This window comes from Sus scrofa, chromosome 10 (genome assembly GCF_000003025.6).
Source record: "Sus scrofa isolate TJ Tabasco breed Duroc chromosome 10, Sscrofa11.1, whole genome shotgun sequence".
In the NCBI taxonomy this organism is placed as follows: domain Eukaryota; kingdom Metazoa; phylum Chordata; class Mammalia; order Artiodactyla; family Suidae; genus Sus; species Sus scrofa.
Window position 1 is genome coordinate 66,259,065 of NC_010452.4, and position 71,757 is coordinate 66,330,821.

The window sequence follows — 71,757 nt, forward strand, 5'->3', positions numbered from 1 at the left end:
CCGGTCATACACATGGAGGTACATTCTTTTTCTCCTGTCATCTTCCATCATGTTCTATCTCAAGAGATGAACGCTATGACATGGAGACTGTGGCTGAGCAATGCGGTCCTACTGTACAGCACAGGGAACTCTATCCAGTCTCTCTGTAGTTTATTTTATTTTTTTTATTTATTTTTTATAATTTATTTTTTTCCCACTGTACAGCAAGGGGATCAAGTTATTCTTACATGTATACATTACATTTACATTTTTGCCCCCACCCTTTGTTCTGTTGCAACATGAGTATCTAGACATAGTTCTCAATGCTACTCAGCAGGATCTCCTTGTAAATCTATTCCAAGTTGTGTCTGATAAGCCCAAGTTCCCGATCCCTCCCACTCCCTCCCTCTCCCATCAGGCAGCCACAAGTCTATTTTCCAAGTCCGTGATTTTCTTTTCTGTGGAGGTGTTCGTTTGTGCTTGATATTAGATTCCAGTTATAAGTGATATCATATGGTATTTGTCTTTGTCTTTCTGGCTCATTTCACTCAGTTTGAGATTCTCTAGTTCCACCCATGTTGCTACAAATGGCATGATGTCATTCTTTTTTATGGCTGAGTAGTATTCCATTGTGTATATTTTTAAAGCAAGAGTCCATGGAAAGTGTTCACACACTATCTGGCATATAGAAAATGCTTAATAGGTGTTGTTATAATCGTCTCTTCTGCCCTAAGTAGTGGGGAAAACTGAATTACTTCTGGAGGCATATCCAAAGTCTGTACTCCCTTAAGGAAGTCTGGCCAATAAGACACTTTTAATTGGCGTAATTTCTTCTTTAGCCAGGGATTTTTCTGTCCTGTCCTTCTTCATGACATGGTGTACAAATAGAATGATAACAAAAAATAAAAGTATTAGTAGCATTGAAAAACATAAGCCCCAAAATCACTAACTTACCTAAATCTCTACTTGTTAATTCATTAATTATTCAACGAATGAGCTAAGAGGCTAGCAAATTAACTGGGAGATGTAAATCAACAAATATGAGCGCTAAAGAAATGGGAGAAATTCATGCAACATTTGCGTTGCTTTGGTGTTTAAAAAGAAGTTTTCAAGCAACCAAATATTCAGGGGCGATAAAGAACAAAACTTTCCCCATTGTGAGCAATCGGCAAAACTTAGTTGTCCTGGAGAGTTTGGAATGCCTCATAACTGGGGATAGACAATGCGAGATGTCAGCCTGGCCCACGTTTCTGGAAGCTCTTGCAATGATCAATGCGGTATCGGGGAAAAGCAGAGCGTGAAAGATGTTCGCCGCGCAGCCCCACGCTGTCAGGGGCGCCCGAGGACAAGGACGTTGATCTGAGCCAGTGGCTCCTCTGCTTCCAGTGACTCCAAAATGCGTCAATGGCTGGGATGAGCTGGCAGTGCGCTGGGCAAGTCAGCTGCCTTGGGGTCCTCAGCCAGAGCTGACCTCACCTCCACCCGCATCCCCAGCCCCCAGGATGCAACGCCCCTCTCCACGCTCACTCTTGGGCTCTCAGGGGCGGTGAGGAGGTCTGCTCAGTGTGCCAGCAGCTGTGCCCTTCCAAGGCACACACCCACCCCATCTCCACTCTGGGTCGGGGCTCTGTGCTTGTCTTCCGGCCGTCTGCCTGGAAAAGCCTGTGGATTCCCATAAAGATCTCTCAGCACAAGACATCAGTGTTTGCCACGCCGAAAGCATGTGCCATTTGTCAGCTGTTCCACCCTGGTCGCTCATCTGATGTCAGTGGCAAGTGACTTTGGCAGCCTCAAAGGATCTGCACTGCCCATCGCTTTCCTGCCTCTGCTCGGCCGCTTGGCTCGGTACCAGCCAGCTTCAGCGCTTACTCGGCTTGGAGGCACCTGCCTGGGGGCCGCCGCGTTGGTTTTCAAGCCCCACTGTCGACGGTAAGGAGGGTAGGGTCGTACCCACAGTGACGGCACGAGTAGTGATGAAGACTGCAGGTAAGACTGAGGACATCCGGAATCGCCATCACAGTGACGTCTGTGTCCCTATCGTCCCCGGCATCTTTGCCCGTCGGTGGTGGCTTTGCTTTCCATCTTTCAGAGGCTGTCGAACATGCTTGGAAAAGTCCAGAAGCCACAGGCAGACATGCAGGGGAAAGAATTCGGAGAGACCTCGCTTGTCTAGACCCTAGACTGTCAGCCCACGCGCCCCTCCTCGGCCAGGCCTTTGATCCACGGATGGGAAAGTGGATTCTAAAAGGTCCATTGTCAACCGGCCCCCCCTGTAGACGAATGGTAAATAATCAGAGATGTGAAAGTAGGTGAGGGGGCGTGAGCTTCAGTCCGGGGATTGTGATGCTTGGCCAAGGTCCACATGACCCCGGGTCTGGGACGGGAGCTCTCGGAGTGAAAGAGGCACAGAGAACAAGACGAAGCCAAGCGACAAAACAAACTGACAGCACTGTGTCTCTCGACAAAGCTGACACACATTGCAATGTACCTGGTGTCACTGCAGCACTGAGAGCTGGGGGGGATTTTGTCATGTGTTGTATGTTTTTTCTGCATTTTCCAAATTCCCTGAAGTAAACAGGCACTGGGAAATTCTTATTCTGAAAACATTTTTTTTTAAACTAAAGTATGTGAAGAGTTTCTGTCTAAATGGAAGCTTTTGTGGGAACGTAAAAACCTAAATATTACAAAGCCACAGTCATCAAAACAGTGTGGTACTAGTACCAAAACAGACAGACCGACCAATGGAACAGAATAGAGAACCCAGAAATAAACCCTGACACCTATGGTCAATTAATCTTTGACAAGGGAGGCAAGAACATAAAATGGGAAAAAGAAAGTCTATTCAGCAAGCATTGCTGGGAAACCTGGACAGCTGCATGCAAAGCAATGAAACTAGAACACACCCTCACACCATGCACAAAAATAAACTCCCAATGGCTGAAAGACTTAAATATACGACAGGACACCATCAAACTCCTAGAAGAAAACACAGGCAAAACACTCTCTGACATCAACATCATGAATATTTTCCCAGGTCAGTCTCCCAAAGCAATAGAAATAAGAGCAAAAATAAACCAATGGGACCTAATCAAACTGAAAAGCTTTTGCACAGCAAAGGAAACCCAAAAGAAAACAAAATGACAACTTACAGAATGGGAGAAAATAGTTTCAAATGATGCAACTGACAAGGGCTTAATCTCTCCAATATATAAACAACTTATATAACCCAACAGCAAAAAAACCAATCAATCAATGGAAAAATGGGCAAAAGACCTGAATAGACATTTCTCCAAAGAAGATATACAGATGGCCAACAAACACATGAAAAAATGCTCAACATCGCTGATTATAAGAGAAATGCAAATCAAAACGACCATGAGATAACACCTCACACCAGTCAGAATGGCCATCATTAATAAATCCACAAATAACAAGTGCTGGAGGGGCTGTGGAGAAAAGGGAACCCTCCTGCACTATTGGTGGGAATGTAAACTGGTACAGCCACTATGGAGAACAGTTTGGAGATACCTTAGAAATCTATACATAGAACTTCCATATGACCCCACAATTCCACTCTTGGGCATATATCCGGACAAAACTCTACCTAAAAGAGACACATGCACCCGCATGTTCATTGCAGCACTATTCACAACAGCCAGGACATGGAAACAACCCAAATGTCCATCGACAGATGATTGGATTCGGAAGAGGTGGTATATATACACAATGGAATACTACTCAGCCATCAAAAAGAATGACATCATGCCATTTGCAGCAACATGGATGGAACCAGAGACTCTTACCCTGAGTGAAATGAGCCAGAAAGACAAAGACAAATACATATGATATCACTTTTAACTGGAATCTAACATCCAGCACAAATGAACATCTCCACAGAAAAGAAAATCATGGACTTGGAAAACAGACTTGTGGCTGCCTGATGGGAGAGGGAGGGTGTGGGAGGGATCGGGAACTTGGGCTTATCAGACACAACTTGGAATAGATTTACAAGGAGATCCTGCTGAGTAGCATTGAGAACTATGTCTAGATACTCATATTGCAACAGAACAAAGGGTGGGGGAAAAATGTATACATGTAAGAATAACTTGATCCCCATGCTGTACAGCAGGGAAAACAAACAAACAAACAAAAAACCACCTGAAATTAAAGCTAGAACAATTGATCCATAAGAATTTACCTTAACCATTTTCTAGAAACGGTATTAAAAAATACCTACTTAAAAATGGACAATGAAACTTCTAACTCATAGTCAAATGTTTAAAATTAACCAAATACGGAGTTCCTGTCATGGCGCAGTGGAAACGAATCCGACTAGGAACCATGGGGTTGCAGGTTTGATCCCTGGCCTCGCTCAGTGGGTTAAGAATCCCGCGTTGCCGTGAGCTGTGGTGTAGGTCACAGACGTGGCTTGGATCTGGCGTTGCTGTGACTGTGGTGTAGGCTCACGGCTACAGCTCCACTTGGACTGCTAGCCTGCGAACCTCCATATGCCTAAATAGCAAAACTAAATAAACAAATAAAATAAAATGAACCAAATACTACTCTTAAAATATCATATTTCTAGTCTTGGGTTTTTGTCTGCTTTATTTTTGAAGCAAGATTTCCGGCAGGGTTTTTTTTTCTCCTATTTACTACTTAAGCGGGAAAAAAATGTTATCACTCATGACAAAAATGCAGACACATTAGGTCTGAAAGATAGAGGGTGTTTCCTACGACTTCCTTAATGTAAAGATGAGGATGCAGGTGGGTGCTTGACAAGCCTGGGACCGCAGTTCGCTCCAGAAAGTCAGGCCACCTTCTGGCGCCGCATCCCGAGACTCATTTCTGAGCAGCAGTTACTGCTGAAGATCCTAAAGCTTGGAGATGAAACAGGAGCAGGCCTGGCCATGAAATGCCATCCCCAGGTCCACTCCTGGGAGGTACGCTGAGCCCCTTCTTTGTCCCGTTGGATGTTAGGTTCACATCCATCCGCTGGGGACGTGGGAGAGACTGGACAAAGGTGTGTTCGAGCCTGGCTCCATCCAGAGTCGTGCGCTCTGGAACATGGCACCCCACCCCCCCAAGCCTAAATTTCTGAAAAGGGCAGCATGATATTCTGTTTTGTTGTAAAAATGATACCTGGGAGATACATGCAGCCTGAAAGGTGTCCCCCGAAATTCACATGTTGACACTCGACCCTCCTGGTGCTGCCGAATGTGACATGTGTGGAGACAAGTTCTTTTAAAAGGTAATTAATTAGAACGAGGTCATTGGGGTGACCCTAACCCACAGGGCTGGTGTCCTTGTAAGAAGAGGCCAGGACACAGGCTCACAGAGGGGTGACCATGTGAGCACGTGGCAGGGGTTGGGGAGTGGGGGAGATGGGGTCCACCCGCCCAGGAGAGAGGCCTCAGGGGACCCAGCCCGGCCCCCACCGTGATCTAAGACCCCTGGCCTCTAGAACTGGGGGAGAATCCGCGGGTAGGCCCCCCGTCTGTGGTCTTTCGCTGTGGCAGCCCTGGCAGACTGACGTGACCTCTCAACAGAGTAAGTGCACCAAAGGCAGAGACAATCTCCCTAACACCAGGGCCGCCTCCACCCAGGGCAGAGGCCCTGGCCCCGAATACGTGCTTAGCGAGCGGAGGCGGGAGACCAGGCCACTCGCCTCACGACTTACTCTATTCACTTCCTGTTTGTCCCATCACTGCAAAGGGCGTCGCGTTGACAAGTTTCCTGTTTTTGCAGAAATTTTATTATTATTCTCTATAGAGGTGTTTTTCTCCAACTCTATGTTTCTCTTTCAGCAAGGAAGGAAGGACATTGAACGAGGAAGACAGATATCAATCACCAATTATATAAGAATCTGAGCCAACAGATAAACAAATCCACCATATCATAAAAACGTAAACTCAGGACGTGAGCCACTGAGAATGAACTCAGAGCCATCCCGCTGTTCCAAGACCTCAGGCAATCATTTCCCTGTGATAAGCCTCTGCTTCCTCATCTCCGAGTACGGCGTCGGGGTCAGTCTCTAAAGTCCCTTCAACCTTTGATTCCTGACTCAGTGTTTAAGGCCTCATTGAAACCAGCAGAATTAAAATAGCGACCGATACGCCTGACACTGATGTGGTGACCACATCAGGTGACCACAACGGCCTCGGTCTGGAGAGGAAGGTCAGTGACCCATGGAAAGGTAGCTGCGGAAGCTTGGCTGTCAGCAAATGAGGCACGTCTTCCAGGTTCCCTCGCGGTGCTCAGGTGCTGCGGGAAAAAGGTGTTAATCAGGGCCCAGCTTCCAAAATGAAAAGAATACGTATCATATCAAGCCGTGTAAAGCCATTCTGAGACCTTTATCGCGGCCTTCACCGACTCCCAGTGTCTCATGCGGGAAGGTGGCTCCTCATTTAGAAAACATTCTTCCTGACCGGTGAACTTTCCCAGTTGCATACATATAGTATGCATGGGAATGTACATATTTCTACAAATGTGCATGTATAAATACATTATAATATTAATGTATAAATTTATTGTTATTATTATATATATATTGGTATGTCTCTGCACAGAGCTGATAGTCAATATAAGATCAGCATATCCTAGACAAGCAGATAGCATTGGCAGTTAAGTTATACACAAATAAATATGTATTCAAATACTGTAATATACATAGTAAATATTATATGAATTCATCCGGGTTAAAATCCAGACTCCTCCACTTAACTGTACGTGAAATTACATAATTTTCCTACACTTGTACTTCAATACCACTCGACTCAAAAAATTTTGTAAAAGATAATTCTCTTTGTGTAGCTGTTGTGTTTTTCTTAATTAGCCTTTCAAATGTATTGATATTTGAAAGTAAGGAATCTGTTCTCTCCCGAGTCTTGTTCTACAAAATTCACTCGCAGTCGCTTCTCTCAGAAACATCCTTTTTCTCTCTCTTTTCCTCTCTCCCTCTCTCTCTCCGCCAGGGTCATCACCCAAGCTCTGCCTCCCACAGGGCACGTGAGGCCATTTAAATTTAAACTTATTAAAATTTAAATGAAAGGGTAAAATTCCCTTTCTCTTCCCAGTGTATCAGAGACACATGTGGCTCGTGGCTCATGGCGACCACCTTGGAAACTACAGGCCCAGGCCGATTTTATTCTTGGGGAAAGTTCTGTCTCACAGCCCCGCTCTAGCGGTTCTAAATTCTTGGTAGGAACAGGTTGCATGTTAAATGAGGGTTGGAGCTCTCGTTGTGGCTCAGCGGGTTAAGAGCCGGACTAGTGTCCATGAGGATGTGCGTCCGCTTCGATCCCTGGCCTCCATCGGTGGGTTAAGCATCCAGCGTTGCCGAGAGCTGCAGCGTAAGTCGCGGATGTGACTCGGATCTGGCGTTGCTTCGACTGTGGTGTAGGCCAGCAGCTACGGCTCTGATTCGACCCCTAGTCTGGGAACTTCCGTATGCCAAGGGTGTGGCCCTAAAAAGAAAAAAAAAAACAACATTTTTGAAGAAGGAAGTTGCTTTACTGTACACAAGCGGCTGAGTCACCCGCTGCTCCATGAGTCGTGGCGTCTTAGATGCTCGATGGCGTTACTCCAGCAGCTGAAACTACAGATCCGTGTCTGGGTTTTACTGCCGTCATTTCTAATTCCGTTTAAGTCCACTTCGAGACTTGTACAGCACAGCTTCTCCTCCGGGCCCCATGGATGGACACGCGGCCACCAGAGCAGGACAGGCGACGGCCCCTTTCTGCGCAGAACAGTCTAATGAGAACCTGACTCTGCCACGTGTCCAGGGACACGCAGGAGAGAGAGAGGACGGGGACCGAGCTACCAGGGGCGACTAGAGAAAATCCGAGTGACTGGGAAAGAGACGATGAGAAAGGGCCTGATCTGGCCCCTCAGATACCCGGTGGGCGGTCGTGGCAACAGCAGGACAGGCTTATTCTGGGGCCACAAAGCAGAACTGGGGGTCCTGGCTCGGGCGGTCCTAAGAGAGGTTTTCTGGCTAATACAGGAAAGCACTTTCTCGAGCGGGCAGCGTTATCGGAAAAGGACATGGAACTCCTCCAGAAGGCCTCCGCTTCTTCTCAAGAACCTTCAGCTGGGATGGCCCATCAACTGTCAGGCATGTTAGGAAAGCGATTCGAACCTCAGACTTACTGTGTAAAGCCTGACAACCCTCACATCAGTTCCGGGTCTCCGTGGGGCTAAAGCCTCAGGTAAAACCCTCGCTGTTCACACCTCTGAAACCTCACGTGTTTTCTGCAATGCAGCTCAAAACCTGAAACGAGAAATAACTCTCTAACACATGAAGTCACCAGAGGGCTAGGCTGGTGCCAAGGACACAGCAGGGGCTCGGGACAGAATGACTGGGAAAAGGCCATCGTGTCACAGCCTTTGTATTGGGGACGGTTGTTCCTTCTAAAGTCACCATCAGTAAGGGAGGGGGTGGGGGAGGGAGGAAGGGGGGGAAAACAGAACAAATGCGCTTAGGCCGCCAGAGAAAACGGAAACGAAACCCAGAAATAGCCCTCAAATCAGACAGATTTTTATGATGGAAAAGCCAATCAAGCAGTTTCTTGCTGAAAACGCTGGGCTTACTACCGTTTCTCTCAGAATCAAGTTCGAATGCCTCCGCCCGCCTTCTGCTGCATGGCCCTTTGTGACCTGGTCCCCTCCCCCGTCAGGCCCCCTCTCTCCTGGCTTCCACACAGCTGGGTCCAACTGTTTCCATTTCTGCTCCACGGCCTTGACGCCTGGAGCGCGCTTACCCACCTGCTCTGTGCCTGAAAGACCCCTACATTTTAGGCTGTTGCTTAGGCCGCTCTTACCAAAAGAGATGCGCAGTGAATCCCTACCCCGTAGACCGGGCTGGGGCCTGGTTAGTGGCCAGTCACGGCGTTGGATATTCTGTGAATGGACTGGACGGAAAGTCGGCTCACCCAGCAAAGCCCCAAACTGAAACACCACAATATCCACCCAGCTGTTACTGGACAGGTAAGCTGGGGTACACCGAGCCATAGACACCCAGCTTCTTCTTCCACATGCACCCCCTAGACACACCTCAAGTACAGGTTCCAAAAGAAAGGAGCCAGACAAGAATATCCGTAGTGCATGATCCTGTTTCCGTGAAGCCCGAATGCAGGACGAGCTCAGGTGATACAATCGGCTTTTGAGGGGTGGGTGGGGTGTTCGGAAGCAGCACAGGACGGAGCTGACGGGCCAAGTGACACTTTCACCTTATTTCAGGCTTTGGCTTATGCGATCGTCAAAGCTCATTTAATTGGATACTTGGGAAGAAAAGAATACTAATTTTTACAGGACTTGTGTTTCTGTGCTTATGCCCCATCCCAGTCTAATAAGGCGTTTGCTCTCCGTGGAGGCTTCTGGAGCCATCTGTAGCTTTTGCATGTAGCTCTTCCTGGCAGTGTGTCCCCCTAAACTCCCCTCAGTTGACTTCTGAGGCAGCTCCCAGCCCAGCAACATCCGCCAGGGTCAAGGCTGATCTGCGCGGCTATGGACCGAACGTTTATGTCCCTCCCCGAAAAGTCCTGTGTTGAAACTTAACCCTAATGCGACGTCAGGAGGTGGGGGCTTTGGGAGGTCATGCGGTCATGAGGGTGGTGTCCTCCAGGTGAGGACCCAGCGAGAGGACGCCGTCTCTGAACCAGGAAGCAGGTCCTCGCCAGTCCCCGAACCTGCCTGCGTCTCGATCCTGGATGCCCGGCCCCAGAGCTGTGAGAAATAGGCGTCTGTTGTCTGAGTCTCCCAGGCTGTGGTTCTTGTTACAGCAGCCGGAATGGACTGGGGCGAGCACTCAGAGAACGCCCAGGTTGCCTGCTGAGAGCCTGATCCTCACGACACTTTTGAGGGACGTGACTTCGAGTGCCATTTAAGGAAACGCTTCCACTTCCTACCATGTTGCACTTGGGGATCATTGGAAGGGTTGCCTCCATGGGCATCTCTGAGTCGTGATGGGTCTCTTTTGCTGCGTCTCTGCTGGGGCTCTTGCTATGTGTTCATTCTCTGCAGGGAACCCTCAGAGAGCAGGTGCCTGTCTCTCCTGGCCTGGATGTGGGTAAATATAAACAGGAAGGACGGGAGGAGGAAACTCGGGGAGAAGGAAGGAAGACGATGGGTAGACAGATGAGAGATGATACGTAGATAGACAGACAGACAGACTGATAGAAAATAGACAGATAAGGTAGGTAGCTGCGTAGGTAGATAGAAGATACACAGATAGATTCATTAGATCTAATTTTCCCAAGGAAAACAAGCTTGATTTTGCAGTCTCCCAAGGAACAGTAAGAAAAACCTATCAATTGAACAAGGGCTAACCCAGCCTGTGTCCTCTGGCCAACACAGAAGCCTCACCATTTTAGCCACATCAATAAGGTTTAATTGACTCTTTAAACATCTTCAATTAGAAAGAGGTTTTAGAGGAAGACTCTACCGTGGTGGGCAGCTCAGCCCACCACCATTGGTTTACGATGGGGACACCCCTGCCAAGCGTCGCTCGCAGACGTGTATAGAGAAAAGGAAGGGTGAGGTGTAAATACGTGTGTTATTTACCAGCGGAGAATCCAGGGGCCTGGCTGCTGTGATGATTTTACATCTTGCACTGTTCTTACTGTGAGTGAGTTGTGGGGAGGGGATGCTGAAGGGATTCAAAGAGAGAAAAATAAGAGAGGCAAGGTATTTGTTGGTTGCAAAGAGTGGAAATCTAGCTCAAGCCAGCTTCAGTACACAGTTAGATCGGGAGGCCCCTGTGGCCCACACGGTCCTGGGAAGGGCGCTGTCTCGGGCCTTTGCCGCAATCCAGAAGGGGAAACTCCCCTGTCTTGTTTCAGTGTGTGTTCTCTTCATGGGGGGCGGGGGGGGCGGATGGCCGCTGGCAAGGTTGGGCTTGATTCTTTTCACAATCAGCAATTCCATGATTCTGCAGTAGCCCCAGGGCTGGCCTGGAACGGCCCCCAGGGACTGTGGCTCATCCAGAAGTGAGACGGCCTGTCGGACCCGGGCTCAGCCTCCCCGTCGCCGGCGGCCAGTCAACCTCAGCAAAACGCGAGGCGAGGCGGTTCGGGAAGAGGACAGACGCTGCCACCAGAGCAATGGCTGGCTGGCAAACAAAACTGAAACCTGCCAGAGGAGCCGGGATGTGGGGCACCATTCCTCTGGCCTTGACCCGGGCCATGGTCAGCACGAGTCTTGCTAAATTCGGAAGCGGCAGTGAGAAAACAGGAAGCCGCCGAGCCATCATCACCCGGCCTCTGAGGGTCACCCTTCAGTCCGGGGGCAGAACAGAGGAGAGAGTGTGGGATCCAGCAAATTTCGTAATAATTGATCACGGCCATCCCTGAAGGTGCCCTGTCTTTTAACCTCTGCTTATTCCAGGTCGTCGGATGAAGCGACGTTAGAGCCAGGTGGAAGCAGGCCTGACTCTGACTGGGCCACTGGAGGCCACGTGATCGCAGGGAGGCCACTGGCTGTGCTTTCCCCCAGCCCTCGTCTGCAGGACGGTTTGCGCTGAGCCTTCAGTTATGATGGACCTTGAGCAGCTTAGGCCTGGAGCTGCAGACAAGCTCGGTTCCTCCCATGGCTGTTCCGTCCCAGCCGCCAGTGAGGCTCTCAGGGTGGAAAGAGACGTGACTATAAGTCTACCAAGGCCAAAACACGCCTGTAAAAAGCGTGGCTAATGTTGCTTTAGACGCATTCAGACAAATTAGCTGCTATTTCTACATGCCCACCATAGGCCACTTAATGTTCTAAACACTATGTATGGATGTGCTGAAGCCTCACAGAAATGCGACAAGGTAGGTACTTTGTCACTGTCTCCCTGCTGCACCTGAAGCGATGGAAGGCCAGAGAGGTAACGCAACTTGCCCCAGGTCACACAGCGAGTACGGACAGAGCTGGGATCCAGTTTAGTCGGTCGGGCTCCAGCATCTAAGGTCCTTGAGCCCAACCACTTGATCTATTTCCAATCGTTTTTATCTTTTGAAAAAATCGTGACTACATTAAAATTGCTTCTTGTGCTCTGTACATTATAATTCAGTGGTAGTGGGTATTGACTCCTTGAGAGGCATTTGCTTCTGTTTGTCACTGGTGACGTTCTGATTATAAATACTGCTGATGGCTCATTGAAGGAGCCGAGTGTGACCTTCTGCGGGACACAGAGTCTCTCGAACCTGCATATTTATGTGCCTTTTGTGATGGGAACAAAGCGTGTCTGGGGACTGCAGCGGAGTCCCCAGATGACCGAGGAGGGCGCCCAGAAAGAGTCAGAGGAAAAACACAGGGTTTTGGTGCCGCGGATTCAGCCGTCTGTCAGTGATGGAACAGGACGGGGTTGCCCATCGCCGGCCCACACGTCCGTCCAGACAGAAGTGAGAGCAGTGATCGCACGCGGGTCGAATGCATGTGAGAGTCGGCAGTGCCGGGGCCCAGAACCCCCCGGGGGATGCTGAGGCCAAACGCACATCAAACCCACATCCCAGCCAGTGTCCCTGTGCCAAGGAACCCGGCGTTGGGAATGCTCGTCAGTAGTCTGCCCTCGAGGATAAAAATGTCCTTCCTCCATTAGCGCAGTTTCCCGCAGATCCATCATTCCCAGGAGCGGCTGGTGCGCGCCCGCCCCGTGTGCCTGGCGGGGCGGTAGGAGCCTGAGCCTGGACCAAGGCGTGGCGTCTAAGGAATAGGCAAAGCGGTCCAGAGCTATTGGGTCCCTTCTCCACCCTCCTCCTTCCTCCCGTTGTGCGAAGATACAGATGACGGAGACCAGGAGGGACTTAGAGCACACACGTGTGTACACACACGGCTGTGCACAGGTTCCCGCAGGAGCAGCTGGGACCTCACGGGAACCCAATTCCAGCTCTCCTCGTCCTCCGGCCAGAATCCCTCCTCCTCCTTCCTGCCCCCTCGCTTCTTGACCCCCCACGAGCTTTGTCCTCAAGGCAATTGGGGCAGGAAGGGGACACGGCATGCACGCCTCCATCTCGCAAGGTCTGCTTCCCAGGGAACCAAATATAAATATATATGCATCTCCCCTCCGATGGGAGCCAGGAGAGGAGGGCACTTCCAGCTTTGATGGGAGACGGAGGCACCGGTGGCTTTCCTCCCCTCGTGGACACGCAGACGGCTGCTCTGATGCTAGAGGCTGTAGCAAAGGTCAGAAATGGAAACCGCAGTCTGTCCCGGATAAACAGTGGGCCATTGAAACATTGGTTATCACTGCTAAAATGTGGAAAACCAGCGGGGAAACTATTGCCACATCATTTTAAAAAGCACATCCTAGGAAATATTTGAGATGCTCTTTGAGTGAAAATTAAACCATTTCTGCTAACATTGGTGTTATTTTCTCTCTGGATATCAGATATATCAGTTGATATTTACCATCTTTTGCGAATGAAAGTATGAAACTAATGAGATGGTTATGATTCTGTGACTCTTTTAAAACCAGAAGAGCCTTCTCAATTCTGGGGGGCGGGGTAAGAATGACAGTAAATGCGTGACCAGTCAGAAAGATGGGACGCAAGGTAACACACGTCGGGCTTGTGTGTCAGGTGCCCTTCTGAGGAGAGGAGGAAGCACACAGAAGGCAAACCTGAGTACATTTGATGAGTCCGCTCTGATACAGAGACGCACAGGGACATGACATGGGGCATGTGGGGGCCACACCCAGGATTTTAGAAAGCGGGGCTTTTTGCTTCGTCGTTTCCAGTGCTCTTAGCCACAGGCACCTGTGATGGATTCAGGTTGGTTTGCAGGCCTGTGTCTCAGCTGCTTCTGAGCCTCTTGGTTGGTTGTGGCGGAGGGTGGCTTTTGGGGAAAAAGCTGCTTCAAAGGTGACAGGCAATGGCAACCGTTGATGACACCGTCTCAAAACACAGGACAGAACAATGAAGAACTCCAAAAGCAGGTTTCTGTTTCCAGGTCTACAAAAAGCTAAGGATTTGTGCTATGGAATGTCAGCTATCTTGAAGAGGCCGCCAGAGGCCGCGCGGCGTGTTCCCCAGAAGACGAGGTGCAGGGCCGTGTGGGGGCTTTTTCGGAACTCCGACGGCAGGCCGTAAACCTCCTCAAGAGTGAGAGCTCCCCATCTGTCACTCGGCTGCTCTGGGAAGAGCTGGAAGCACACGGGGGGCAAGCGGCTGACATTCCCTTGAAGCACTCCATCAGGCCGGGAAAGGCGCCCGAGCTCGCCTGGCCCTGCAGTACATGTGTGTGCGTGTGCACACACACACACACGCACAGAGTGATGAGAAAAACCTCTAGAGAAAATATGAGAACAGAAATTCACGTCCCTGGAATTTCTCAACAGGATGCTTTTGAATTGTTAGGTTTCTACCAAGACCTTAGGACTTCTCAGTGATGAAACTAAAATTCCTTCCCGCCCTGCTTTCTGCTCAGAGAAACCTTTACAGACACACGTGCGGAGGTTGCGCCTCACCCGCCCCATCTCACACAGTCTCCTGACAGTTGGAAGCAAAGAGCAGGGGCGATATTTGGTCACTTCCCCTCCCGCGGGTCAGTAGAACCCAGAGAGGTGGGAACGTGGTTGTCAGGGACGCTGCTCATCCCCAAGTTGCGCGGGGACCCGGGTGAAGACACAGCTTCAGAGGTTGCTCAGATGATCCCTTGTTGCTAAAAGCCTGGTGGAGGCCGTCTGGGTTACTTTGATTAAAGACTTGTCAACGCTGAAGAGTTTTCCTGAACGGGGCCTCTGAAAGCTGTGAAAGGTCACGGGCCAGAACCGAGAGAGGCTGATGATAGGGGCCCTGGGCAGCCTGCCCGAGACATTGGCTCCTGAAAAGCCCAGGGGGTCCCTGCGGGACACTGCCTGGCAGGCTGTGTGACCCCTGGGTTTGTCCCCCGCTTAAACCAGGGCTACCCAAATTCATTTTGCATCAAGAGTGGATAGACTGAGAGAGGAAAATGGTTTTAATTCCTCGGAAATAACCAGAAAACAGAACGTGGTCTCCGAGGAGAATTTTCTTCCTGGGCAGGCTTTCCTATTCCAAACTGTCAGAGCACCTGCAGGGCACTTGAGAGTTCCCGCAGAGCAGCACGAGACCCGGACGTATTTATGCCTCTATTTCTTTCTAATTGTTACTGCAGCACAGCCGATTTACAGCATTGTGTTATTTGCAGGTGTACAGAAAAGTGATTCATTGATGCGTATCTATGTGCATATATATTATTTTCCAGATTCTCTTCCATGATAGGTTATTACAAGATATTGAATATGGCTTCCTGGGCTGTGCAGTAGGTCCTGGCTGGTTATCTATTTTATATATAGTAGTAGTTGTATTTTTTTTTTTGTCTTTTTTTGTTGTTGTTGTTGTTGTTGTTGCTATTTCTTGGGCCGCTCCCGCGGCATATGGAGGTTCCCAGGCTAGGGGTCCAATCGGAGCTGTAGCCACCGGCCTACGCCAGAGCCACAGCAACGTGGGATCCGAGCCGCGTCTGCAACCTACACCACAGCTCACGGCAACGCCGGATCGTTAACCCACTGAGCAAGGGCAGGGACCGAACCCGCAACCTCATGGTTCCTAGTCGGATTCGTTAACCACTGCGCCACGACGGGAACTCCATTAGTAGTTGTATATTTTAATCCCAAATTCCTAATGCTTCCCTTCCCCAGCCCCTTTCCCCTTGGTAATCATAAGTTTATTTTCTGCATCTGTGTTTCTGTTCTGTAAATAAGTTCATTTGTATCATTTTTAAGAGTCCACATATTAGTGATAACATATATTTATCTTTCTCTGACTTAACCTCACGTGGTTTGATTTTCAGTTGCTCTCGTCTTCAAATATGTTCTCTATCACAAGCTTTTATTCACAAATTCTTTGCTGTAATAAAAACATTAGGATGGGTCTCCATGGAATTAATGAGACATTTTTAGTCATTGGAGAGAAAAATTCAATGGATGTTTTCCCACGTTCACTACTCAGAACCTTGGGTGAGGTCCAGGGTTTGAAATCTGAAACTTGAAAGTTCAAATTCTTTGTGGAATTTTCCTCTTGAAAATGTGTGTTACCTCCCCAGTTTTGAATCCTGGCCCCACGCTTCCTTTGTCCCCTGATGGACACGGTTCAGAATCCTTTTCAAAGATGTGCATTTAGAACTGCTCCCCACACGGCTGAGAAACGAGTCGAGGCAGCTATCAGTGAGCGTTAAAGATTACGGAGGATTCGCATAAGAGCCAAGACCCCGAGGGATGAGTTCGTTGTTACACTGCACACAGTAGAAACAGTTGGAGTCAGGGACTGAGACTGGGGGGGGGGGTGATTAAGGAGAAACAGGACGCAAAGAAGCTCCTCTGGAAGAGGGGTGCTCTTGGCAGAGAGACTGCCTCCGGGGGCCAGGAGAGACAGGCCGCAATGAACTTGGGGTCTGCGCTGGACCCGGGGCATCCCTGAGTGGGTTGGGAGCTGGCTAGAGAGGCTTAAGCCTCGGGACGTGTCATCACTCTGTTTTCGTTTCGAAGGGCTGGCTGTGGGCTCCGTGCTGAGGACAAGCTGGTGGTGGAGCGTGTGGGGAGGGAGCAAAGCCAGAAGGACGGGAAGGGCCACGCAGCAATTCAGGGCCCCGTGAGGGCCTGTCCACCACCCAGCACCCAGCCAGGGATGCAGAGGGGCTGGGGTCCAGGGAGCCGCTGGGGAGAACAGAAGCTGGGGCGTGTGAGGAGAGGAAGTCACAGGGAACCCCAAGGAACGGGCGGGGGTGGGGGAGCTCTCATTTCCTGAGAAGTTTGGAAATTGGGGTGTTTTCCAAAATTGTGTGTTTGAGAGGCTAATCTGGTAACCCAGGGAACTGCAGAGCAGACAGTGAGTTCTGAGCCTCTGGGCTGTTTGTGTGGACTTGGAAGTCTGCAGGGCATTGGGTGTGTGTGTGTGTGTGTGTGTGTGCGTGTGCACGCGCAGCACTTAAAGCTACAGCGTCACCAAAGGAAAGCATCCCAGGACTGAGCCCAGGATGTTCCAGATGAAAAGGAGCAAGGGCTACAGGCAAGGGCCAGGGTACCCGGGGCCAGGAACGGACACATCCTCAGGAAGAAGACGTGCCCTCTGTGCCTGATACCAGTGACGGTCAGGGGAAGTGATGGATGGGGACACAGCGGGGACGGTGACCCCAGCGGGGCTGTTAGGAGAAGCCTGCTCTGGCGGCTCCTACAAGCATCCCCCAGGGAACCGTGAAGAACAAAAACAGACAATGGTCAGTGGAGGAAAATTAAGCAGCGTGACAAACTGAGAAAAGAAACGAAAGTGTCATAAAAAACGCGCGTGTGAAGGGACTTGGGCAGGAGGGCCCTGCAGGGTGGCCTCGGAGCTGTCCTTGGATTTGGCAGGTACAGCGCGATTTTATAGGGAGAGGGAGCCAAGCTGTGCTGGGATAAGGGGCAGCCAGCCTACCTCTAGACGTCTGGTACCTGAAGAAAGGAAGATTGGGAAGGGTCATGGCTCTGACCTCCAAATATCTCGGGTTGTATCTTACCCAGACACATGCCTTTTCATGTTTTAACAGCTCTGAAAACAGAAGGCATCTTGGCAATTGATGGCAGTTTTCAGTGTTTATTGGCAGCATTTTTTTCTTTCATTCTCTGTGGCTCATAATGTTACGGTACATTTTACGATCCATGTTGCTTAGATTTCATAAAACATGGGCACAGAATGAATGACTAAGCCAAGGAGAAAGAAGAGTGTAAATGGACATAAAGATGCAAGAGAAGGACGTGGGAAGAGATGGTTTGAGCAGCTTCGTCACCCAGGAAATGCCTGTCCAGGGAGTGAGGGAAGATCATTGATGGGCCAGAATGATTTTTTTTTTTTTTAATGGCCAAACCCACAGCATATAGAAGTTCCCAGGCCAGGGACTGAATCTGAGCCCCAGCTGCAACAATGCCGGATCCTTGACCCAGGGTGCAGGGTGCAGGGTGCAGGGTTGGGGATTGAACCCATGCCTCTGCAGTGATTAGATCCTTTTTATTCTCTTTTTTCCCCCATTTTTGGCCACCCCTCGGCATATCGAGTTCCCCAACCAGGACTCACATCTGAGCCACATCTGTGACCTAAGCCGCAGCTTCAGGATCAGGATCCTTAACCCACTGTGCAGGGCCGGGGATCGAACCTGGGTCTCAGCGCTCCTGAGATTCTGCGGTCTGGATTGTGCCACAGCGGGAGCTCCCAGAGCAGATTTTTAATTGGATTCCTGTGTTCCCGGCTAGGAGGACAGAGGTCAGGGTAGTGCGGGGCAGAGTCGGGGCCTGGCGGAAGGATGGAGCAGCCCGTGTGCTCAGTGCGGGGGAGGACAGTGAGGGGACACAGTGCCTTTTTGGGAAGGGGCATTTCTGAGGGAATCATCTCTCCGAGGCCCGGGCTTGTCACCTGAGTGTCTCCGAGGAGCGAGAGGAAGTGGATCTTTTGCTTAGTCCTTGTTTCAAGGGCCAGGAAAGAGAAGTGGTCAAATAAAGTTCATGCAGATGGTAAACGGCAGAATTTGAACTTGACCCTGGATCTCTCTCAATCCAAAGCTAGTGGCCTTTTGACCAGACAATATTGCCTCCCATGAATGAGGGTCCAGCATGGCCCAGCCCCACTCCCCCGCTTGTGTGAATACGGAGGCCGAAGCTACCAGGGGAACCAGGACGAAAACCGTGCTGGGTTCCTGCCAGCGGGATACCGGCATAATCGGAGCTTCCAAAGGGCGAGTTAGTGGGATGTTAAATATTAAAAGGACCATCCTGTGCTCTTTCAGCGGGAAATAGTTCTCATTTACAGGTCACCGAAGCCAGCCACACTCACGTGTAACGTTCGCCCGAGTCAGTGAGCATTTCTCTTAAAGACCCACCGAAGCAGGTTCTGCGTGCTTATGTTTTCTGGCTTATAATTTCTACGTTTTGTGAAGTACTCATATTCCTGTGTAAATAATGGTCAGATCCTGTGGGCGGTCCCTCGTGTGACGCCTCGGTCCCCACGGTCACTCGGCACACGGGACACACCTCTGATCACGGGCTCCTCGCGACTCCGCTCGGGGTGCGTGGGCCGCGGGCTTCTCTCCGGGACTCGTCCCCGCGGAGGCAGGGGAGCGGGGCCCTGCGTCCCCAGCCTCGGAGAACCACTCACCCAGAGTCCTGCTCGAGGGGCAACGAAGCTGTTTGCAGGAGAAAACCCGCCCGTACGGAAGGCAGTGCCTCCTGTTCGCCCTCCACGGAGGCGCCTTTCCAGAAGCGATGCTTCGCAGGCGGAAGTAGACCCCTGTCCAGTTTCTTCTCCCGAACTGAGTGGCTCTGCTGGCAGCTCGACGCTGTCGGATGATGGGGTCTCGCGGCCAGGGGAGACCCGCGTGAACATCTAAGACAAATGACCTTCTTGTCCCTCCAGACTGCTGTTCCGTTAAAAGGAATATCTGAAAATGGTAGATTGGTCTACTCGCCTTTTAAAATAGCTTTGTGGATCGGTGGTTCACGAACCCGACTAGTATCCATGAGGGTGGGTGTTCCCTCCCTGGCCTTGCTCAGTGGGCTGAGAATCTGGCATTGCCCTGAGCTGTGGGGTAGCCCAGCAGCTCCAGCTCCAATTCCACCCCTAGCCTGGGAACCTCCATATGCTGCAGGTGCGGCCCTTAAAAGACAAAAAGACAAATAAAATAAAATTAAAGTAAAATAGCTTGCAAATTAAGAAATATAAATTGCATATTTAACCTTTCAAGGGGAAGGACACACCATTTCCTAACCCTAAAGGTTGATCCCCGAGATGATAAGGTGTTAAAAGGATCCGCAGTTGGCAGTCTGCCTCCCAGTTTCAGCCAAATCCCTGGAGGACAAAGAAAACAGATAAAAACAGCTGATGGGCGGGCGGAGGACGGGATAGCGCATGCCCCAGAAGAGAGACAAACTTTATCTCATCTCGCAGCTCTTAGCCACTGCGGTCCTGTGACCAGATGAGAACCCTTTGGAGTAAAACGTCTCTATTTAAAAACTCTTTACTCTGCATCTTTGGGGTCAGATGTGTGTACACACTCCCAGTTATCCGTGTAGAAAGGAAAGGCCCTTTGAGAGCATAGGGTTTCATACCAGCAATAAGTTCCTCAAACCTCCGAAAACTCTCCCTCCCTCCTGATAACTCACTTGTGACAAGCCCAGGAGAGGGACAGACACCACCACCACCCCCGCTCCGTGGTCCAGGCGGGATGCTGATGGACACCCCACAAGGGGAGGGCAGACCCACTCTGCCCTGAGCCGCTTCTGACACCGGCTCCGCATCTGAAACAGCTTCCCAACTCTGCCCTCTGCCCAGACAAAACCCCTTGAAGTTTGCATCACCGCGGTCGGTTATTCTCGAATTTAATTCTCCCCCAACAGAGGAGGGAAACCGGACACTTTCTAGTGACCCTACGGGGAGACTTGACCTTGGAGTCTGACCTCCATCGGAAACTTCCTGCACGTTTCATTCCTATTCAGGGACCAGAGGCCAAGGCAGCAGGAAGTAACTGCCCTAGAGAAGGCATCTTGTCCTCAGGACTCTCTAGAGGACGGGGCTGGGGACGGAGCAGGATGCATGGGCGGGAGCCTGGATCCGGGCTTCTGCAGGAGGCAGGATGAGCAGGCCCAGGACTGTGCGGTTGAAGTGGTTCGAGCAGGCTCTGGGGCTCGGGCTGCCCCTGGTTGTCTGGGTGATCTGGGCAGTGGATTGGCGGCCCACAGAGGAGGGGTGGGAGGGTGGGCTCCTGACCAGTGGGTTTGCATACAGAAGAGACCCTCTGCTCAGAGGGGGTCTCTTGCTACCTTTAGGAATTTTCCAGCCCCAGGAGGGAGAGCCTCTGCAGATCAACCAGGGCCCAAGATGTCAAAACACCAGCAAATACAGAAAATAAAATACACATAATTGGAGCTCCTTGGTGGCCTAGCGTATAAGGATCCAGCATTGTCACTGCTGTGGCATGGGTTAGATCCCTGAAAAAACAAAAACAAAAACAAAAAACGGTGATGAACAGAAGGACTGCTGCTTTTGAGCAAATCCTCCTCCCCAACCGTGACCGCAGCCAAAGGGCATTCACTCCGCCCGGGACCAGGGCTGAGGGAGAAGCACAGATTGCTCGACACACATTAAGCATGAGGCCGGAGGGCCTCCAGGTTATTGTGGACATACGTCACGGAGCTGTCGTGTTAAAACGGCTTCTGATTTAGGAGGAGGGGTGGGTCTGAGGGTCTGCGTGCCCGACTGTATCGGAGAAGAGCCCTCCAGGCCCCGCCCCATGTCCTCTGCTTTAGCTCCTCTCTGAAGGCCCAGGGAACGGTCTTCCAGACCCGTGTCCTTAGTTGTTTTTCGGATGCAAAACCCCCCACCTGGTGGACCCCTTGATAAGCTCGAGCAGGTGGCCCCAGGCCTGCGGGAGCCTAAGGTTGATGATGTCACCCCGTGACAGGCCTGCTGATCAGAGAGCTGAGCACGCGCTGATCACGCACCCCGGGGCCGCCCCGCCTCACCCGGCCTTTGCCAGAGCTTTGCTGAACCCCCTGGGGAGGGGGCTTTTTGAGAGGGAGTCGTCCCGGCTCCGAGGGTGGCGGGGGCCGTGCAACCAACATGGCCCTTTCCTGCGCCGCAGCCCGGTCGGGAGAGCGGCTTCACTGCAAGTGGAAGCGCCGACTCAAGCCTGGTTCCCCCGAGGATGCCAGGGCTGCCGGGCCGGGGCCCACGCCAGCGGGAGGGCCTTCAACTCCAGTTCTCTGCCCCGCGCCTTCAGGCATGTCCGCTGTTACCCCGAATCTGAGAACGTTCTTTCATGTGTAAACCAGAGCTTTAGCCTGAGACTCGTTCGCACGCCGCAGTTTCCATCAAGGCCTTTTTTCTTTTTCTTTTTTTTCTGTTCAAGCCACTTTCTCTCCCTGATTAAAATGTGATCTTATCTGATGAGAACTGACCCAGGATCGAATTAATTCTCCAAAGGAACGGGTGCCAGTGGTCAGCCTTCTGAAACACAGGCGTTCCAGGCTCGGGGGCAGGAAGGGGACAGGGCTGTGGGGTGGGTGGGTCTGAAGGCAGTTTTGGAGACGTGTCTGCTCTGGCCTTAAAACCAGCCATGTAATCTAGCCTGGGTTGGACGCAGCAAAAGTGGAAACGCCTGCATATTTTGAAGGAATTCCAAGCAGACAGGACCTAGGGTTGGCCATGGACAAGGAGACAAAGGTAAGTTTAGGGATTAATTTACCAAGAAGGGCTCGGGGAGAAGAGGAAATTGGCGGCGGGGGGGGCATTCACAGCTGGTGGATTATTAGAGATTCAGGGTGAGAAGGATTCAGCAGTTGGATGAAGACTGAAGCTATTGAAAGGGACAAGAAAAATAAAACAAAGTGGCTGAAGTGACCCAGAGAACTGGGAGTTCAGTTTTTTGGGGGTTTTTTAGGGCCCCACCCTCAGCATATGAAAGTTTCCAGGCAAGAGGTCGAAGCAGAGATATGGCTGCTGGCCTACACCACAGCCATGACAATGCAGGATCTGAGCTGTGTCTGTGACCTACAGCACAGCTCATGGCAACAGCGGATCCTTAACCCACTGAGCGAGGTCAGGGATCGAACTCGCATCCTCATGGAAACTAGTCAGATGTGTTTCCGCTGTGCCATGATGGGAACTCCTGGGAGTTCAGTTAGACTGTGATACATCCAGCCCTCCCCGGGGTCAAAGGAATAGCAATCTTCGTATTAAATAACAGATTTCAGGGTTCTTGGAATGATAGGAACTTTGCTTTGTGGGAAAACAGCACAGTTCAAAAGCCTTTGAAGAATAGACACACAGTTTTCAGAATACTTTTGGAAAGAAATTACAGCAAAATGGCTCAATGACCAGGGAGAGACATTTCTGGTATTTGTCGTCATGAGCGGAAGGGCTGTTTGCAGAGAAAGAGTCAACTTATCTCCCTTGAAATCATGACTCGCCTGTCTCTCCCCAGACTCCTGTTCAGAAGCACAAGAGCATCTGAAGCTGCAGCTGCATCACTTTCTCAGGTGAGAGCAGAGCCTGCTGCCAGCCACGGGCGCCCCAAGGAAGGAACCTGTCCTCTGGATGCCCCCCTGCCCGACCCTCCCCCCGCCAACTCCATCATGTTCCCCCCTCACCCCAGAAGAGTAGGGGGCCATCCAGACTTAGCGGGCCTTGGGGCAAGCTGGCTTACACGAGCACAGGTGAATGTTCTGGAATGACTTCACCAGCCCTTCCAGATCCCAGGACTGGCCATCTGCCTGGATGCTCAGGCTTCACTGTGGAGTTAGAAGTCCTGGTCCTTGGACCAGCTGGTTTGCCCCATCTTGGTTGGGGGGAGGATGCGCTTGGGGTGGGGAGTGGCCTCCAGCTCCTGGGCTGGGCCCCCGTGTGAGGGCAGCAGGGCGTCTGTGTGAACGCCTGCTGTATCGAATATCTGTGCCGGCGTGCACACGGCACAGAATCCTCTCCGCATAGCAGGACCTCCTTCTGTCCCTAACCAAAACCGCCCCACCACCGTTCTCGACTCAGCTTAAATGTCACCTTCAAGAGTGTGCTCGGGTCACTCAGATCAAAGTTGGACGTTGGAATAAACGGGCTCATTGCTCCTGTCCTCTTTCTTCGCAGAGTTTACCACACTTTCCAGTAACACAGGTTTTTACTTGTTGAACGCCTGTCCGCCACCAGTCCCTAAACTCCCCGAGGACACAACCGGATCTGTTCTTATTGTCACATCCGTAACCCTTATCACAGCAAATGACACCTAGAGGCCAGGTAGCAAATACTTGTTGGCAGAATTCGTGAGGGTTGAGTGAATGAGCAATCGTGATGATTCGGTACAGCCTAGAAAATTCCATCGTGGTTATTGCTGTTATAAGGCCTACCATCGCTGTCCTAATCTGGGTTAGCGTCAGGGATCACTGACAAGTGATACGCTCCGAGCTGGCCGGCCAACAGCACCTCTTCTTACGTATCGGTGATGCTTCTCTACCAAAGGCATCGGTTCTTCCTGTGCCAAGTTCATTTCTAGTTTGCACACGACAGTTTTCTAGCGGGATCAGGGACACATTTTGTATTCCGCTAGGTTTCAGCTAAGAATATTTTCCATCTCCAGTCAGTTTGATTTTCCCAGCTCCGCTGGATGCTAAGAACCATGTTTAAGATGAGTCTCCGCGTTAATCATAAATATGCATCAGCTTCCAACCCTGTGCCAGCGCACGCGCCCAGCCCCTCCGGCTCGCCACCCCGGAGCCCTGCAGCCCTTCCCAACCCCTCTCCCCTCCTTTCAACTGCCCCTCGGCAACACAGACACACACACACACACACACACACACACACACGGTCTGTCCTTTCCACTGGTCAGCCCCACGGGACACAAGCAATGCAAAATCGTGGGGAGGGGGAAAGTGGTCAATGAGTGCACAGAAACAAACAGAAATCGGAAACTCCACGAGCTAAAGAGACCCCCCGGCTGGCATCTGGAGACTAACGCAGACTCTCAGGGGTCGCTCAGGCTTGCAGTTGGGGATGAAGGTGGAAACCAGGATGTTTCTTTCTCCTCTTCCCAAATCACAAGGACTCTGCTCACTCCGGGCGGACTCGGGTTGGTCGGGAGAGTGGAACCCGGGGCTGGTGGTCAGGCTGGTTGGGAGCTGATCGGAGCAGGACCACAGGACGAAGGCTGGGCACCCTCGGGCAGGCTGCAGGCGGCGTCTGGGAGATGCTCCCCCGAGATGTTCCCGCCGATGTGCTATGCTGTGCTGTGATGATTCCACCTCCCTTCCCATCCGTGGCAGCTGGCCTTGCTTTAAACTGTGGTTCCCAGCCTTGGCTTCCCTTTGGAATCCTCTGGGGAGATCTGGAAGCTTCCAGAAGGACAAATCTAGGAGGCACCCAGACCAATTAAATCAGGGTCTTCTTGGACCCCGAGATGAGTAGATGCAGGCATGGCTGACGCCCCCTGGAAAGGGTCCAACGAGAAGCAGGATGAAAGAGGCAACGCTCCAAACCAGAACCACCCAGAACACCACTGTTTGAAGGGCTTTGTTCTAGGGGAAAAGGGCACACATTCGATCCCACTCTCCTCCTCTCAGAAGACACTCTGCTTTATGGAAGTGAATGTAGCGTCAGTTATGGAACTCCGCACAGAAATGTTCGGTTTTCCTGCTTGGGTTTACAGCATCTCTTATTCCTCCAGCTATAATTTTATATGAGGCCTTGCTGGCATTTGCAGAGTAAAACATTACATGTAGTTTCCAGTGCAAAAGGTGTAGAAAGTTTTGCAAAACTCTGGAAGGGGAGAGAGCAAAAGGTTTATCTTCGGGTCATCACATTTTTATTTGATTTTTTTCCTCCTTTATACCGGTTGCTGTTACTTTAAAAGTCTTCTGGCATTTAACTGGCAATAAACAGGGCAAAACAAACTGTTCCTTCTTTTAGATTGTGCAATTTTTTATGGCTCTGTTTTAGAGTCACCAAATATGCCTTTTAGAAAAAAAATGCTTGTTTAACCACCTTCTGTTTGTATAGCAGTAGGGCTATTCGCCGACAAACCTCAGGGGTGAGGCAGTGTTTTCGGTGGAACTCAAGTTTCTCAAAGGTACTTAGAAACAACCTGACGTTAAGTGGCAGTGATGCTACGAGTCCCTCAGGCAGGAGAGTGCATGTCGCTGAACCAAGGATGGGCTGAGCTCATTTTGAGCCCAGTTGTCATGCCCAGATGTTTAAAGCAAGTGGGGTAGTCAGCAGGATCACAGCTGGAACCGAAGGAATCAGTGTGGGATAATCTGCTGACACGACAGTCTGGAAGCCAGTGGCCAGAGTGAATGTTTCCACGATACATCAGCGAGCACATTTGTGACCCCAGAGGCAGTGCCGGCAGGGAGGGTGAGTTCTATCTTGGCCGACACGGTGCCGTGCTTCAGGTTTTCCCATCTTTGATACATTTCCACATCGACCTAAAAACTTTAGGGTCCTGAGTTAGCAGCAAGGGGGGGAGTTGCACTGCAACCCAGTCTTCAGGCAGGAAAAGGAAAAAAAAAAAAGTAGGATTTCAGAGCAGCAAGTACTTTAACATTTAAAGACAAAATGTGAAGAATTTGGAGAATTCGTATGCTTCTCCAGACACATACATTTTGTTTTTTTGCAATAGGTTTTGCTGCCTCCAAGGCAAGTAGAGCAATAACCTCTGCCATCAAATAGCTTTTTGTTTGTTTTTCATCATTGCCTTTATTTATTTATTTACTTTGGTGTGGTCATAGCAGCAACCTAAAATGAAAAGGCAATTATTGCCTGCTTAGAACGAGATTCCAACCCCAGAAACCCTCCTTCCAGAGTTTGTGTCTCCTGTGTGTTATTACACAACACGATTAGAATTCTTCTTCTCTAACGTTGCTGTATCTCGCTGCCACCTTCATCCGAACATCATCATCATCTGAATAGTATTTAATTTTATGGCACATTTCCTTCCGACTGGATCCTTTGCTAAGTACATTATCCGTGCTGTTTATTTAGTACAGCATTAGGAAGCCTGTATGGTGTTATTGTACCGTTTTGCCATCAAGAATTGTAGACAGCTTAAGTAACAGCCAAATACTGCACAGCTAGAAAGCAGAGCCCACCTCTCCTGTTTTAAAAATCCCCTAATATAATGTGAAAACCTGTCAATTTCTCCCTGTAGCTTTGGCAGTGTTTTCTCTCACGACTTTGTTGTTGGATGTATACCTAAGTTTAGTTATAATTTCCTTGGGAAAGGGAAGCATTTCAGATACACAACAATTACTGTCTATCTTTAGGATGCTTTTCTGCCTCTGAGCTTCTTCTGTCCGGTGAGATAGTATTACTCTAGCTTTCTTTTATTAAATATCCCGTCTGGAGGGTGCGTTTGTGTGTGCATTTAAAGTAAATGCAAAAAACCAGAATACACGCATATACACACATATGTATGTATGTACACATATATGTATCTAGCAGTATATAGATACATGTGTATATATAAACGTTTATATATATGTATATATATAAATGTTTATATATACGTATATATATCCATTGCAAAGATTTTAGTGCCCAAGTTTTCTAAATTCTCATAATTTCGATGTGTCTCTTGTAAATGGCGGTGAACTCAGAGTGTCTACACCAGCTGAAATACGTACATTTGAATTAGGAAGTCGGGCCCGCTGGTGTTGCTTGATGCCCTGGAGAGGGCTAACTGGTGCGCTCAGCATCCTTGTCCACTGCTTCCCTGACTCGTGGTGCCTCTCATCCTCTCACGGAGCTGAGGGAGACGGAGCCCAGGGGACAGGATGCGAGCCGAGGAGCACGGGCGACTCCAGGGAGCGGGGCCGAGGCCTCAGGAAGAGGCCACGGTCTCCCCTGCCGCCCCCTTTTCCTGCCGACTCCCAAATCCTGATAGATCCACGGGCACCTGGGAGCCGGAGGAGAGGAGGACAGAGCCGCGTCGGCCCTGCCCAGGCCCCCAGGGCCGTGAGGACAGAGAGGCGGACCCCACATCTTCGGGGGAGAGGCTCTGCCAGGACGTCACTTCCCTCTCATCTTGTGCTGTTGTGTTTTTCCCACTCAAACCACACTTCTTTCTTCACTTTTCCTCTTTCTTGAATTCTTTCGAATCTGTTGAGGTTTTATTCTCACACCATTTCAAAATTACCACGTTTAATGTGTAAGCCCTATTTCTGTCATTTTGATGTTCTTATATGGTTTTCATAAGGAAATGGAAGTGTAGTCAGTGTCTTTTCCCTCTTCTAGTACAAGACCAAGGTTTGGGAACAATGTCTGTCTGTAACCTTTTGGTCCAGTATTTTAAGTTAAACTTTTAAAATGCTAGAAATCAAAAGTTTCCTTCGTTTAGGTTCAGTTTGTGACAAGTGCTTTGCTTTTGTCTTTTACACTCATCATTGAAAAATAATTTTACTGAGGATACAACTGGCTTGATTGTTGTTATTTTTTTCTGCAAATATGAAATAACTTTAATCTGTTTCAGCTTTCCATCTTTGCGGCTGGTTAATAACACTAGTCTGACTGTCATTCCTCTGAAGGGAACCTGGCTTTGCTTGGTGAGAGGTTTCAGGAACTTCTCTTTGTTTGAAATTTCCTTATTTATTTTATTTTTATTTTTTGCTTTGAAGAGCCACGCCCGTGGCACATGGAAATTCCTGGGCTAGGGGTTGAATCAGAGCTGCAGCTGCCAGCCTCCACCACAGCCACAGCAACGCAAGGGATTCCAGCTGCGTCTGCGACCTACACCACAGCTCATGGCAACGCCCGATCCTTAACCCACTGAGCGAGGCCAGGGATTGAACCTGTGTCCTCATGGATACTCGTCAGATGTGTGACCCGTGAGCCACCACGGGAACTCCTCTTTGTTTGAAATTTCGTCTGGAGGGTTCAGCTGTGGATTTCTTTATCCTGCCTGATCCTGGACTTTTGAACTCGAGCTTTGGTGTCTTTCAAGAAACCCAGGAAAGCCTCACAGACTCAGTCCTCGGGGCCTTTCTTCCGGAATTCTGATGGATAAATTGCAGGACCCTCTCTCATCATTGGGCCCTTGAATTTTCTTTGCCCCGTTCCCTTTTTTTCCTCTTACTCCAATTTGTAATATTGGAGCAGATTTCTTTTCCAGTTCATTGTTGTCTCTTCACAATTAAGATTGAATTAAACTGAACTTTGTTTTTTAGCTTTGGCTCTTTATTTCTCATGTCAAAAAATTCAATTTTTTCTCCTTAATTTCTTGTCTATTTTTAAGGTCTTTATTATTTGCTTACATTTTTAATCACTTTCTGTATTTAACTATATGAAATATCTAAGTAAATATTTATTTATACACATTAATTCCATAGATTTAGATTAGATTAGTTTAGATTTGATATAGTGCCTGTGTTTTGTTTTGGTTTCTTTGGCCGGGGTTGGGGGGGGGGGTTCTGGCCATGCCATATGGAAGCTCTCGGGCCGGGGATTGCATCTGAGCTGCAGCCACAACCTATGCACAGCTGGACGCCACAAATCCTTAACCCACTGTGCCACAGAGGGAACTCCTAGTGTCTAGAGATTTAAATCTTGCAGTTTAGCGGGAAGCACATGGAAACCTGGGGCTCCTTCTCACAGGACACAGCAAGTTTTCAAGTGGCCAGTCTCTGGGCGAGGGTCCCTCAGGACTGTGAGGTCTCAGGAATTCCATGGCCATCTGAGGCTAGGAAGGGGCGGCGGATGGGACCCCAGGCGGGCTCTGCCCTCGGGTGGTTGTCAGTCTGGCCGGGTGCCCCACCCCCACCCCGAGCATCCGCATGTACCACCCTCTGCACCGTCCCCACACCCTCCCTCGGGACCACATCCCAGGCATGTTGCCCCTGTTTTAACCGCGTTTTCAGGTCATCCTGTGCTCTTCACAGGGATGGCTCCCCGGAGGAGGTGGCAGGAGGTGGACCTTGTTTTAAATCCCAGCTCCCTCCTTAAGAATCTCTGCGACTGCGTTTCCAGCCTGATGCGGGGTGGGGGGGGAGGGCTTCTGATTGCAGGGAAGAGGAAGAGATTGTATTTGTGCGCATCTGTGTGTGCGTGTGCCCACACACGCCGAGTTTTTCTTTCAGGAGGGGTGGAAGGCTCATGAATGGCAGGAAGCCCCTTTTTCCTGCATCGGCCAGTGTTTTCCGTGTCCTGGGAAATGCAGTAGGTGCCTGGTTCTCACAGCGAGGCTCTGATGTGGGGCTCTGTGCGGCGGATCGGTTTCCATCGAGGCATCGCACAGGAACCGAGGACCACCGACCCTTCAGCACAGCCTCGCCTGCCTCCCGGACCCGCGGCCCCACACCTGCTCAGGGCACCGGTCTTCAGGGTGGCAAGTCTTCTCTTTACTGCGTTCCTGGGCAATTAGGAAAGGACATTTCTGTGCGCATGTTCCCAGTGGAGCAGAAAAGCAGCGCTCAGCCCATCATTCCTCGGAAGAAAAGACCTGCCGTTTGAAGGTATCTTTAATAACCAGAAAATCAGCTGTGAAACGTGCCGGACTGCCAACAGGAGGGAAAACCAAAAAGCCAAAAACACAGTAAAACCCTTTACTTCATTCTGCACGTGTTGGTTTTCCACATTAAATAGAGAGGTTAAGTACTACCCGATACTCATGCAGGTCAGAGAATACTCTTACACACACACACACGCACACGCACACACACACACACACACACACACACACAGACTATCGTCCCATTTTTTTATTCTGAAGAATAATTTGTGGTTAGACAAGATAGCCAGGTCAAAGTGCACCTGCAAGGGCCACTCGTTTCATGGACCTGGAAAACTGCTCCCGTTTCCTTTGCCTCTTAGAGGACGGGATCTCGGCGATGCCTCTGCCTCAGGGGGTTCATGAAAGTTCGTGAAAGTTCGACTGGAGGCTGGCATTGAGGAACCTCAATGGTACAGTGGCAATGCAAAAATAAAAGTAATCTTTGGTAAAAACATGAAATCGATCAAGATAGACAAGAACAAGTGAAACCACCAATAATTCCCCGGTGGGAACAGTTCCTGTCTACCTGCACCCTGGCTTCTGGCTTTCCCCACGCCGTCCCTGCTGTGTGTGTGTGTGTGTGTGTGTGTGTGTGTGGTGTGTGTGGTTTTGCTCGCAGAAGTGGGACTCGACACCCAAGACTGATCACCTCCTTTCACCAAGCACCGCTGTGCTCTGGATGTTATTTCGTGTCTGTCAGTGCAGGCGGGGACTAGCTGACCCCTCCAGGTGCTGACAGCTCGCTGCGTGCAGGTAACAGGGTTTATCTGGCCAGTCTCCCGGTCACAACCCGTCATGGTTTTTTGTTCTCTTTCGCCTTTTCTGTAATGACCACCCCTACTTTTCCAAGTCTGTGGACTTGGCCTGTTATTTCTGTAGGAGGAGTTCCAGGAAGTGGACCTGAGCAAGCAAAGGGCCCATCTTGCTGAGATGTTGTGTCTGAGCCGCCACATCGCCCCCCGAAACCATCGTGACGACTTACACCCTACAAACCACGACTGCGGCCGCCTGCTTCCCAGAGCTTTTCAATCTCCGCCGATTCACTGGCAGAAGGAATATCTTTTGTTGGCATAATTCATTTAGTTTTGATGGCTGGTATAAGAGGGTGCAGGGAGACAGCGCTCCTAAAACTATGTCAGCAGGTGCTGGAGGGAGTGGGAGCCAGCAGGCCCCTGTGACCCTGAGTGCACGTCACCTTCTAGAATAAGGGGCTGCAGGCCCAGCAGGTGGCTGGCGCAGAGGCATTTCTGCAAGAGACAAGCACTGAGCGGACATCTCTGACCCAGTATTCAGTATCCTGAGATAAACCATAATGAAAAAGAATTCTAAAAGAATACATATGTGTGAGTGTATCACTGAGTCACTTTGCCGTAAGCAGAAATTAACACGACATTGTAAATCAACTATACTTCAATTTAAAGATAAAAAATAGATTAAAGAAAGACAGAAGACAATGTCCTGACTGGAAGAGACCGGGGTGGTGGGGTGGCGGGGTGGGGTGCGGGGTGGCGGGTGAGGGTGGCGGGGTGGGGGGGGGTGGCGGGGGGGGGGTGAATGGATCAGGACACGGGGAGGGCAGGTGCCCACAGAGGGTGTGAGCCAAGCTGGAGCGGCCTTCGGGGCAGCTGCCATGGGGCCCCCGTTAGGCAAGAGTGTCCAGCGATGGCTGTGAACCACGAGGCTTGCACATCTGAGGGCAGCAATCCAGCACCCCGGCACCCAGGCCAGGAGAGGAAGGCATGCCTCAAGGGAGCAGGACCGTGACCGTGACTCACCCTCGCGCTGCTCCCCGCCCCCCACCTGATGCCTGGAGGCAGGACCAGTGCCCTCTGGACCAAGTAAGCCCCCGGGTCTCTGGGTAGTCGAAAGAGGTCGCAGGAGGGTGGAGACACGTGCCGTGGACTCTGTGCAGAGGACCCAGCCCACCTGGGAGCAGTCTGCTGAGAAAGAAAGGAGAACCAAGCCGAGCAAGGTACCTAGGGTCCCTCAAAGAAAATTTCCCCTGATGACGAGTCCTGCTTGAGCGTGTCCTATTTAAACCTCCATCCTCTCTTCCTGGGGTTTTCCTCTGTGTATCCCTTAGGGATGGGGAGAGCTGTGGCGAGCATTGGAAACATCAGTGAAAGGAAAGAACGCGAGGGAGAGAAATGGAAATGCAAAGTGAAGCAACTTCTGGATTTTAAGAGCTTTTGCTTAGTTCCATTCTCACCAATACATGTTTAAGTCAACTGAATAATAGGAACAGTGTAATAACATGTCGAGAGAAATTTTAAAGCATGAATAGATCCCTAAAGGGGGCTAGTGACCCACAAGTGCTTTGGGGCTCAGAAGCTCCAGGATGTGAGCTGGATGCTGGGAGGGGGATGGGCAGGGGGAGGGGACTCTGTCCTTCCGCAGGCGACCCGGCAAAGGAAGGGCTAGGGAGCCAGGGGAATGTGTGTGTTCAGGTTAATCTTTTGAAAACAGAGGTAGAGTTGAGTTACAATGTTATACGTTTTTGGTTCACAATTGTAAAGATAATCATACTCCATCTATAGTTATTATAAAATATTGGCTGCATTCCTGTGCCACGCATCCTTGCTGCTTATTTATTTTATACCTAATAGTTTGTACCTCTCTCCCCCCTCCCCCTCCATGGGTAACGCTAGTTTGTTCTCTATGTCTGACGTTCTATTTCTATTTTGGTCTAGTCACTAGTTGGTTGTATCGTTTAGATTCCACATATAAGTGGTAACATGCAGCATTTGTCTTGCAAATGGCAAAATTCCATTCTCATTATGGTTGTGTAATGCCCCATTGTAGAGGTACCACATCTTTATCCATTCATCGGTCGGTGGACACTTAGGCGGCTCCCATGTCTTGGCTAGTCTTGAACATTCTAGCAATCTGATCCATACTCAGAGCTGGAATTGAAAAAACAAAGAATGTATCATTCAGAAAACAAGTTGACCTATTTTTTGGCAAAAAGTAAACCGTGAAACCACATTTCAAAGTAAGAGTCAAAAGTCTGATTTCAAATGGCAGCATGAATACTTATGGCTCCGAAGCCTGGAGCACCCTTCATCTTCCTGCAGAGCCGAGCAAACATATAACGAACACCAGCTTTGTGCCAGGACATGGTGTGGGCACCAGGATTTTTAAAGATGTGGATGAAACAAATAAAGCAGCCTGAACTCTGTAAAGCAGGCAGATGTGTAAACAGACAAGAGTAATTCAGCATCAGGAGCAGACCTGTTCAGCTTAACATCAGGGATGCTGAAGAAGAACCAGGTTCCGTCGTGAGCTGTGTGACATTGCCCAAGGTGCTCAACTTCTCTGTGCCTCACTGGTTCACCTGTAAAATGGAGATAGTGGTAGACCTTGTCTCCCAGGTGTCACTGAGGATGAAATTAGTTGGCTACATGAGCGAGCAGAACAGAGCCTGGAATATAGTCGGTGTTCAGAAGTGTCTGCTGCGATTTGTGCATGAACAGCTCCAAGCTCAGTCTCTTCATCTGTAACGTCGAGGGATGATCACATCCCCCCCTTGGCGGGGGTCCCTGCCCGGGCGGGTCTGTGCGGAGACCTGGAGCATCATCGAGACTGTTCACGCGCAAAGTGTTCCTTGAATAATAAAGTTCCCCGCCAAGGACCTTCACCGCAGAAAAATAATGTGGGGGTTTGTGAATTACACACCAAGGGCAGCTGGCCTTAACAACTGACACAACTGCTCTGTGTGCTCTGGGTGTGGCGGCCAAAACCGCCACATGAGGGACGGCCTGCACGTTCCATTCAACAGAAGCAAACCTAATACAAATGCAGCGAGCCCCAGGCTCACAGCCACCCCCACTCACCTTCCTGAAGATGTGGGGAGACTCAGGTGCCTCTGCCCACAGCCCAGGAGTCACACACTTCCCGCATCTAAGGATCGGGACCACAGTCGTGGACTCTCCCCATCCCGAAGTCGGGGCGAAAGCAAATCCTTGCCACCAAACGGGATTAGTGCAGACAGAGCAGCAGAGCTCAATCTGCTGACCCAGCTGCCTGCGGCGTCGGCGGGACTCACCAGCTCAGCTGATTGTGCCGAGAGGTCCTTGCTGGTGCATAAAACCCACCCACCCTGACAAACTTGATCAGATGAAAGGATGTGGCCCATCTTCCCTCCCAGGCTTCCCCTCCTAGCCTCCCCCTCCCACCCCCACCCTTCCTGTTCCGAAACACGCAGCTAAACCCCTTCGGATGCACTTTCAAGCTTAAACGCACGTGTGGTCCATTTCTGAAGCCACCCTAATGTTTTCAAGTGAAACTTTTAAAATCGTAGAAGGCATTGTTCTGCTCGGAGCAGGAGGCAGCTCCGACCCTGTGAAAACGAGATTTTAGTTAATGCCACTTTGAACATTACTCACTACTAGAAAAAAAGATTTCCGAAGAGTTAAATGCCATCGTTTTAATCACTAGATCCTGGCCTGTGAAAATCGGAGAGAACATTTTTCAGTCTTTGCTGTGAATGACAGATCGAGAGCTGTCTCTGATTTACTGACAGCTGTTTGATAGCCTCATGTGATGGGACAAAACTTGTCTCTCAGCCTGACTGGTAGCTCATCTCTAGCCCTAAATGCCCTGCTCTTCTGAGGCCATAGCTCATGATAGACGTAGCTATAAAAATCCCCACCAAGACTGTAAAACTGACATGTCTCTTTTGTCTGTCTTTAATTTTGGTCTCCAAGTTACTGAATTTAGGTTTCAGTTACCGAGCCTATCAGGCAAAGACTGATTAAGTATCGTTTCAAGGGTCACACCAAATGCTTAAGGAATACCTCTTTTTCTGCTTGTTTGGTTCGGTACGTTGTTTGTTTGCCGTTTCTATCAGTGATCCTGCAGAAACAGAATATTGGCGTTTGTTTTCCAAGAGTGTATCGTTCAGGGAAGCAATGGGATTGAATGTGGGGACAAGGCAAGGCTGTGTGGCGTGGGTTTCTGATTAAGGGCCCAGAGAGCTGCTGTCATCCAGGAGAGCTTCCTGGGAGTGGCGCCCACGGGGCAGACCCTCCTGATGGGAAGAGGAGACGGAAGAAAGTCTCCTTTAAGGAGGGTGAGTCCGGCGGCTCGGTGCAGAATGGGGGAGGAGGGCTTAGTCCATCCTCAAGGCTGTTGCCACGATTTGGGGTAATGGTCACAACGTGTCCTGAAAAAATACCCCTAGAAAACACTGAGGGAAAAGAGCAGGACGTGGTGATCTCCGTATTACTAGTAAACTTGCCTTTTTCAGCTTGGTCCTCAGCGTTTTCCACAGAACCACTGAATTTTTCAGACGATTTGTATTTCTCCCATGAGAGCTGGTTGACAGTGTTCTGTCGATTTCCTCCTGCACAGCGAGGTGACCCCGTCACACACGCGTCTACATTCTCTTTCTCCCATTATCCTCCATCACAAGCGAGTAGCTATCGCTCCCGCGCTATACAGAACCACTGCATTGAATCACTCGGGCAGCTGCACTTTAGACCAAAGAAAGCAGAGGCTTTTGAAGAAAACCCACGACAGACGCCTGAAGGATTCACACGCTTCCGTAAAGGAGAGTTCTCCACCCCTCCTGCCATTCCACCTGCTACTCAAACGTACTCCTGAGTGAGCTGCAGACCCCGAACCCTCGTCAGGCCAGGAGGCCTGATGACCTGCACTGGCCAGAGCACGGGTCCGTCTCGATGCCTTCCGCACCCTCGCTCAACAGGTTCTAGCATGTGCCAGCAGGCCCCTCGCGGCTGGGTCATGAACTTGGGCAAAGCAGTCCCAGTATTATTCTCGTGGAGCCCAGGATCCAAAATAGTCCTTTAAAGACATACTGAGGTCAACAGGCCTCACTAATTATCAGAGAAATGAAAGTCAAAACTACAACGAGGTACCACCTCCCCTCTCAGAAACGTCTACAAATAAGACCGCCATCAAAAAGTCTGCAAATAAGGATCCGGTGTCTCCGAAGTTGTGGTGTGGGCCTCAGCCACAGCTCTGCAGCTCAACCTTTAGCCCATCGGCCAAACGTCCATATGCCGCAGGTGTGACCATAAAAGAAAAAAAATAAATGAACTAAAATAAAAGTCTACAAATAGCACGTGCTGCAGAGGCTGTGGAGAAAAGGGAACCCCCCTGCACTGTTGGTGGGAATGTATGTTGGTACAACCACTATGGAAACAGGGTGAATTTCCTTAGAAAACGAAAAACAGAGCTGCCGTTATGATCCGGCAGTCCCACTCCTGGGCATCCATCTGGACAAAACTACAATTCGAAAGGATCCATGCATCCCCCGTGTTCACAGCAGCACTGTTCCCAAGAGCCAAGGCACAGGAACAACCTCAATGTCCATCGACAGATGAACAGAGCGTTTGTCCTGGCGGCCCCCACTCGGATGTGAGCTGTGCCCAGCCAGCCCCGAGACCCTGCCCGGGACCACGCCCATCACTCCAGACCTGGGGATGAGGGCAGGGGCACAGAGCTCTCAGGGCTGAGGCTCGAACTTGCCAGGCGCTGGGCTCCGACTTCCTCCACCTCCTGCAGGTGTGCAGAGGCTGCAGGTGTGCAGAGGCTGCGGGCGTGGAGACCCAGCCAAGCCGAGGAGCATCAGCCTTAGAGCATCAGGCAGCTGCTCTGCAGAAGCACAGGGCCCTTGGGGAGGGGCCTTCTCCAAGCAGAAGGCCCGGCTGTAAATACCATAATGTGGGACAAACTGGACCAAACTGGTTGCTCAGAATTCAGCGATGAAAACTGAACTTGATTTATAGAATAACGCAAAAATTAATTTTTTTAAAAAAAGTCAACATCCTTGGGAACGGATATGCTAGTTAAAATATGTTATAAATGTAACTTCAGTGTCATATCCTCACACCAAGTTAAGCTTCACTTTTGCAATCAACTATGTCCTTGCTCACAATCAAATTTCCTCGGGGGTGATCCAAAGATGAAGAATTCTACTTTGGGTCTCTCTTTCCCACGCATCTGAACAACGGGTTGCTTTCTCTTCCAGTATTTTCCAAACTTTCCGTGTTTCTTCTTTAAAACCAAAAGCTCAACGTTTAAAATCAAGATGGGAGAGACATGTATTGCTTACGATGCAACGAGTCCCAGAGATTGCTCCATCACGGATGCGCTCTCAAGCTATGCATTTCTATTAACATAAATATTTCGAGAATTTATTTACAAAACAGAAGTAATCCACATGACCTCATCAACGGACACTAATTTGTTGTGATGTCCCGGAAAATGCTGACGAGGTTTCACAGCTGTTCATGTTTCCTCCGATGAATGAAGGGAGACAGAAATAGAATTTCTTGGCCATGGGTGGCCTGTCCCAAACATGCAATCACTTCCTTCGATTGCAGAAGAGGAAGTTCCAATTCCCGTCACTCCAGGAAAATAAGATGGAGAGAGGACGTGGTGGGGGGAGGTGGGAGATGAGTGGTGGGGAGAGGGATCAGTAGGTTGACATGGACCACGGGGCCGAGTGACCGATGCTCTGTGTCTCTTGGGCCACAGCTCCCAACAGGCTGAGAGCCATCGTCAACAAGTCTTCCAGAGACGGTGTTCTTGGCTCATACAAAGCTGTTGCCTGCCACGTGGCTGATGTTCTTTATTGCTTGTTTCAACTACTGATCCTGCAGAATCTGCTGCTTGTCAGGCTTTGTTATAGACTCTACGGCCTTGCAACCCTGAGCTCAAAAGACAGAAAGCATCTGTCCTTGCAGCCTGCTATTAGCATGTTAAAGCTATGCCGCCTCAGCTTTCCCACATTTTTAAGTTAAAAATTAAGATTTGGCATGTGCTTTAACCTCATGAAACTCCTACATGGCAGCAGAGTGAACAGCGTGTAGATTTCTGGCTGGAGGACTGGCTGTGGCATTTGACCAGCAATGATTAGCATCATTCCATCTCCTGGGCAGGCTCTGGTTCTCCGGCACCTTATAGGACCTCAAGGAGAGACGTTCTTTCTTTTCCTCTGGAAATAGTACGGGATGCAAATGCAACTATTGGGAATTTGGCAGCCATTTCATCACCATGAGGGAAACCAACATGACAAAGATGAACCGTGGGGTTAGGCAAACCCCAGAGAAACACAAAGAACTGGAGCCAGACTCCTGCTCAAGCCACGCTTGAATCTTGCCCTACCCTAGGCTTATCTCTTATGTGGACTCATAAGTTCCATGGCTACCAGGTGGCAGCTTTAAAACTTGTGCACAAATTAGTTGACAACTGTAAAATCATGGAATATTATTTATGTTACTTCAATCAGTCTTGTACATGTATGAATTAGAATTCTAATTCAGTATGGAAAATGCGAGCATTTGGAAGTGGGTAGGAAAAATGAAAGTATTTTATTTTTAATTGATGTATTTTCTCCACAGAAGGAATTATGAAACAAGAAAAATGTTCGAGAAAAGATTATATTAAGATAAAATTCTACGGAAGAATGAAATTGGACTGCAGGTTCAAAGAGAAAAGAAATAATGTGCAACCTCCTAAGTTAATTGCTTCTCTGTGGATTTTCTTTCAACAGTTGACTGTCAGCACCAAATCACTGACCACATTTAAAGGCATGATTTGATGGGGTTTTTTGTTTTTTTTTTTTTTTGCTTGTTTTTAGGGCCACACCCGTGGCATATGGAAGTTCTCAGGCTAGGGGTCGAATCAGAGCTACAGCTGACCAACGCCACAGCCACAGCCATGCAGGATCCAAGCTGTGTCTGTGACCTACACCACAGCTCACGGCAATGCCAGATCCCTGACCCACGGAGCAACGCCAGGGATTGAACCTGCATCCTCATGGATGCTGGTCGGATTCGTTTCCACTGTGGCCCAATGGGAACTCCCAATGGTTTCATTTTTATTTGTCCATATTACAGTGGAGTTCGCATCACTTGCAACTCTTTAAATTTATGAGGGAAAATTGTATTTGTCAGCTTAATAAGGACTGAGAGGTTGCAGTTTGCCAAATGACAGGGTATGACTGTGGAAAAACATTTGAAGCTCACTGATCTAAAGCATCATGAAGTATCCTTTCTGAAGCAAAATTATCTGGAAATTGACTTTTTTCTGCTCGTTTGAATATCTCTGTCATTTTTCTCAAAAGAGTGATCTCTGAGAAACACATTGTGTGTTTCCATGATGAAGTATGTTTTCTTTTGTTGAGTTGACTGATAATTTCATGACAAGACCCAGTGATTTTCTTTCTTGAGGCTGGATCACTGATGGAATTTACTTTGGATTTTAAAAATCCCCTCAAAGGAAGTGTTTAATCTCCTTTTTTAAAATAATGTGGTTCATACACATGGGGTTTTTTGCCTTGTTTTTTGGCCGCGCCCACGGCATGCAGAAGTTCTGCGCCCAGGGACAGAACCTGGGCCATGACAGGGACCCAAGTCACAGCACTGACAACGCCAGATCCTTACCCTGCTGAGCCACCAGGGAATTAAAAATGCGTGTGTTTTCCCAGAAACATACAGCATCTAAGTAGAAACACACATATGCACCCATGCTTAAAATTTTAATGTTGAGGAACTTAGAATGTATTAGGAGTAATTATTGTCTTACACTGTTTCAGTAAACACGCAAAAGAAAATGAACTAAATTCGACAGGTGAAACTTGATAGCCCAGAGCCTAGAGATGTGACCATCTGGCTGCATGTGGAGAGGAGCAAAATATAGCTTTCACTGGTGTGTTCTGGTCTGAACAGATGTTTCCAAACCCACATAGAGGATGTGAATCTCTGAAAATGACACCCCAGTTCCAGGGACAATGTTAGAATCAATGACAGTTGTCCCCGTTCCAGGGACAATGTTAGCAGCAAACTGCTCTTCACTAAATTAATTGACGCCCCCAGACAGAAAGCTTGGATGGCTTTTATAAGGGGAGTGGGTCCTAATACAGCCCTTAGAACCCTGGGGCCTGCGACAGGTGCCCAATGGATATGCATAAACACAGCCAAACTCACACTCGGAGAAAAAGGAGTGTGAAAAAAAGGTCCAGATCGCAGGGAGGAGAAAGGACGGACGTGTGTTAGCAGTTTTAAAGCAAAAACGCTTAGCGTGCTGAACGCCTCCCTGTCGATCGCTCTCGACCTTCCCTCCCAGTGGAAATCTAAGAATAACGTTTCCGCTCTGCAGAGACATGTCCTTCTGCGCGCCCCCTTGAATGGCCATCCTGTGACTTAAATGTTGTCATCGTGCTCTGTCCCCTGCGCTGACCAACTCCCTCACAATCCAGCCTCTTGTCTCAAAGTGCTGTCCCCAATTATTTAAAAGCAAAACAATCAGAGGGGGAACCATCAGGTAGGGAGAAAAAAACAGAGCAGAAAAATGATCACAAGTAAAGATGGGCATTGGTTCTCCATAAAACGGTGTCTGTTTCCTGTGTGTTTTGTTGGGGGCTTGTTTCCTAAAGCGAGAATGAAGTAAGGAAAAAATAAATTCCTCTCCAGAGGGATTCCACCCAAGCTGGGGCTGGGGGAGGACCTGGGAGGGCAAATTACAAACCCCAGTGTGAGAAAAGCTTGGGAATCTGGGGAAACGGATATGCAAGTTCAAAGTTTTTGAGTTAAAAGCTTTTAGAGTGTAATTCATTTGACTGGCTTCACTCACAGAGAGCTCACAATGTTTTTTTTTTTTTTTTTTGGCTGCACCCAGGGGATGAAGAAGTTCTGGGGCCAGGGACTGAACCCACGGCACAGCAGTGAACCAAACCATGGCAGTGACAATGCCAGATCCTTAACCCCCTGAGCCACCAGGGAACACCAATGATCCTAATACCGTTTCTTGCCTATTTAACTCAGAAAGCTGTCCCCACTGCCTACTAGGATTTAATCAGAGTTTTCCCTCCTATTAGGAAGTCTATGTTATTTATTTCCAATAGATGAGTAAAATCAAACCGTCAAATTGCAAAGTTTACTGCTTATTTTTGTTAATTCCCATTACTTGCTGATGGCAATTGTGATTTAGGCTTTGGAAGCGCGTGGCAGATAACGGACACAAACCAAAAAACCACAGAGCTCAGTTCTTGGAGTGAAACTTTGAAAAGAGATCTCCTTGGACCTAATATCACTTGCTTGAACATAAAGAGGGGAATGTTTTGTAAGTATATTTCGACCACAAAGAATAATTTTATCCTATTTTATAGGACAGGGAACTATATCCAGTCTCCTGGGAGAGAACACGAGGGAAGGAAGTATGAGAAAAAGATACGTATGACTGAGCCACTTTGCTGTGAGCAGAAATGGACACGACACTGTAAATCAACGGTACTTTAATTTTAAAAATTAAAAGAGAATAAAGAATAACTTTATGGCTTTTGAGTAATACGTTGCTTCTTACCATAGCAAAGTGAATTTAAAGTTATGAAAAAAATAATAAAAAACCTTTTCACTTTCCCAGTAAGAAGGAATCTTTCTAACACACTGCAGGTACAGAATGAGGGCATCAACTAAAATAAATAAGGGCATCAACTAAAATAAATAAATAAGGCTTCCAGGGCGCTGAGATGCGCCGTAAAGCACTATATTTCTTTGTCTGGCCAAATATTTGTGGAGCAGATCAGAGAGCAGACGTAGGGATACAACTTCAAATAAATAGCTGGTTATCTAAAACTCAGGGGCCTTGCAAAGTCAAGCTTTGACTGCGCCGTAAATGGGCAGCAGACTTTCCTTCGAGCATCTGGATGTAGGTCTGTTCTGGGGACATAAATCCCACGAGCCTGGAGGCTGGGCTGAGATCTCACAGCAGCATTCTTGGCTGCCTTGCCCAGGCCGGACCCTGCCTGAGCTCTGCCTCCGCCCTCAGAGCCAGGCACACAGGCCACAGGATGCGGGGCCCCTCCCTGGCTCTGACCAGCCTCAGGAATGTCTATGAGACCTTCTCTCCCTGCGGCCCCTTTTGCAGTTGTTCTGATGCTCAGGGTTCTGCAGTTGGAAAGATTTCAGAACCCAGACACCACGTGGGCAGGTTGAAATTTTGAGCTGAAGGCCCTGGAGACGCAGCAGATGCCCAGAGAGCTCGTGGAACTTCTTCTTTCTACCCAAAGCAAGTCATCTAATTGCCCATGAAAAAGGTGCCCTCCCTGGACCAGGAGGAGCAGGATGTTCCTACAGATGCCAACATGGCTGGCACAAACAGCCCACTGCACGAGCCCCCTCTCCCATCCATCCCTGCCCCCGCCTCTGTCTCCTGGTCCCTGTCCCGCAGTTGACAGGCCCCGCCCCTCTGCCTTGTCACAGCCCCACAGTTGCTCATTCTTTGTGTGCAAGACATAAGTTCGGGGGCCTAAAATGTTCTTCGGATCTTCATTCTCCGCCTCAAGAGTCCCTGTGCACATAAAAATACTCAGTTCGGTCCATGCGCGTGTCTCCCGTTTGGCTTAGGTCAGCGTCATCCGTAGGCAGGCCACCAACGTGAGAGCCAGGAAGATTCTTCCCTCCACGAGATCACCTGGCAGCTGCATGGCCCTGAGTCAAAGCTCCTTGGGAAGACTGCTTCTGCCCTGCACCTTCCTGGCACGTCCACGTCTAGTCCAGGGCTCAGGGGATGGGGACCCCTCTCCACTGACATCCAGATCGCGAGGTGATTAAGGCTTCAACGACCCAGTTTCGTCCCCTGTCAATTCAGCCAAGCGCGTGGCAGAACCTCAATACATATTTATTGAGCAAATATATGTCAATTCATTAGTCTCCCATATGGAAAGATCCGCGGATCAATCTGCGGGGCTGAGAAGCCGTCTCTGTCGGCTTTTCTTTGTGCGCGGTGCTGAATAAAACGGCTCATTTCAAAGTGAAAAAAGATTTATCTGAAGTTCCTGTCTGTGCACAATTTGCCTCTTCAAAGTGATACAGTGGGATACTACTTGGACTTTATTTTTTTTTTAATAAAATACTTTTAAAAGAAAGAAGAGGAGTTCCAGTTGCAGCTCAACAGGCTGAGGACACAACTCGTATCCATGGGGACAGGGGTTCAATCCCTGGCCCTGCTCAGTGGATGAAGGATCCAGCATGGCCTCGAGCTGCAGCCCAGGTCACAGATGCGGCTTGGATCCCACGTTGCTGTGGCTGTGGCGCAGGCCGCTGCAACTCTGACTCAGCCCCTAGCCTGGCAACTTCCATGTGCCACAGGTGCAGCCCTAAAATAAGAAAAGAACAAAAAGAAAACCATGCTTCTCTCTTTAAGAAAAAAAAGTAATTCTTCCGTAACAAGCCCTAGGTTTACATGGCGGGATATATATTTTTAGTCCTCAGTATCAACATAATTAAAGGTTTTCCAGTCGCAATGTTCTCCTTTGATGTTTAGAGATAATTGAACAAGAGGAATTAGTCAATGCTCGAATGTCCAGCTCAAGAGATATTAAACTCCTTTCTCAGGGAGCAACATATAAGATCTCAGCCCTCCGTGATAATGTGGAAGCAAATAACACGCCGCTCATGCTTCTGTAGCGCTTCGTGTTTGAAGAGCCCAAGGGCAGTGGTCACATGATTCCGTCGTTCTCAGAAGAGGCCCGTCATCTGAACTTCTAACAGTAGTTTGTCCGACGTCCTCCAGCAGCAGCGGCAAAGCACGTGGGATGAGACGATTTCCCAAATTAGCCGCCCCGTACAGACCCACGGGGATGGGGCGAGCAAGGAGATTTTTGCTTTATGGAGTGGAAGCTGGTCTTGGGCGGCGGGACCTCCCTGTGCCATGACACCGAGGGATGGCGGGGTTCATTGTCTGTCACAGGCGTCACCCAGGTGAGCTTCCAGCTGCTCTCATATCACCATTTCTCTGTGAGCTGCACACTCAGGTCAACACCGTCTCACGGATGCTGTCAGTTGGCTCATCTCTAGAAGACAAGACAGAAGCCCATCCTTGATCCACACAGGCTGCTCTCCCGGGACACAGGGACCCAGAAAGCGGGGGCGTTCTGCGCTAAGATATTTGTGATTGTGCTAGGGGCTCAGAGCTGTAACTCATCCCCATCAAACCCACATGTTTTGCTTACACATGGACTGGCCAGCCAGCCTGTTCATTGTTTATACACTATGTGTGCTTGCTGCCGGGGCTGAGGGTTGACCTAGGGGCGGGGTGGCTGCCCCGAGCTGACCACCAGGCGTCTGTGATGTCCCCGCATGGCAGCCTGGGACGGAGGCCTGTCCCGAAGGCCTTCTGTGCTTCTGCTCCTGCCCTTCCCACTTTCAGCGCTGAGCGCACAGAGGATGCGGGCATAGCTTAAACACTTGCTCTGACTCTTGGACCCCCACCCAAGCCCCACCTGGGCACCCCTCCATCCCTATTCACCCCTCCATCCCTATTCACCCCTCCATCCCAGGTCGGGTGGTCCCCCGGGAGCCAGTGTCCAGGCCTCTCCTGCTCAAGGCCTGAGCGGGGAAGTAGGCGAGGCCAACAGAGGAACAGCTGGAGACGCGCCATCATGTTTCAACAACAAGGAACTGGGTTGTTTGCTCATCGTCCCTTTGGACACGGCTTCCTTCAACTCCTCCAGAGTCTCAGGACCCTTCTCAGCGCCGCCCCGGCTCCCTGGAGGCCGGCAGCCCCGTGTCACCAGCCGCATGCAGCGATCAGAGACCGTGAGCACGTCTGTCCCAGCGCAGCGCCCCTGGCCTGCAGTCCTGCCCTTATAGGAAATGGGAAGAGGGGAACCCAGCAGACATCCCCCCAAAACAGGGACAGCGGGTGTGAGCCCAGAGCGAAGGCCGTGCAGAGCAGAAACGGTCGGATGGATCTCAGGTGCCAGCCACGAGCCCCTCAGCAGCCGTGCTTGCCAGACACACAGGAGTGCCCTTTGGAAATGTGAGGTCTTAAGTTACTGATGACTGATGACATTAGTTAAAGAGAGATTGCACGTGTACAAGCTAAACCACATAGTCCATTTTTACCTCCTCCTCAAAAATATCCCATTACTTAAACTGACTTCTTCTTTGGTTGTCTTTGCAATATATAGATGGATAATACATATAACATGTGCTCATACAGTTAGAATCAATTAATAATTATGGGTGATCATATATAATATAGATTATAATTTATAATATAGTAATACAATTATTATAGAATATATGTGATACGTGTTACAATAGATACAAAGTCTATTGTAAATTATTGCATATTTCTATATAGTATATACCTTATTATGATCTATTGCATACTTGCATATATTCTGTTTATCATTATAAAACAAATCCTAGGGAGTTCTGGTGGTGGCTCAGCAGCAATGAACCTGACGGGCACCCCTGAGGATGCAAGTTGGATCCCTGGCCTCAATCCCGTGGGTTAAAGGATCCCCCGTGGCTGTGGCTGTAGCGCAGGCCTGTGACGCCTAGACTGAAGAACTTCCATACGCCGTGGATGCAGCCCTAACACAAAAACCTGTATTTATATCATAACATGCTATGTCATTATACATAGAAGTATAGTGTAAATTACGCTATGTAAGATATCTGTCTACTATAGTATACACTCTATGCCTAGTATAGCTTAGACACCACAATGTATTGTTACATTACACTCCACGTTATGTATAAGTGTAATATTATAATATAGTCTATTACGTACACGTCACCCGTCATCCCTGTGAAGCTGCGGTCCCCAGTCATTCCACTGGGAGACGGTCTCTTCCTTGCAAGGGTCACTGATCACTCCACCTGCTGTTCAAGGCCCTCCCCCACACCCCATCCCTCCCAGCCAGTGGGGTCCTCGTGTCCGATTTGTTTTATAGCCTCATAGCAGCTCCTGTGTCATCGCAGAGCAAGTCCCACTAGTGTTGAGAATCTGGCTGAATTTGTTAAAGTTAGTATCTGTCGACCACCAGTTGTCCCCCTGGCCCCCACTTTACTCCCTGGGACCTGGCGTCACCTTTCAGCCAGTCGATCCAGGCAGCCCATCCAGCTGGCTCCAGCTCAACAAGTCGAGTCCCAAGAACCATGAAGAACTCAACATTTGAAAAATTAATACTTTTCCAATAATCACAGTCTGAACTGTACCAAACTGTGTTTGCCTACAGGCTCAGATGGACATAATGTCTCAGGAAAACTAATTCCATGGGAAATAGGAGGGGGGGCTCATGAGCCCCAGAAGTGGCTCAGTGGGAAGCTCTGGGGCCTCGGGTACCCTGAGCAGGCAGGTCCCCTCCTGCCAGGCCTCACAGTCCCACCCGGAAGTCCCCTCACCGAGGCCACCGCCTTTCCTAGGATGACCCAACCCCAAGCAGTGCCACCCCTCCCACCTCGGGTCTTGGCACCTGCAAACACAGGGGTTTCATCTAAAATGAAACATTCAGGGGAGCCTCTTCACTGCTGGGGGAATGGAGAATCTCAGCTAAAGCGTTTCAGCTTGTAGTTCAGACATCTCGTTCTTCCAGCAGGTATGTCCAAAATCTTACCCTTGACACTGAGCCTATTTGAGCAATAGGACCCATGATGAAAAAACAAAAAACAAACAAAAAAAGCATTCCAAACATCTGAGAAACAAAGTGGGCTGAGGAGAGGGGTCCAGGCTAAGGAAGGCAACTCTAAAAATAACAACTAGACTTTCCCTCTTCATTTAAACCTCGCTAACAGGCTGTTAAAATTCCATCTAAGTGACTGACAGATTTGCAAAAATTACTATATTTCTCAGCCTTGTGGGAGGGCCTGCCTGCGAAAACAGTATGTGCGCCCGCCTTTGAAAGAAAGCCTCAGCCTGGGGCAGAAAGACGCCTGCACCCCAGGAACCCAGCGTCCCTGCCAGGAAGTGCAATTTCCTGTCAGCTCTCCTGTCCCCAGGAGGGTGCACAGGGCCAGGCCTCCGGGCTTCTCACCTCCTCATCTAACCACTGGGTTTCTCTCCTGCATCCGAGGCTTCTCCTGAACCCACGCCTGTCTCATTGCCTTTATCTTGGTGCCTGCACGGAGTAGCTCTTGGGAATTCCTGCCAGTCCCGCCCTTCCTGGGGGGCAGGGGGGCTGTTTTAACAGCTTCGGGCCCCTTTTATGAAGTCGCAGGAAGGAGAGGGCACAGCTCCCAGATGCCCCGTTACCGGGCTGTGCCGCCTTTGGTGGACAAGGGGCAGTGGGCAGCTTCCCGATGTGACCATGACCGGACAGCTCCAGGGAGTGACCGGGCTGTAAATTCATCTGCGTGCAGCCAGGCGAGCACAGGTGCGGGTCAGGGACCAGCCAAGCCCGGGGGCCTCATACGAAGCAGAGGACAAGGAGAGCCGCCAGAGATCTGGGCACCAGCAGCTCCGGGAATACAGGCCCCTGATACCAATCGGTCCGGTTTCTTGAGCCCCCATTGAAGTGAAGGCAGGGGCTTCAGGGAGTGAAGGCTGAAATGCAGATGCTGTTCTAAAGGAGCCCACTTTTTTGGGGGGGGGATTGCTCAGGGAAGTTCAGTGTCAAGGGTAAGACTGTGGACATACCTGCTGGAAGAACGAGATGTCTGAACTACAAGCTTAGATGCTTTAGCTGAGATTCTCCATTTCCCCAGCAGTGAAGAGGCTCCCCTGAAGGTTTCATTTTAGGTGAAACCCCTGTGTTTGCAGGTGCCAAGACCCGAGGTGGGAGGGGTGGCACTGCCCGGGGTTGGGTCATCCTAGGAAAGGCGGTGGCCTCGGTGAGGGGACTTCCGGGTGGGACTGTGAGGCCTGGCAGGAGGGGACCTGCCTGCTCTGGGCACCCGAGGCCCCAGATCCTCCTGATAGTGGCGGAGCAGAGGTTAGAGCCAGAAAATGGGCACAGGTCAGGGTCTGAAAGGCGGCTGGAAGCTGCAGCAAGAACACATCGTGTCAGGAAACCAAAAACACCGCATCCTTCCTCAAAATAAAGGTGCTTGTCCATCATCCCCACTCAGGATATTGGTACCTGACTAAGCATATTAATTATTGAACAGTGGATTCGTTTGCATCAGGTGGACAGCTGCCTGCGGGATCCCACCCTGGACACGTCACTTGAAAATCTCTGCTTCCTCTTGCTCCTCAGAGTTAGGAAAAGTGAGAAGCTCACAGCTTCCTGATAACATTCCCCTTCTAAGATTCTAGGGGTTCTGAGCAGTAAGATGAAGTCGAGGGGATTTTCCCTGATCTAATCCCAGAGCAATTAGGAAGCCGGTGATGGGAGGCTGATGATGGGCTGCGGACTCGCGCTCCGTGACCGGCTCCCGAAATGGTCTCCAGTTTGAATTAGCACCGTGATTGCCAGACACTGTGATTCTGCTAAGTGGCATTCAGTTAATGGCACGAAACGCTGACTCATCGCTTGCCAAAGTCCTCATTCAGAAGAAAAATGTCCACTACAGTGGATGAAAATTCGCAGTAAAACTGGTGTTCTGAAGCTTCCTTTTCTTGAATGCAACACAGGAGGTGATCAGCCCATTTTGCTTACTGGAATAACTCGGGGATTTTATTTTGTTTGTTGGGCATGTCACTGGGCATCTGTGTACTTGCAGGCTTTGATTTCATCGGGATGATTCTGGAATATCAAGGTGAGTCAGGATTCCATTTGAAAAAATATAACTCGGGAAGAAAGAAATACCTTTTTCCCCTCTGAGGATTGAATTCAGTTGAGGCTTTGGAGAAGATACGATTTGGAACAATACAAGGTATACATTTTTTAATGGTAAAAAACAGATTAGGATGCAATTTTCTGTAAATATCAGGATAAAGTAGGAAAATCCCAGAAGTCCTCCTGTGACAGACGGCCTCAAACCCTTCACACCTCCCCAAGACTTCGCTTCACTTTTGTCCACAGCGTTGCCATTTTGATAGAAAAACCTGAGAAGCACTGCTGGATTTGCTCATTAAAAACACTAGTGTATTCAAAATTGTCCAAACTTGGAATCCACCAAGATGTCTTTCAGTAGGCAAACGGATAAATAAACTGTGAAGCCTCCAATGGAATATTATTTAGCTAGAAAGAAATGAGCTGGCAAGTCACGAAAAACATGGAAGAAACTTTAGCACATATTACTGAGGGAAAGAAGCCAATCACAAAAGACTGCGTCGTGTGCAATTCCAGCTCCATGATCTCCGGAAAAGGCACAGCTGTGGAGGCAATAAGAAGAGGAATGGTTGTCTGGGATTGAGAGGGATGAACAGGTGAGCACAGAGGATGTTTAGGGTGGTGAGTCTTCTCTGTGTGACGCTACAATGATGGCTACACCTCATTATATATTTGTCCAAACCCATAGAATGTAGCACACCATGACTGACCCCTAATGTAAGCTGTCAGCTTTGGGGGATGATGATGAATCAGTGTAGGTTCATCATTGTAACAGTGGACCATCCATTGGGAATGTTGATGGTGGGGATGTTGAGGGTGGGGATGCTGAGGGTGGGGATGCTGATGGTGGGGATGCTGATGTGGGGATGCTGATGGTGGGGATGCTGATGTGGAGATGCTGATGGTGAGGATGCTGATGGTGGGGATGCTGATGTGGAGATGCTGATGGTGAGGATGCTGATGGTGGGGATGCTGATGTGGGGATGCTGATGGTGGGGATGCTGATGGTGGGGATGCTGATGGTGGGGATGCTGATGTGGAGATGCTGATGGTGAGGATGCTGATGATGGGGATGCTGATGGTGGGGATGCTGATGTGGAGATGCTGATGGTGAGGATGCTGATGGTGGGGATGCTGATGTGGAGATGCTGATGGTGGGGATGCTGATGGTGGGGATGTTGATGGTGGGGATGCTGATGTGGGGATGCTGATGGTGGGGATGCAGATGTAGGGATGCTGATGGTGGGGATGCTGATGTGGGGATGCTGATGGTGGGGATGCTGATGTGGGGATGCTGATGGTGGGGATGCTGATGGTGGGGATGCTGATGGTGGGGATGCTGATGGTGGGGATGCTGATGGTGGGGATGCTGATGGTGGGGAGGTTGATGGTGGGGATGCTGGTGGTGGGGATGCTGATGGTGGGGATGCTGATGGTGGGGATGCTGACGGTGGGGATGCAGATGTAGGGATGCTGATGGTGGGGATGCTGATGGTGGGGATGTTGATGGTGGGGATGCTGATGTGGGGATGCTGATGGTGGGGATGCTGATGGTGGGGATGCTGATGGTGGGGATGCTGATGTGGGGATGCTGATGGTGGGGATGCTGATGTGGGGATGCTGATGGTGGGGATGCTGATGGTGGGGATGTTGATGGTGGGGTGGCCTCGGGTGTGCAGATACAGGGGGTATATGGGAAATCTCTACACTTTCCTCTCAATTTTGCTGTAAATTTAAAACTGCTGTAAAAAAATAGAGTCTTGGAGTTTCCGCTGTGGTAACGAACCTAACTAGCATCCATGAGGACACAGGTTCGATCCTTGGCCTCTATCAGTGGGTTAAGGATCTAGCATTACCATGAGATTTGTTGTAGATAACAGACACAGCTCTGATCTTTCATTGCTGTGGCTGTGTGTAGGCCAGCAGGTACAGCTCTGATTTGACCCCTAAACTGGGAACTTCCATATACCTCAGGTGCAGCCCTTAAAAAAATTTTTTTTTAAAAAGTGAAAAATAGAGTCTTAAAAAAAAAAAGAAAAGAAAACTTTATCCTGATATATCAGTCAACATGGGCCAGATGAGACGATGCCCAAAACCTCATGGATGGAAAGTTCTCTGCAACCTGTGAAAAAGAACCCGAAAGGAGGAAAAAAAATATCACTTAGGAAAACAAATTCTGTTTAATCTTCTCAAGAAAGATCATCCCATTTTATGATGACTTTATGATTATTTGCTGTGAGATGTGGTTGTAACTTAGCTGCGGGGTAAATGAGTAACTAGTTGAATAAACCAACACCTGGTTTGGGTTCAAGTCTCCGCGCCTGTTCCCAAAAGTCCACTATTTTAAAAAACACCTTCAGGAGTTCCCGTTGTGGCTCAGCAGAAGCAAATCTGACTAGGATCCATGAGGACACGGGTTTGAGCCCTGGCCTAGCTTAGTGGGTTAAGGGTCTGGCGTTGCCATGAGCTGTGGTGTAGGTCACAGATGTGGCTCGGATTCGACCCCTGGCCTAGGAACCTTCTCATGCCGTGAGTGTGGCCCTAAAAAGAAAAAAAAAAAAATCCCCTTCATTCCCGCCCTTGCTGCTTCTCCCCGCAGAAACTAGAGGCTGGAGGAACTCAGTGTCAGGACACGAGGCAGGTGGCAGGGGGACCCGGCCACATCCTGCCCTCGGCTGTACCTGCTCGCGCTCCTCAGCCTCCTCCCTGGCTTGGGCCCCCGTGTTCAGAGAGACAGTTCCAACCCCACAGGTAAAATCAAGTGATTTGGTAACAAGAAGGTCTGCAATGTCTTGGGATGTAACCTGCAATTCTATTTCCTAATTTCAATAAATTAGTGGAGGGAATTTTCTGATGGAAAACTCTCAGAAATACATTGGTTTTGTGACAGAAGGAGGGAGCAGGCCACTTTAAGTCTAATTGTCAAGTTCCCTGACTCCACTGTTTCCTCTCAGCTCACCTGGGAATCACCCGATTTGCTTCTAACCCATGAATGGGCATCGGTGAGAGGCAGGTCCCCCTCTGGGTTCTCCCCAGGCTGCTCTAGCCCTGGCTGAAGTGCAGGGCATCTGACTGAGATTATGGAACCACAGTGGTCAAGGTAGCGTTTGGGGGGGGGGTTGTTTTTTTTTAATTATTCCTAGAACCAAGTTTGCTTTTTTTGGAAACCTTTGCTGAAAAATGGAGAGGAGCTTGAAAAGTCTTCCAGCAAAGTTCATTTTGGAAACAGCTCTGAAAAAGCAGCCTGTCTGAGACTGTTTTCCTTGTTGGGCTGCTAATTCCTTATTAACCTTTTTTTCTGAGCTTTCTTCATTCCCTGATTATTCTAACATTTTGCTTACAGAGTACATTTAGAAAGAGGCCTCCCATATTTTTTTTTCCCCTTTCCTAAAAGTAAAGCATCCCAGGCGGGAAGGTGAGGTTCCCCAAAGAGCCAGCAGGTGAGGAAGTGAGGGAATTCTAGATGCTCCGTCAGGTACTTTCTGGGGGTAATTTTCTCAGGATTTTTTGTGAGTCTTTTTTTCAACTAAAAAAAAAAAAAAAACTTGTATTTTTTCTTTTTTTAATTCCTGTTTTGGGGGAGCATTGGGGTGTGTTGGTAATACAGGAAATACAATTTAGCACTTACTTGTGGATCCATAGACAATTGAACAGAGCTGCCATGTCGCTCCCTCCCCGTATGCATACATAAGGAATGTGTGTGTCTTCATGGATGCGTGTGTGTCTGTGTGTATCCCGACATAGAGCGAGACACACGTGTTGTATTACACACACCTCTCAAGGTTTTCAGCCTTAGCACCTCTGACGTCACTGGGGCCAGGTGTCTCTTTGCCACTGTGGGATGTTGAGCCGCATCCTGGGGCTCTGCCCACCAGACGCACGCAGCCCCCCCTCCCAGTTCTGACAACCAAAATGTCCCCAGACATTGGCAGTGTCCTCGGGGGTGGGGGGCAAAACTCTTCCGTGGTGACTGAGAACCTCTGATACAGACACATTTTCAAGAAATACACATAAAATGTAAAAAATCGCTTTGCAACCTCAAAATAACAGAAACCTTTGATTTCTACCACCGAGTCAGCTGTTGGAGAATAACAAAGAAAACATGGATTTGAAAAATGCTTTTGTCATCCCGTTTGGTACAGACCGCGTCACACCACTGTTGGCATTTTGACCAGATCGTCCCAATTCTGAAATCACTGTTGGATCCATATTTCAATAAAATGAAGAGCCCCAGATACAAAAAGGGAAGATTGTTCTCCAGTTTATCTTCAGATTTCCGCCCAACTATTTTTGGACCTTGACTCAGTGAACATGACTGCCTTGTGACTCTGTACCACTGCATTTGTGTCTCCAGATTGCGATAGAAAACTTTGCTTCAACCAAGAGACTTGTGACTAATTTTTAAAATATCACAAAGCCATGTGCTTCCCATCCCTGCCCTTGGCTGACCGGGTGGCATGAGTATTGACTAAGCCCTGGCATTGGGGGGTGAGCTGCCAGAGGTGCATCAGGTGGCACAGGGCAGGTTAACCAGGCCGGGCTCCAGCCTCCTCCCCAGAGCCCTTGGGCACCACTGGCCACTTCTTCACCTCCTCTGTGGCTCCCTCGCTGCCCAGGCACGTTCTCCCCCTCAAGTTAGGCTCGGTCCATCACACGGTCTCATGAATAATTTCTGCTCCTCTGGAGTCCATCTCAGTGGTAGGGAACCAACCAAGGACCAGCCTCACCGTGAAAAATCTCAGTCAGGTTGGCCTTGGACTTTGACACCATCCAATCCCCCCAAAGTCAAGCTTTCATCCCAAGTACCATTCAAGAGCTGCGATTTTCATGGCTGCTGAGCAAGACTCATATTCTCGGTTAAAAAGAAATAAGCAAATGGAATACTACACAGCCATAAAAAAGAATGAAATCATGCCATTTGCAGCAACATGGATGGACCTAGAGACTCTCATACTAAGTGAAGTAAGTCAGACAGGGAAAGACAAACACCCTATGAGATCACTTATATGTGGAATCTAAAGAAAAGCATACAAATGAACGTATCTGCAGAATAGAAACAGACTCACAGATGGACTTTGAAAAACTTATGATGATGGAAGGGGCAGGTGGTGGGGGTCTGGGACTGGCACGGGCACACTGAGGTCTGGGACTGGCCGACAGGGACCTGCTGTCGAGCACAGAGAACTCTACCCAACATTCTGTGATCATCTGTGTGGGATAAGAATCTGAAGGAGAGTGGACGTGTGCACACGGGTAACTGGAGAGAGAGTGGACGTGTGCACACGGGTAACTGGATCACTTTCTTGGACAGCAGACATGATCCCGGCATTGTAAATCAACTACACTTCAATAAACCTTTAAAGAATGAAAAAGAAAAGCAAAAACCACTACGCAAAACATCCTGGGTGGTATATCAATAACCCCCCTGAGCACTAAAGCTCTGAGAAGTGACATCTGCCCAGAGGGGTTTGTTCCGAACACCAAATTTATTCTGAAGTGGGCGGGCGTGGGTAACACAAAGCTGGAGCAGCAGACAGTGGGTGACCCACAGCGGGAGGAAAGTCCTCCTCCTGCCCGATGGTGTGAAGGGCGTCAGCGCCCTAAGGTGGGGTGTCCTCAGAGGGGGGAGGCACCAGCAGGCTGGAGAGCCCTGCACTCAGACCCAAGGGAGCCCCTGGTGAAGGCCATGAGGCCCAGAGCAACCCGGGGCCACTGAATAGACTGGCTTTGCACCTGCAAGACAGACACCCAGGCTTATCACCAACCACAGTGCCCTCAGAGGCCAGCCTGACGGTGTAAGTCCGTCTGAGACGTCGAACATCGGTCTGAATCTGTATTTCATCGTACCAGTCTGGACAGACAGACCTGGAGGAAAATTGTCCCATAATAATGCAGCAAACGCAGTGGCCGATGGCCAGCGGTACCCGTGTCTGGTTCCGGTGGAGGTGCCACGTGGGCTCCAGAGAGACTTGTCCTTTCCACAGGGCAGCCGACGCCCAGCCTCAGAGCCTGGCAGCCGTGGGAGAAGTGGGGACAGGGTCGGGCTGGCCTGGAGGCACCTGTGGTGAGAAGGCGAGTCTCCAGTCTATCCACTGCCTCCAAAATTCCCCCGCAGCCCCTCCGAGGGGGCCCAGATGGGGTTTCTCCAGGTTTAACGGGTCACTCAGGGAACACGTCTCCAAGGACCCCATGCCTGTGGGTGACTCTGGCCCTTCGTGCAGCAGAGCTGGCCCCCCGGTCCTCTCAGGGGACACAGGAGAAGCCAGGGAGGGGCCATCGTTACTGCAGCACCTGCCGGAGGGCTGCCCATCGGAGACCTGCTTCCTTTCGTTCCAAGTGCAGGACTCTCTTCCCGTGTCCCCGGACACCGAATCGAGTCCTCCGAAGGGTCCCTCCGTCGAAAGCCTGGCCTCCCACGGAGAGGCTCCGTTTGTTCACTGAGGGGCTTGTCATCCCCGCGTGGTCACGGCTTCCTCAAAGCCGCATCACCAGCCCTTTCCCAGCACAGGCTTTCCTGAGGAACGGCACTGACCTGGAATTTGGCAAGTGTGCCTCCCAGAAGCCCCGCTACTGGGTCTGCCTGCATTTCACTTCTGCTCTCTAGCTTTGCACATGCACACACACACACTCACACTCACACCCTTGCTTCCTCACTAGAGACTACATCTTGCTTCAAGTAAGAGATGGCCTTGCTGGAGTTCCCACTGTGGCCCAGAGGATTAAGGACCCAGTATTGTCTCTCTGAGGATGCGAGTTCAACCCCTGGCCTCCGTGGATGGGCTAACGATCCGGCATTGCCACAAGCTGCCTGGTAGGTTGCAGAGGTGGCTCGGATCTGGCACTGCTGTGGCTGTAACAAAGGCTGGTAGCTGCAGCTCCATGTCAACGCCTAGCCCAGGAATTTGCATATGCTGCAGGTGTGGCCCTGAAAAGCAAAAAAAAAAAAGAAGAAGAAGAGGAAGAGAAGGCCTTGCACTTGCACGTGTGTGTGCGCGTGCATGTGAGCTCAGTGTTTATAAGGTCTACATGACAGTTCAGAGTACAAAAATCGACACATGCACTGAGCTGATCTGGACACAGGGTCAAATGCTGCCCTATCAAGACAGCAAACATGGGTGGGTTGTTGTTTTTTTTTCAGAAAAAAATTAATATTGTGAAAGGACTGTATGCCACAAAAATGCACATTTTACTCTGTCGGTAACACTGACAGGAAACGCATGGCTTCATTTCATCTAAGACCAACATGCTCAGTGTTCAGAATCGAAATGAGTCATGATTCCTGCCACTGGCTGATGAGATTAAACGCACTCATCGGCCCAGGGAGATAAAAACTGCAGCTTCCAAGGAAAACTCCGGTGCCTTCAGCCTGCGAATGACACGTCCATTTCGGAAGTTCTAGCAAATATGAGCTGAGCTCGTGTAGTGAAATCTGGTCACAACCGTTCCACCAAGGCCTTTGGGCAGCTCTGCATAGAGACCCAGGCTTCTTCAGGAGAAGGGTTGGAAGCAGGCAGGGTGGGTCTCTGCCCCTGGAGAAATGTGAGTCTGAGGGTTGTGGTCCACGCTGAGTTTTCCTCCTGGACACTGGGCAGTGGTTAAGAAGTGGCATCTCAAAGTATTACTTTCAGAACAGAGAGGCAGTGAGGTCCTGCTGTGCAGCACAGCGAACTGTATCCAACCTCCTGGGACAGGCCGTGATGGAAGGTGAAATGACACAAGGGAATGTGTGTGTGTGTGACGGGGTCACCTTGGTGTACAGCAGAAACTGGCACGACACTGATCTTGAGGTGGCCAGCAGAGACCCATCTTTGTCAAAATTTCTAAAAAATGTGAGGGAATTTCTTCTGAACGATAGACCTCCGTTTCTGACAGCCTTGCTACCGGCCTCAACTCGTATCTGCTCGCTAGGAGTTTCCTCCCTTGAAAACCACTGAACACGAAACCACCGAGCCCGCCGCCCCGTCTGTTGTGGTCTCTCCCCAGCCGCCTCCGATGCCGACGCAAAACCCGCTCAGGGCGGCGGGAGACCTGACGTTGGCCCCTCCCGTCTCCGGGCACATCCCCACATGCCATGTTGGCCGCATCCACTGGTCACGACCAGTTCAGCTGTGGGGGCTGAGACGCAGCTGCGAGGTGAGCTGAGGACCGAGCGGGGGGCTCCCGAAAGCAGCCTGGAACCGCCCCTCCGGACGGAAGAGGCCCGCGGTGCGCTCCGGCGATGCTCCGCGTGGAGGAAGGCGGGGGAGTCGCGCCTGCCACCCCCAGCCTCACCGGCCATAAAAAGTGCTCTTTGCCAAGGAGCTGCCGACTGGAGACGGGGGAGCGGAAGCTGCAGGGGAAGCCGAGGGGAAACCCCGCAGTGCGGGCCCGGCAGAGCGCAGAGTCCCGCCACGCCACCGCCACCCCGTCGGACCCCCGCACTCTCCCTGCCGCCTGTCCTTTCCAAAGCAGCGCCAAGTGCACAGACAGGGGCGGGAGCTTCCCACCACTGCTTCCCGAAAGCAAAAGAGATTTTCCAGTGCAGTTAAGCAGTGACCACGAGCGTGAGTGCCACACAACACAGTCCCATGTGCCACCTGAGTGCCAGGCCAGAGGGTCACCCCCCCCACCCTCCAGCCAGAAAGAAAGGAGGGAGGGATGAAGGGAGGCATGGGGGGAGGTGGAAGGACGGAGGGAGGGGGAGGGAGGGAGGGAAGTAGGGAGGGGGAGGGAGGGGGAGAGGGGGAGGGAGGGGGAGGGAGGGGGAGGGAAAAAAAGAAAAGAAAAATGAAAAAACATAAACGCCATTCAGGGAATGGAGGCTATAAAGCGATTCGCTGAGGAGCACCGGCTGCTTACGCCCGTTGCTGCCGCTCATTCTAAAATGTATAGTTAATGGTTTCTTAAGGCCTACATGTGCATATTATTGGGGTCACTCGACGTCCCTCTTAAATTGCATCAAGATGGCTCTCCAAAACCCTTTCTGTTAACCTGCCAGTCTGTGCAAACATAATCCATGACCCAGCCACACGTTGACCACTCAGCTCCTGAGGGTCCCAGACACTCTGATTCTGAGCGTGTGGGGCAGAAACCACAGGAGCAGAGAGAAGAAGGGGTGGTGCGCTCCTCCGGGACGGCCCCTCCCTGGGCAGAGCCAAGCCTTGTCTGGAGAAGGTCTGCACTGCACCTGCTGTGAGGACGTGAGGACGTTGGAAGCCGTGCGCTGGGTGGAGCAGCCACACGCACAGCCTCACGCCGGGGTTAAGTGAATACGTGGGGCTTTGGGGTTGGAGACTGTTAAGCAGGGGTTAGCCCTACTTGAGCTGTCCAGCTGGCACGCCAGCTCTCTGTGGCCCTTTAGAAAGTTAGCTGTTAGGTGAAAGAAAGTTAGCATCGACGTCCTCCACCGCTCGCCACATGTCAAGGGCAGGACAGTTCTCGTGAAGGCTCCGTGGGACAGGGCGGGTCCCGTCTCGACCCTCCACGGGCCACATGGCATTCTCTCTCCTTCTTGCAGAGGGTTGTGCTTCTTGTAACTCGACTCCCTCTTGGGTCGGCTGTTCTAGCATAAGTAAAAACACAGCCCCGAAGGGCATCAAGATCCAATCTGGGCTGTCCTCCCCTTGAGGAGTGTAGAGCCTCTGGGTGGGTGTCCCGGGAGGTCCTGACCTCCCCCCTCAGACACCCCCCACCCCAGACTCCTCCTCGAGTCTAATGGGTTTATTGATCTGTTGGAGTTTTGCTCTGCTTATGTGCTAGCTTTTTCTAACTATCATTTTCTTTTTTGCTTTTCTTGTTTTTAGGTTTCAATAATCGAGGTAAATTTATCTTTAAATTTTTTATGATAGTTGGTTTACACCGTGCTGTCAATTTCTGCTGTACAGCAAAGAGACGCCGTCACACATCTATACAGACTCTTTTTCTCACTTCATCCCCCCCATCATCACACATCTATACAGACTCTTTTTCTCACTTCATCCCCCATCATGTCGTCACAAGGGACTGGATAGAGTTCCCTGTGCTTATCCACCGCGAATGCAATAGTTTGCATCTACTAACCCCAAACTCCCTCTCCCTCCCCCTGCCCCTGGCAACCGCAAGTCTGTTCTCCACGAGTTTGTTTCCTTTCTGCAGATCGGTTCATTTGTGCTGTTTCTGAGATTCCAGATATAAGCGACATCATAGGGTATTTGTCCGTCTCTTAACCAGCGTGTTCTGAGATCCTGAGGGCAAGTTCCAGATCTGAAAGGTGTGCTGGAGAATCTGGTGGCTCCGAGCTTGGGCTGAATCTGCTCGGACTCCTGCCTTTTACTACGGTTTCCATAGTTCCCTGAGATGAGCACCCGCGTGGTTGGAGAGCCGCAGTCTGCTTTGCATGATTGCCACTCTGGTGAAGGGAGGGGCTCCTTCTCCCCTTTCCGTCAGCCCTGCTAGAAGATGTGTGTTCAGTCCCACCTTCTCCCACCTGCATCACACTTAGTTTTAACTTTCAAAGCGGAGTTGCATCCATTATTCAGAGCCTTTCCCTGAAGATCTGGGGCAGGCTCTGCTCTGGTTATTGCCTTCAAAAGCTGAAATTTGCCGAGCACGGAGCAGATCTCTTTTCTGCTTTGCTAGTGTTTTTATCCGTCGCTTCCATTCACTGAATCTGGGGAATTATTATCACAAAGAATGGTCCATGGAGGAGTTGATGCCGGCCATGATTTGGTGATGCCTTGTTTATTCTCCTGATTGCCTAGGTTTAATCCTATCTGGCGCTGCTGGGTTAGAGGGGCTTTTATGTTAGGACTGAGTGTCCAGCGTGTGTACCTGGGCGCGTGTACTTCAGCTTTCATTCACAGCTTGGACTGCAGGATAACCTGAACTTAATGGGTCTTGATTCTTCCTCCATCTTCTCACCCTTAGGAAAGAATGATTAAATAACAGATTTCTGTTGACTTTAACCCCTAAAGTATCCATTATGTAACGAAAGCGGCAGCTCGTTAATGGACGCCTCCAGTGGCGGGCCTACCTGGTGGAGATGCTGGCAGCCACCGCAAAATGGTCCAGCCCTGGAAATGGCATCTGTCACCTCCACCTTCACCTTGTGGCTGGTCCTCGGCCCCACCACACAGCGAACTGCATGAGGTTCTGGGTAAACCACCAGCTGCCTCGACAGAGGGAAGGGGTTTGGCCCTCACCCAGCAACACTGTCCAGAATGTTCTGGACGACAGAAATGGCCCAGGCCAGTCCCGTTGCCTCCAAGTGCTTGAACATTTGAAAAGCGTCCCCTGCAACTTAACACTATGGCTTCCCTCTCATGTGGCACTAACTGACCTTAAATAAACTTTAATATCCAGGTGTGCAGTGGTTCCGTGGTGGCCAGCACAGGAAGCTCATCTCTGATCCCCTGATGTCTCTGAGTCCTCTTATCTCTGAGGTCGGGAATAACAAGGGTGCACATTTCAAAAAGCCAATGAATTTAGTGAGTAAATGCTCAAGTTTTAGGATTATACTGCATTGACGCCTCCTTTCTTTTCTTGTCTCTCTCTCTCTCTTTTTTTTTTTTTTTTTTTTTTTTGTCTTTTTAGGATCACACCCACAGCATATGGAAGTTCCCGGGCTAGGGGTCAAATTGGAGCTGGCCTACACTAGAGCCACGGCAACACCATATCCAAGCCATGTCTGCAACGCACCTCACAGCTCACAGCAACGCCAGATCCTTAACCTGCTGAGGGAGGCCAGGGATTGAACCCGCTTCCTCCTGGATATTAGTCACGTTCATTTCCGCGGAGCCACGACGGGAACTCCCAGAAGCCTCCTTTCCAGGATGTCCTCACTCGGCCCACACCCGCCATCCTCAGACCTCGCCACCTACTCCACGTGTGTTCTGTGGTCAAGACTAAGTCTCAGAGTCAGAGCTGAGTCCGAGCCCTGGCTCTCCCGCGTGTTAGCGGGGCTGGGTCGAGCAAATGATTCAGTTCTCCCTGTGCTCCTCTGTAAGGGGTGGGATCATTCTTACTTATGAGGTTGTGTTAAGGACTAAACAAGAGTCTATGTGTGTAATCGTGCAGACAGCTTAACGGTAAGAGCCCATCCCACACGAGGGCCCCTTCATTGACCCAAATCACAGGGTCACCTGAATAAGCTAATTCCCACTAGCAACTGCTTCAACAATTTGCACACCAAAGCCCGTAGGGGCCCCTTTGAGCTGAATCACCCCATATGATTCTCAGCATAGTGATAATGATTTTATTTTTTAAGGTTTTAAAAATTGTTATATTTATTTTCTTGTATAAATGACATTTAGTATACAAAAATATATGCCAGACCTAGTTGCTATCTTTTTAAAAATTATAGTTGATTTACAATGTTCCGTCAATTTCTTCTGTGCAGCAAAGTGACCTTGTTACACATATATGAGCAGTCTCTTCTCAAACACGCTCCTCCATCATGCTCTATAACCCAGGGAGCAATGACTGTCTCTTTAACCTCTGGGCGACCTTACATTTTCAGTGTACCTTCGGCTTTGTTGTTTCTCTCCAGAACTTTCCCTCAGTTACCATGGAGGATGGCCCAGAAGAGCCCTTAAGTATCTCGTTCTGCCCCCGTGACTCTCACAGCTCCTGGATGCCCTTCTCACGAGCCAACGATGCAATTCCCCGCACATCCGCATCCTCCGAAGGCGCAGTGCACCGCACCATGGTGGGCAGGTTGGGCCGGCAGGTAGAAGAGCAACGTGAGGGATGCTGTGCTTGGAAAGGTGAGAACGATCCAGAACAAGCTACTGAAAGGGACGGTCCTCCCTCCCAGGCCCCAGCCAAGTGGCTGTCGGGAGATATTCAGCAGGTCCTGGAGGACTCGTTTGGGAGAAGTCACAGCACCTTCCTGCCCCGGGGTCCCCACCCATCAGAGAACCTCTGCTTCCCTGCAGGCGATTTGAGGAGGCAGGGGCAGCTTAGCCGTCCAGCCCTCATGATGCCACTACAGCCTCTCGCTCCCCAGAAGGGAGAAGCGCAGGGGGACTTGAGCAAACCTTCTGTGCCCAGACAAAGGCGAGCCGTTGAGTCCCTCGAAACGCTTCGGAAGAATGTTTGTGGCCTGCTGCAGTGTCACTGTCGCATCCTCTGTGGTCACTACACATCGTATACACCCTGACGGCATCGGATCAAGTTGTCATTACTCGATTACATGCATTTGAGGTGAGTGTGCTCTGTGTTATAATTTCACTAATAAGGTTGTGTCCAGGTAGTTGTGCTTTAATTTTCACCTTTGGGATTTTTGTTTCATAACCAGATGACTGAATCATGATGTTGATTACAAGATGTACCCTGGGAAAATCTTGCTTCAACAGTGCGTCCTCTGTCACAATTCATAAGAAGCTTTGTAAATGCACATAATGTAAAGAATTCAGTTTGAAATTTGCTGCAAGAGCAAAGCAAACCTACTCCAAAACTTTGGTTCCAAAACACACGCAGCCTCCTTGGCTGCAGACCGCAGAGTGGAATTGGAGCGTCTGGGGCTGGCCTGGAGGGAGGGCAAGGAAAGGACTTTCAGAGTTGCCGCTGTGGCTCTGCAGGATCTGGGATGCAGGTTCGATCCCTTGCCGGGCTCAGTGGGTTAAGGATCCAGCTTTGCCGCAGTCCAGTGGCGCAGGTCACACCTGTGGCTCAGATCTGATCTCTGGCCCCGGGACTCCGGATGCCAACAAAGAAAAACAAAGAAATGATCAAAAGAGACATAATGGTGAGCAGTTCAAGGTAGGAAGACGAGGACGGGCTTCCATGGCCTTTCGGGGGGAGTAAAATCAGCATTTCAACCGAGGAGAAAACAAGGATGTCTTGAGTGACCACTTGAAGGCGCAGAATGAGGTGCCTGACAGCGGATTCCGAGGAGCCATGACTGCCCTTTGCAGGGGACTCGCGGCCGCAGAGGAGCTTGGACACTGGAAGTGATGCCAGCCGCGTACGGCAAAGATCTAAACAGGTCGTTCCTGCTGCCGGACAAGGTGAGAGGACATATAACCGAAGGGGACAACTTACACGGCTTCTCTGAGGATGAAGCCTTCAAGTCTCATGCCACGTTCTTGTTTGGGTGGGAGCTGTGAGGTAACAGTGCCACACCTGCCTATCGGCACCGCCTCTCCCTTCTCACTCAACTCACCTCACGCCAGGTGCCTCAACGAACCGCAGTCTGCACACCTCAGTGCAGGCCAGACTGGCCAGCATCTTCTTTCTCCTCCGAGAACCTGGCGATCTGTTTAGACCTCGCCTCTTTCGAGTATTCAGACTCCGAAGGACTTCCACACAGCGGTGTCTGGGTCCCTTGGGGCACCTGTAATGAAATTCGTAGACTGGGTGGCTTATAATCAACAGACATTTATTTCTCAAGTTCTGGAGGCTGGTCGTCCAAGATTAAGGTGCTGGAAGATTCAGTGTCTGATGAGGACGCTTCCTGGTCCCTGGACGGCATCTTCTTGCAGTGTCTGCACCTGGAGGAAGGACAGGGGGCTCTCTGGGGTCTCTTCTAGAAGGACATCACAGGGACTCCACCCTCATGACCTCATCGTCCCCCCCAGGCCCCCCTCCCCTCCCTACACCATCACACTGGGGGTTGGGTTTCAACCCCTGAGCTTTGGGCTGACACAGATGCTCAGTGTATAGCAGTGGGTGTGATACTAATCCCTTCATGTTTGCATATCACTTTCTTTACCTGAGCAGGTGTGTTGGGAAGGTGAGTTAGGACCATTTGCTGAAGGCCTGCCCGCTTCTTCCTGCCTGTCACAGGGAGAGCTGCCTCCTGGTCTTGGACGCGAAGGGACTGGTCCTTCCTCCATCAAGTGTTTATTGAAGGTCTAAAGATTGAAGGACAAATAAAATGGGCCTCTTCCTTGAAGGGCTTCACTTTCTAGAAACAATGTTCTATGTTCACAAGAATGAAAAGAAGCCAAATTATCAAAAGCCGCAGACCCAGACGGTGACCCCAAGTCCCAGCTGTGCTCAGGTCCACGTCCTTTCTTCTCACATGGCTGTGTTCGTGGGGCCTTGACCCAGGTCCTAACTCACAGCCTTCAGGGCTGGGGCTGTGTCTTCCAGAGACTCTAAGCCAAGTGGCCCTTGATTTCAATTCTTCAACTTGAGACAGGGAGACACGACCGAGACCCAGAACCTTGCTCCTATGTAGCAGGGCTCAAAGAGGGGCAACCATGACGTCTTACCCCCGACAGCCAGCTTTCAAGGAACAAACTCAAATATGTGAAGAGCAGATTTCCTTCACCTAAAATGTGGACCTCACAGAGAGAAGTACCAAAGGTTCTATAACTGAGTTTGCATGTGCGCCATTCATCACACAGATGCACTCAGCCCAGGGATGGAGGGGGACCTTGACATGACACCAGCCCTGACTCCTCTCTATTAGGAAGTGAGATTGGAGTCCCTCACAGCCACTCAGCTTCTCCATCCATCACTGTCTCCTTTTATAAACCAGGACACAGGGAGCGTTAATATATCAAAAGGGCTACTTTGGAGGATGTTTGTTCAGCACCCAGTGTAAGAGACGGTCACAGCTTCCATCAAGAGATTTTAGAAGATCTTCCTGTAACTTAAAGTCCGTCTTAAGAAAATTGTGAAGACAGACGCCTTTTACTCTGGGATGCTCATGTGGCTTCTTTCTCTGTCCTCCACTCCCCAGCTAAGACTTTCATTGACCCCTTCGGAGAACCGGGCTCTGGGAAGGGAGCCTGGCTCTCCCCACGAGGGCCCAAGGGCTGACCTTTATCTTACGTCTCACCTGGTTCTCCCCTCTGGACCACGTCTTCCTAGAGCCAGCCCCTGGGAGGCTGTGCTCATCCGTTTATTTGATTCTATTTTATGTTTTGTTTACTGACCATATTTAACTCCATATATCTCTTCTTTATTAGGCTCTCTTCCATTACAGGTTGTCACAAGATATCGAGTGTAGTTCCCTGTGCTCTCCAGAAGGTCCTTGCTGCTTCTTTCTTTTATATGTAGGTAACTCCTAGTTCACCCCTCCCGCCTCCATGTACTTTAAAAATGCATTTCTTTATAGAGGTGTGTTCTTTCGGTCCCTTTGTGTCTAGATCCCAAAAGAGTTTGAGGATGTCTACACTCGTGGCCCAGTCCATTCAGTTTCCTTACCTGCTTTTCAATAATGATATTGGAAGAAATAAGCAGGAGGGCAGAACTGGCATTTTCTTGGGCACCTACTCTGTGTGACCCATTATACCCACACGATCGGTAACCCATACTACAACTTTGCGAGACAAACAATCTTCCTGCGTGGCGAATGAGGGAAAAAATAACAACAGGCAAGCACATACATTTTAAACCCACAACACGGTACTGTTAGCCTTAGGCGATGTGCGGTACAGAACTCTCTAGAACATACTCACCTTGGACAACTGAAAGGTATACGCACTGAACAACATCTCCCCATTTTCCACCCCCCCCCCGACCCCCGGCAACCACCGTCTCCTCGCTGCTGCTCTGTGTCTGACTGTTTTAGGCTCCGCAGGTAAGTGGGTTCGTGCAGGTGATGGTTTCATAGGTCTGTGCACATGTCCAAACTCATCACGCCATATCCATTCGATACGTGCAGGTTCTGCGTATCGCTGATACCACAATAAAGCTAGTCTATAAAAAAAGTACACAGCACCGGTGTTCTACGCAAAACAGCCTAGGAAAACACTCAGCCTCACATTCCAGTTCAATCTTTAGAATAAGTGTTTGCTACTGAACCTCAGAAAAAAAAATCAGTTTCATGATTTTTTAAAGAACATTTTGTTCTGTATTTGTTGGAAAGAGCTCTTAAAAAGCAGATGGTCTGAAATAATTGAAGAAGAAAACCCTACAGGTGCTCTTGGTCGTGTAGAAGATCTCAGTACTAAGAGTAAATTCAAGTGGATGCTTAGAATGCATCCGTCAACCATTAAAAGTGGAAACGTGCTCAAGCATTTCTAGGGCCGTGTGCGTTCTTCTTTGCCTGTGACTCTGGTGAAGGTAAAGGCAAACCCCTTAATTCGCCTCTGTATCCCAGGGGACATTTTGTGTTTGTTAGAAGCGTCTGCCATCGAGGACTGTCACACCCGGGCTGTGCGGCGGCAGGTCGCGCGGCGTAACAAGGCTTCGTCGCGCCTCAAGGAGACAGGGGACGTGGTTCCTCCGCCACCTGTGCTAGTCTTGGTGACTGCTCCCTCCGCTCCACAGCTTGTCTTCTCACCCCATTCTTTCCGATGAAGAAGACCCTACCTGAGACACGGCGGTGACCCCCACGTGGTCCCTGGGGTCTGACGTGGGCTGGGATCGCAACCCCCCCACCCCCCGCAGATCGGGGCAGACTACACGGGGTACGGGGCGGGGCAGGGGGGAGCTGATTTGGGCGCAGCGATAGGGATGGTTGGGGAAGAGGCAGCACCCGCTAGATGCGAACGGGCTGAAGGCTTTCACCTACAGCCAAGCAGTTGCACGTGAGAATGAATGGAGGCCAGAAATGCATAGTTTTGGAACACTCGTGATTCTTTAACTGTTGGTATTCAGCCTACATTGAAAAACCTGTTCAGGCCAACAAGGCCAGTCCAAAAACCACAGCGGGGGGCCACGAGCTTGTGACTCAGACCTGCGAACGCTGGAGGGGCTCCCCAGTAATACCTTAGGTTTATGAACTGGGTTGCTTGAGCGGCTGGCCAGCTCTGCAGGAGCCAGAAACCATGATCTGCTTCCACGACCACTAACCAGCTGGGCTACAGGGCAAGGAGCACCGGCCCAGGTCTGAGCTGGCGGCCTCCTCCGCCGGAAATCCCCCCCCCCCCCCCACCCCCAGACTCAAGCCACAGCCTGCAGCCCAAGCATTTTCCCTCTCAAAACAGGCACTGGCAGGAAACTAGGCCAGCAGCCGTTATCCAACAATCAAACAAAATAGACCAAAAATGGTTTTAAATGCTCTAATTGTTAAAACACACCACCTATTCATGGCCTCAACAATGACCAGACTGCGCTGAGAATAAGCCTGGCTCTTCAGCCCTGAGGGTATTTTCTCGGAGTCAGAGAAGACTGAAATAGGAAAAGTTAGAGGAAAATGCCTCCTCAACCTGCAACATTTTGATACAAATGATTAAGTCTGGAACACATCGCCTCCACTTTGATAATAATAGGGCTGGGTTTTTTTTTAACATTTTTAGATCAAAATGCCAAGAAGTGTGGTAAGCTGCCAATTTTTGCTAATATCCTAATTGACCATAAGAGTTAGGATTTAGAGAGATGAAGACTGAGAGAGAAAATTAAAAATATGAAATCAGATGAAAGGCAAGAACTTTGCTCTCATTTCATATGAGACTCCAGTTGCAAAGGAGGAATGACTCGGGAAATCGAGAGGTTTGACTCCATTTAATTTAGCAAATATTATTTGAACATCTATCACATGCTTATGTGCTGAAGACTGCATTTATAAGAAAGAGTTAAGACTCTGTTCATTAATTAGAATAGCTTATAACATAGGGGTGAAGGTTTCTTTTTCAAAGCAGCTGAAAAAATAATACGGGAGTTCCCGCTGTGGTGCGACAGCGGTGTTGGTGTCTCTGCAGCTGCAGGGATGTAGGTGTGACCTCTGGGTTAAGGACGCTGCCACAAGCTGTGGCATTGGGTGCAACTCCAGCTGGGATGTGTTCTCTGGCCCCGGGGAAATTCCATATGCCATGGGGCGGCCAAAAAGAAAAGAAAAAATAATGCAGACGGGAATCCCAGTATGGTGCCGTTCCCTGGGCAGAGACACTCGCATTGAGCCTGCCGCCTGATGGGGAGGTTAGACTCCGTCCAATGTGACACCCGACCGTGAAGGACGAATTCAAAGATGAGCGAGATGAGTGGGCCTGTGGCCTCTTCGGGAAAGTCGGGGCACGAGGGGCAGGTCCTGGAGGGAAGGGGTGGTTTGGATACAAGCAGGTCCTGCCCAGGTGAGTGCCCAAAAGGCCTCGGGAGGTGTGCCGCTGGAGCTGGAGGGCTCCAAAGCTGGGAATCTGTCCTGGAGACCTGGCCACGCAGAGGGGGTAACGGAAGTCTTGCCGGAAGCTCGCCGAAGGCGGAGGAAGAGTTGAGAGCGAGGGAGCCAGCGGCAGCTGGAGACAGGATTCTGCAGATGCTCACATTTAGGATGTAGAGAATGGAAGTCCTGGCAAAAGTCTTAACACAGAGGAAAAACCAAGGGAAGTGTGTATTTTGATAGAAGCCTTAGGAAGAACCGATACCCAGGAGGAGGTGGGAATCAAATTCTGTCTAGTAACGTCGGACACTGCAGAGGCAGAGAGAGGCCTGGGCTCACCGGCTTTGGCGACGGGAAGGCGGGCTTTGAAAAGCGACTTTCAGCAGCATCACAGGGGCATGCCTTGGCTGTGGAGGGACAGAGTAAGGAGAGAGTCACCCAGCCTGTTAGGGAGCTTGACACCGGGGGAAGTTTGTCATGATGAATGACTCGCAGGGTGCAAGTGCGGTTTAGTTCTTTTGGGAGAGAGAAGGCAGAGTGGCGAGCGACATAAAGTACGAAAGGGGAAAACATTGCTGGGCAAAGATCCCGAAGGAAGCAGAGGTGGAGCAGAGAAGGAGCCTCTCCTCTGAGACAAGAGCCAGGGGTGGAGGGAGCAGACAGAGAAGCAGAATCGGAAACAGAGATGGAGAGACAGCCCGACCCAAGGCCAGCTTGACGCCAGGTACGGAAGGAACGCCATCACCCACCGCAAACCTCAGGGGGCGGGTGACCGAGAACGGGCAGCGGCGCCAGCAGCTGGAGCGAAACGAGACGGGAAAGCTCTTGATCCTCCTCTTAAAAGATGCGTCTCTCTGCTGAGGTGTCCCAGCCACACGCCACGATGGCGCCGTCGACAGTGGACGCTGTCAAAGGGTCAGGTTTTGCTCTTGTGGCTCTGTTTATTTTTGTAAGAACACACAAAACTATACGAAGTTATAGCATGTCCAGTCTGGCGTTGTCTACTTTTTCCCATAAAGGAAGCTGTTTTTCCCTGAAGCCTTAACCCACTGAGGCAGAGTAATAACTCAGGGAGTCAGTGTAGGAGCCTGAGCTTCCCTGCAGTCTTTGATGTGGCCATTGAGTAACATTTGTGGCTTAAGGGCTCCAGGGAGTAACATCCCCACTGGCCTTGTTAACTATAGGGAGTGGACCTACGCCCAGATGGACGTTAATCTCTAACCCCTGTGACTCCGTTTACGGGAAGAAAAGAGCAAAGAAGCCATGAGACGTACAGGACACTTCCACCCCTAAGGCCCCTACTGGACGGGGACTGATGTAGGCAACTGGGCAAGGCCAATGGGAGAAGACCACGTCTTTCCGGACCCCACGTTGGTAGCACCCCATCTTTAAGACAATGGAGAGGGGACTCTTCTTCCCCCTCCCAGCTGTCCTGGGAGCTGTTTGCTTTCCTCTAATAAAGACTTTGCTTGCTTGCTGCCTGTGTGTTCTCGGAGTTCATTCTGCAGCTCCATGAACAAGAAGCTCACAACAAGAAGTACTACAACTGTAAGCAACTTGAAAGCCCAGAGAGGGTTGCTGTTTTGGCCACTCCAGAACAACTAGGATTGGGTATGTCTCCAGTAGGTTCCAAAAGGCAGATCCTAGTGGAAGAGCTTTCCCTCACATTGGGTCAGGGCTCATTCAGAAAAGACAGCCCGAGTCGGGCCCAAACCAGGTAGTAAGGCCATCGCTCTCCCCGTGCTCTGGCCATAATGACAGGGGGTTGGGGAAGCTGCTTTCTTTTGGTTTGAGGCTAAAATGGAGCATACGGTGTGTTTGGCTAGGCCGACTCATTCTCCCAATGAATAAATGTACTGCATGATTTTACTCCACATAACATGCCTTTGCAATACCTTTTTACACAGCACAGAAGTCCTGGTGGGGAAGGCTGTCTGAAGGAAAGAGAGAGAAGGAGGAGGAAGAGGAAACGCCTGCTCTTACTGACCTCCACTTTTGCAGAAAGAAATAGCCCGAATTTCCAGTCCTGAATCAACAAGATGGTTGCCGAGTGTGCGGGCGGCCTGCCCTGGGTCTGCTCTCCACACCCCAGTCCCAAACCCCTTCCCTATGGGAGTGTGGTAAGTATGATTCTGATGGCCATATGTCATGTCCATGCGTATTTACTGGCACTGTAATATTGTGTAAAATTGACCCGCGAGCTCACTGAGTCTCATAGACCTGAGCGATCCGGGTCACTCGCCCACCAGCTAGGGGGTGGCTCTGGTCCACACTAAGAGGTGCTTGTGTGTACTGGCCCCCGGGACGGTCAGGGTATGTTCTCGGGGTGGTGACAGTGGTTCACGAGACCAAGCCCAACACACAGTCACATGTCAGGTCCCCGCCTGTGTCCTATCTGATAAAACCCCGCTGTGTCTTTGTGAAAGACCCCTGCGAACCCCACACATCGCTTCCTTCAGCTCAATGTCAAGGGGACGCTCCCATTGAAGGAACGTCAGTCACGTGTGGCAGGCTTTAGATACAGAGGAGCCTGAAGAATGGGGCCAGTCATTGCAAACAACAAAGACAACGTCAGATTCTGCACTTCTCAGAGTTATTCGCACTTTATCAAATTCTCCCGTCCCTTTCTTAACTGTTTTTTTTCTGTTCAACTTTTGGAATGTAACTGAGGACCTGACAGGGAAAAATTCCCCAAAGAAAGTCGTATTTTCTTTTGATGAGCGCTTATCATAGAATGAATACGGCTGGAAATGCTGAGTGTAATAGAACATATTTATCGTTCACTTAATCTATTCCACTTAGAGTCTGCATTACTGCTATGGTAAATGTTTAGTTTCAGGAGTATAGAGCCTAATTTTTATCTACTCTTAACAATCTAAGCTATCTTAGCTCCCCTACGCATACATTAATTGGTATTTCATTTAACAGGATAGTGAGATCAGTAACTCCAACTCATTTCAGATTATAATATTAAATGAGGCATGAAGTTGGAAGTTAGGAAAATGTATTTTTACCAATACGTGTAAAACAAATCGTCTGAAATAATGGAAAAGGAATGTTATGAAAATAACATGGAATGAAATAGAATAATGGAAAGAATAGATTTAAGTGGATGGAAGTGAAATAATGGATTAAGTGCAATTGATTTCAGTGGGACATGTTACTTCAGCAAATTGATAAGTGCTCATATCCTGCATACTATGAGTTACCCACATTCCCACTCTCTCTCATGTTCAAGCAAAGTGCTGACAAATTACTTCTGATGAGGAGAACGATCATGAAATAAAATAACAGTCCACTTCAGGTAAAATACGTGGTCAAAATTAGAACTAGAAGCATTAAACATCTGTCAAGTAATCCGATTTTTTTTTCATGACCTATATTGTTACATGGTAACAAATTAGTCACCAAAATAATTCCTTGCATACAGAATTTGGGCTCAAGATCAGCTAGCTCTCCCCTTCCCTTGGGATGAGGTCTGGGCCCCCTCCCGCCCCACCCCCAGACCTTCTAGGTGCCTCCCTGTGGCTTCTTCCAAGAGGCAGAGAACGTCCCTGCAGCGTGGCCCCCTGCCCCATCAGCCCCAGGAAGGAGAGACTCTCTTCCAACCACCTGCCCTCCTCAGCTGCTGGGGGAGCACCCAGGCTGTACCCCGCCTCTGGACAAAATCTCCAGAATCCTCCACACGCGTGACTGCCGACATCTCTGCAGACCAAAGCTGCAAGACAAGAATGGAAAATCAAGAGAGGAACATGGAAGATGATTATAGGAAAAGAGAGGTAAAGAAATGACAGCGACACAAACACCTATTAGTGAAGGAATGACTGGGAGCAGGTCTGGAGGCTCACAAATCCTAAAGGACACCAGTTACATGTAAATGGACGTTCAAATCCTTTGCCCAGCAGTGTCCTGAGGACTGGGTGTCACCACCTTAGATAATAATCTCCCTGGGTAGGGGGACCAGCAAGTTTATGAAGACATTTAGTGCTGTGCTGGAGAAGCGATTTTCTAAACTCCACCAGGAGCTACAATTCATTGGCAACAGTATCAACGGACAAAATGTTTCCAGTTCTAATTTCAGGGGGCTAGGCAACGTTCTTATTTTTATTCTCTCTCTCTCTCCATATTTAACTACCATCTTCTGAGCTTTAGAGAGAGCTAAAACATTGGAAAGGAAGAGACAGTCTCAAGAAAATACGCCTGATTTTAGAATTTTGGTTCCCTCTGTCACAAATGAAGTAAAGAGACCAATAAGGTTAAAAAAAATGAACATCTTCATTCATAAAATCTGTGTGGAGGAAGACACGAATCTTATGGACCCATTGGCATCCTAGGACGTGCATAGTGGAAGCTCTTCTGGGAGCCGTGTGGG

General features: G+C 49.9%; 2 long non-coding RNA genes across 2 annotated transcripts; one reads left to right on the top strand and one right to left on the bottom strand.

The window, feature by feature from the left end:
• On the top strand, positions 22,072-31,355 carry LOC110255728. The gene is made up of 3 exons (XR_002336439.1): positions 22,072-22,154; positions 22,915-22,969; positions 30,838-31,355. It is a non-coding gene; the product is annotated as an uncharacterized LOC110255728 (long non-coding RNA).
• Positions 31,924-35,207, bottom strand: LOC110255729. The gene is made up of 3 exons (XR_002336440.1): positions 33,792-35,207; positions 33,190-33,292; positions 31,924-32,861 (listed from the first exon to the last, which is right to left on the bottom strand). It is a non-coding gene; the product is annotated as an uncharacterized LOC110255729 (long non-coding RNA).